Here is a 71,585-nt window from a genome sequence, read left to right as displayed (position 1 = left end):
GCCTCACCTCTTTATCTTATTTATTACTCTTTCTCAGACACTTTTTAATATAGAATATACACACATTTGCACAGGCTCACCCTCCCTCTCCCCTTCCCCCATATATACACACTGGTCTTATATATGTGCAGCAGAACTTGACTACAGGATTTAGCTGGGACACTCACACTTGTTAAGACAGTTCACAAAAACATAAAAAAGATGATGGATGGCTTCGTCCCAGCCCTTGCGCATTTCAGCACGATGGAATCTCTTGAAGGTATCTGATTTCAGAGCACACCTGTGGACCTGGTGACAATCTGTACTCCTGAGTTGGTTTGGGAAAGCACTTATTTATTTTAAAGCTAAAATTAAACTACACGTTTTTACATGTTGTAGAGTGGCCTGCGCTGATGCAAAACTTTGTCAACATGGAACTTTTCACACCTCGGGTTCCAACTTCAGTAAGTGGATTACCCGGTAGGACTGGTGTTGGTTTTCCGCATTGAAAAGGAATGAACTAACTTGGGAAGGCTCAAAGTCATGGCCCTTTAGCTTTCTTTGAGTTAAAATCCTTTCATCTGAAGAGAATTGGGGTCACTTCTCCTCCTTTCTCTTTCCCCCACTTCTCTTTTTTGATATACTTCTGAGTTTCCTTGTTCCAGTTAGGACTCCCAGATCAAAGTAGAAACTGCCAAGTGCTGTGGCAGCGAGGTGACTGTCTTTCCCGGAACAGCTGGGAAGTGCCCTGGTCTGGGATGTGCAAGGCTAAGGGCACCACACTCCTGTCTGCGATGCTAAATTAACAGTCTTCATTCCTTAGCCACCAGCTCTGCTGCCCACGGGGTTGTGCTGCCTGTGCATCCCTTTGTCTGCCAACGATGTCTCATTGCTTTATTCACCGACAAAATATCCTGCTCACGGCGGAAGGCCCCGGAGGAGCCCCTGCGAGACTTCTCCCTGCCGTAGGTTCTTCCCACTGCAACCCACCTGTTGATAGCAGCCCTCTGCACACAGTTTCTCCTACAATCCACTTTTGCAGGGCAGGACAAGGAAATCTCTCAGTCCTTACTATTACAGAGGCAGCTATGGGTCCCCAAAACAAGGTGGGAACTAGAATGTAGGGCAAGATTTAAAAAAGAAAAAGTGCTCATTGAAATGGGAAGCTAAAAGTTAATAAGACCCTTATACCATGGGTAGGAGGAGCTCAATGCTGGAAAGCCATCAATTGTAATGTGGCCTATATGCTGTTATGATTTACTGTTATTATTATTACTTTATAACCCTTTAGGCATTTAGATATTATAAGGTATTTTTATATACATGATTGTTGATCTTTAATCAAAAGTAGGTACTGTAATCTTTTACAAATGAGGGTAATTGAAGCTTCTAGAAATGATGAGATCCTATACAAGGACAGCCAGCTAGCAGACAGAAGAGCTGGGACCGAGAAACTAAATCCACGATGCGTCACACAATTTTATTACTGATAAAAATGAGGGTATTTCCTGAGATATCTTTACAAAGCAGCTGATTGAAAAGGAGACTAACAACAAATATCGTGTACACATGTGACAATGCACAAAGTTGTTATAATGTGCAAGCAGTAAGGCGGTGAGCCTCTTGGGATCTAGCAAGGGAGGATGATGCTAAGGATTGATGAGTATTTCCAGCACAGTCAAAGGACAAAAGACATTGTGTTTAGTGAACAAGACCATTCTGGTCACTAAAAAAGTCGATTCTTCATTGGGGAAGAGATTTTTCATCACCCCTTAATGTGACTACCTAATGCATTCTACCAGACGAAGCAAGCTCCAGGGTCATGCAATCACTTTTGGTTGGTCTGGTGAACTTGACAAACATGTGGTGATTAATTCTGTTTCCTTAGTACCTAGCAGCTGGAGAGGAGTAGGGTGCTCTGTATATTGGACTAGAAAATTGTTGTCATTGGAAAAGTATGTCTTTTGCTTTACAATTAAGGCTATGGCTCCCAGGTTAGTAATTCAGGCTCTTGTATTGGTGAACTTGGTTAGCATGAATCCATTCTCCAGCACCAGCTTGCTTCAGGGTGAGCTCGATCTGAGTTTCTACAAGACTGAGCACTTAAACCCATGATGGTCACACCAAGTGCAGCTTTCTGAGGGTCCCAGCTGGATCTACCAGCTTGCCTTCTTCATGACTGGGTATGAAAATAAATCTGATTAGATGGTCCACTGAAACAGCTTTCCTCATCAATAGCATCTTAGATGTGAACGAATCTTCGTAATCACCTGGTTCAACCTCCTCCACACACAGAGGTGCTGTAAGTGGCTATTTAAACCAGCAGTCAGCTTATTTCCTCAAAATGCATTCACTTTGGATGGCTCTAATTGTTAAGAATTTTTTCCTTATATATTGAGTTGAACTTTTTCTGCCTTTCTGTTCATTTCTCTAGAGCTGTAAGGCCACATCTACTTCATCTACATGAAAATGTTTTGAATATTAGACTTGCAGCAATTATATACAAAATGGAACTTTTTTTTTTTTTAACAACAGATTTCTCTTGACCATTGAAGGACTGCTCAGTTTAAGAGAAGAACTTGATTGGGTGACTTTTGTATTTTAAGTCTGACTGAAACAAGAGTTGAGTTTGTGAAGTGTTTTAATCTTTCACTAGCTGGTGTCTGTCAAGAATGGTGAAGGTTCTGAGATTTTGCTACTTGGATGCTGGCAGAAGCTTTGCAACTTCTGGGTTAGAGACAAAGGACAATGTAATACTCATAGCAATAGCAGGAACCAAAGTATCATCCTTCTCTTGTGCTGGTTCTCCAAGCCACAGTTCCCACAGGGTGGGCAAACTGACCCAGAAGACACCTCTACTCTTTCAAGTTTAGGAAACCCCAATCCTCTATAACAGGCCATAAGTAAATCTGCAACCTTTGCCTGGGGAAGCCTTTATCTTTACCATGCTGGACAGTCAACAAACCAGCCCTGTGCTCCAGAGGAAGATGCTACCCCTATCTTCCAAGGCTGTTCTCTCTGCAGACATCCTGGGAAAGATCATCGAGCAGAAGTGGTCACTGCCTTTGCCTGCAAGATGGGCAGAAACATGAAAGACTGGTGGAGAATCTTTGCCCAATGGCAGCTACTTTTGACTCTCATTTCACCTCTTCCTTTATTGATTCCTTTATTTCCCTCCTAGGTTTTACTTACAACTGCCTCCCCCAAGTTCTTTCTATTCGTGGCAAAAAGGCTATTTTGCCTCTGGAGAATGCCAATTGGAAGAATCTGATTTCTAGCAATGCATGGATTCAGTGGAAAGTATATTATAGACTATACAAAAACTAGAAGTTCTAGAGGACAAAAGATGACATAAAGTGAGGAAAAGTCAGGTGAGAGACTTGGATGAAACTTTGCAACATTTTTAGTAGACCAAAGACTAATTTCCAGACTATTGCTTCTTCTCTCCCCTGCCCAAAAAACAAAACAAAACAACCAACCAACCAACCAAACAAACAAAAAAACCCCCAATTACCCAAGAGAAAAAGGACAGAGAATCTGAATAAGGAATATGGTAATTGGGTAAATGCACATTCAGATCATGAGAGATGTTTAATATATTGGTAAAGATGTGAAAGACTGTTAATAGCCAGCATTGGGGAAATGGTTAGAAATAAACAGTTTCATAGCGGCTGGGGGTCCTGTAAATTGATATCACCTTTTAGGAGGCCACTTCTCAGTTGAATCTCATGACACTGCTAACTTAGTATTGTTTGTAGTAGCAAAATACTGGGGATAACATAAATAGCCGTCAATAGAATGGCTAAATGTGATATATCCACATTATGGTATATAGGCATGCAGTTTTTTAATGAATGCAATAGAGTCTATTTATTGATTTTAAAGGATCCCTAAGAAGTACTGTTAATTAATAAAATAAAGTTGCAGAACAACACTTAGGCTATGATCACACATATATATACAGATATATATCTACATGCCTATCTATCTATCTATATTTAGGTAGATACGAATATATAAGAGGGATACACATGTAACTGCCAATTGTCATTAGCTCTGGGAGTAGAATAAAATAAAATAGGGGGTGGGAGGATGGGGACATCAAGGTTGACCTTTGCTTTTAATTCACTGATTCATTCAGTGTTGATTGTTTTAATTAAATGTGTCACTATGTTGCTTGTGTGATGAAAATATAATAGTACAGGGGCGCCCGGGTGGCTCAGTCGTTAAGCGTCTGCCTTCGGCTCAGGTTATGATCCCGGGGTCCTGGGATCGAGCCCTGCGTCGGGCTCTATGCTCAGCGGGGAGTCTGCTTCTCCCTCTCCCTCTGTGGCTCCCCCGGCTTGGGCTCTCTATCTTGCTCTCTCTCTCAAATAAATAAACAATCAAAAAAGAAAAAAATAAGTGGAATGTTAGAACCGCCATGGCAGCGGAGGAAGAAGGAAGATTTTCATGAACTCCTCCCATTCTGGCACAACACCTGCTCTCTGGTTCTCTGTCCATCCTAGTAAAAGGGAGAGAGAGAAACACCGACTGAATTCAAGAGATCAAAGATGATTAAAGAGCTAGACATTAAGACACAGCGAGAGCAGAATGCACTAATTCCATGGGCCACAGTAGACAAAGAAGAGATACTATGATATCACGGACCCTCAGTGGCCCTGGAAGTAAGACTTCCTAAAGCAGCCGCCCTGGGGAATACCTACCACGGGTTCTCAAAGCGTGGTTCCCAGACAAGCAGCATTATCATCACCAGGGAACCTGGTAGACAGGCAAATTATCCAACCTCATCCCAGACCTACTGAATCTGAAACTTGGCAGGTGGGGCCCAGCAATGTTTTGACAAGCTTTCCAGGGAATTCGAATGTGTGCTAAAGTTTGACAAGCACCCCTTGAAACCAGTGCTTCTCAAAATTTAAAATACTTCTGCATCGCCTGGGGAGCTGGTTAGGCCGCACATTCTGACTCAGCAGGGACGGAATGGGGCCCGAGACTCTGCATTTCTCATAGGCTCCCTGGTGAGGCCGTGCTGCCGTGGCTCTGACCACATGGAATAAGTCGAGAAGGGGAACTGTGTGTTCCATGCTGGGGGGGCTTCCTAAGGAAATAGTTGGGGAGCATACCGATCTTGTCAGCATTTTATTTCATTTTTCTTTCAAGGCCATGGGCAAGACTAAGGCCGCTTTCTTTGAAGGGCTTGCTGTCCAGGGTGGTGTGGATGCTTTCGGCCATAGTACCATGTTTGTGTCTCAGTGGCATGCCTCCTGGAAGTTCCACACGTTCGCTGCCACGCCTGACTTTGTGTTAACAGTTCCTCTTTCCAGATGGAGAAGCTGAGGCTGGGCCACAGAGCTATTTGTGTTCCAAGGTCACAGAGATCTGGGACAGCCCGGGCTGGCGAAGGCCTCCTGATCTGGCTGGAGCTCTTTGCACAAGCCCCTTACGTCTCTCCCCGTGGCCAGTGGGAAGTGGTGACCGAGCTAGGAGATTAACACGCCTGCAGCTCCACAGTAAAACCCAGAGCCGCTCACTCTCCAGGCTCACTGGTGAATCACAGGGAGCTTTAACCTCCTTTCCGTCAGAAAGCATTTATTTAAAACCCCTTGGCTAACTCACAGGGTGAGCTGGCTTGTCACACACCGTCACATGGGATGGAAACTGGCAATTAAATTTAGCAACCCACCTCGGCAAATCCAGACCGAGATGTTTACAGGCTAGCCCGAGAGGAGCCAGGAGTTTTCGCTCCTAAATCAAGAGGTTTCCAGAGAAAGTGAAGTCAGGCTCGGGGGGTTATGCTGAATTAGGGGCACCTGTTCCCATCAATAACTTGATGGCAAGACTCAGAGGGCCAGGAATGCCTGTTCTGCGCGCAGCCTGGTGGAGGGCTGTCCGCCTCATTGTCAGGCTGTGTGTGGATCAGCAGCGGGGAGATGCGAAAGGGAGGTGTTTGCTCCAAGGACGGCTTGTTTTCCTCCTCTGGGGGCTGAGACAGACAACAGTAACCAAAGAATAAATGTCATTTTTCCTACACACCCCCCAAAAGCACCGCCACTGAAATATTGAGCAACTCTAGTCGATTTTTTGATGGCCAATGGTGAGGTGGGCCTATTGAGTAGTGAGTTTTGCTGGTTTACAGGATGCCATCGTGATTACAGCCTGGATTCATTGCTGTAGCCTGCCCGCGGTCCGGGAAGCTTTTCTGTTAGAAGGCTCTACTTTCTGGAAAAACCCCTGGGGTCAAAATTAGCAAAAGTGGAATTTGTGTGTATTTCTGGATCTGGTGGTGTGTGTTGGGATGTCTTCTCGTGTAGACCTCTCTCATTTTGGCAGAAGCCCCTGCTTTTGTGTGGCTGGGAGGGCGACTGTCAGAGGGGGGTGAGTGGAAGACCCATGCACGAGCCAGACTCTAGTCACGTCTTTTCCAACGACTGACGTGCCTGGTGAAGGACACCTGCCCAGCTTCTGTAAGAGCTTGTCTTTGACAGGAGCCCAGGTATGTGGGTGGGATGAAGAGGACCCTGGCAACCCTAGGGAAAGGTGGCAGGCACCACTCTCCATCTGCATGAAAACATTCTGCTGGCCAGGTGAAGATAAACATGTTTGAGCTTCAGCACACCCACACGAGTATCTGTTCTCCCACCGTACACAATAGCACCTTACAGAGAAGGGAACGGGACTTCGGGTGTCGTCAGCTGGGCCCCGCGGGGAGGAAAAGGCCAGCTGATAATGGGAGCCACCCCAGATTAGCACGAGGGGGAGTGGCTTCTTATTCCAGCCATCCTGGTGAATTTCCCATCCCACGGAGTGATGCTGGAAGGCATCAAAGCCTTCAGGGCTGGTAAAACCTAGCTGTGCAGAGCCAGGTTCCCTCACAGAACTATTCCCTAAGCCCTGTGTTCCTATCTACCTTTTCCCTCATAGCTCCCTTCCTTATCTTTTCTTTCTCTCTCTTCCTTTTTTTTTTTTTTTTTTTTACCTCCCTCACCTTCCTTTCATTTGTTCCGCCTCTCCTTTCTAGGCCTAATGGCAAAGAGCGTCCCCTACAGATGTTCCTGAGCCGCCCCAGGGCCCTTGGCCTTAGGAGGTAAATGATCCCCTATGGCTCAGTTCAAGCAGGTTGGGGCTGATGCTCACGAGGCCATGAATCTCATACCGGCTTGACTCGCTGTGCTGGTCGCTGTATATTTTCAGTGTCTGGGTGTCTCTCTCTGTGGAGCGTGGATAGAAGTCCCTCCCGTTCCTTCACCCGGATGATCTGAAGGACTAGCGAGGTCGGATATGAGATCATGACTCAGGAAGGGCACGGTGTGAACGCTGGGCATTGCCACCACTGGGCATTTCTGTGCACAATGGTTACCTTTCACGGTGCTCCAACTGGCCTTCCTAGTCACGTCTTCCTCGTCTTGTAGAGCAGGTTGTAGCCTAAGAATTGTGTTTGGCTCAAGGTCACACAAGGTTGGGCGCCTCAGCTGAATCTAAACAAAGAGCAATTGAGTTCCTAACCTATGCTCAGCCCATTGGACCACAGTGACCTCTGCTCTCTGTACCTGGAAGCCCAGCCCTGGTGAGGGAAATAATGCTCCTGCTTCTCCAGGTGCTGTGGAAACCAGTTACGCCACCTCGTCCTCCCCCTGGCTGGGTGTCTGGCCCACATCTTACGCCTGCTTAGCACAGTCTGCTCCTTGCTGAGAGAGAGCATGGGGCAGAGGTGTCAGTCGGGGCGGGGGGGCGGTGCTCGGTCTAGCAAAGGGGAAGCTAGAGGACACAAAATCCACTTTGGGGGTTCAGAGTGATGGGCTGGCCTGGAAAGTGAGCTTTACAGCCTAATTAAAATGTTTCCATTCTGCCCAACTTTAACTCGCTTCCTTTGCATATGGGGCATCTAAAGCAGGAATGCCAGAACAGAACAAAAAAAGTGGGGGAAAAAAATCCCCTCTGAGTCTGGGATGATTGCAACAGCCGTGGCTGGATTCGTTGGTCTTTTGCCTGGATTCCGCTGCCCTGCTTTGGATTGCAACAGTCTGTCTTGCAAACTACATCTCCCAGGCTTCCTCGCTGCCTGGCTTCCAGCTGGGTTCAGCCCAAGGGGGTTCAGTGAACGAGGCTAAATCAGAAGGCTGGAGGAAGGGAAACACTGGGGTGTTTCCCTTCGTCTCACTCTGAGCCGGCCAAGGTCCCTTTCCAGACCTATGGTGCATGGCATCTTCTGTTACTTCAGTCTGGGGTTGGGTTTTTCAGTTCTTCCAGCATCTCTGTAACCAGTGCCCTCACATCACATTTCCTCTGTTAGACTCCCTGACTGGGCACTATTTCCCTAACTCATCAGATGAGGAGCTTGGGACCCAGGGGAGCCATGGGCCTGCCTGTAGAACCTGGATCAGAGGGAGCCCGGGAACCCAGGCTCCCACCCCCTCCCCCACTGCTACCATCGCCCACAGCCTACAGATGCCTGTGGGTGGGCCTCCTCGTGCAGGGGGCCCTTGGGGTCTGAGCTGGAAGTGGGCCACATTTTACGGCTAAGGAGAAACCCAGAGATAAAGCTGAAATTGCTAACTGAAGCACAGAAATGGGCCAAATACTCTAATCAGCCAGAAAGGACCTTCCTTTATTATTTATTTATTAGTTATTATTTTTTAAAAGATTTTATTTATTTATTTGAGAAAAAGAGTGAGTGAGAGAGAGCACAAGCCGGGGAAGGAACAAGGGGAGAGGGAGGAGCAGACTCTCTGCCGAGAAGGGAGCCCAATGCGGGGCTCGATCCCAGGACCCCGGGATCATGACCTGAGCTGAAGGCAGACGCTTAACCGACTGAGCCAACCAGACGCCCAAAGGACCTTCCTTTAAAGTCAGCTAAAAAAAAAAAAAAAAAAAAGAAGATAAAAAGAGAAACTTGGTGTCAAGGTATTAAAGAAAGAGGTGTATCTTCTTTTTTTTAAATTTTTATTTTTTTTAAATCTTCCTTTTATTATGTTATGTTAATCAACATAGAGTACATCATTAGTTTTTGATGTAGTGTTCCACGATTCATTGTTTGTGCATCACACCCAGTGCTCCATGCAGTACGTGCCCTGAGGTGCATCTTCATATTTCTCCTTTCTATTTGTCTCTTTAGACATTGAGGAGGAACCATGGGCTGCGGATCTTCTTTCGAAGAGAAACAGAGGCCCCTCAACCCTTCTCTCGGAGGGTTGGATACTGCTGGGGGGCACCCATGTCTCCGCCAGAGCACCTTTTTCTTTGAGTATTGTTGACACACAGTGTTGCCTAAGTTTCAGGTAAAACAAGGTGATCTGAGAAGTTTATATGTCACGTTGTGCTCACCACCCGTGTAGCCACCATCTGTCACCATACAAGGCTATCACAGCATCATTACTATATTCCCTATGCTCTGCCTTTTATTCCCATGACTTACTCCTTCCATAACCGGACAGCTGTATCTCCCGCCGCCTTCACTCACTTTGCCCATCCCTGCACCCCTCCATGTCCAGAGCGTCTTGCCATGACTTCTTTGGGGCACATCTAGGAGCCTGACCCTTGTCACAACCAGGGCCCAACTCCCCGCAGCCTGTGTTGAATTTGGGCGGCCACCAGCCTGGTCCTCATCCAGCCCAGCACCTGCTCCCCCACCCCACCCCCCCCCCCAAACCCGCCCCTCCCCACGGCCCTCCTTGGGCAGCAGGGCCAGCAGAGGCCTGGAGGCCCCCCCCCCCCCCCCGCCCCGACAACCACCCTTTGACTCATGCATTATTCAGAGGTCCCTGAGCCGGCGCTGCCTGCCACCTGCAGGCCCCGGGAAGTTTCGGCTCTGGTGGCACAGGCGTATCCAAAGGGACTTGTGACATCAGAGTTTTTTTTTTAACTTTATTTTTAATTGTAGTAAAATACACATAACATAAAACTTGCCATCTTAACTGTTTCTGAGAGTCCAGTTCAGTGGCATTATTAAGTACAGTCACATGGTTGTGGGGCCATCCCCTCCATCCATCCCCAGAACTTCTTCATCTTCCCAAATTGAAACTGGGCACCAATTGACCGCTAACTCCTCATTCTCTCCACCTCCCAGCCCCTGACAGGCCCCCTTCTACTTTCTGTCTCCATGAACTTCACTTCTCTGGGGACCTCCTGTAAGTGGACTCAGCCAACATCTGTCCTTTGTGACTGGCTTAGTTCGCTGAGCACCATGTCCTCACGCTCCATCCCTGTGTCAGAAGTTCCTTCCTTCTTGAGGCTGAAGAATATTCCACTGTATGTATAGGCCACGTTTTGTGTATCCATTCAGCCACCGACAGACTCGGGTTAATGCTGTGGATAATGCTGCGGTGAACATGTGGGCGCCACTATCTGTGTGAGACCCTGCTTTCAATTCTCCTGTGTTCATACTCAGAAGTGAAATCGCTGGATCCTATGGTAGTTCTGGTTTTAATTTTTAGAGGAACCTCCATTTGGTTTCCCATAGCTGCGTTACTTTGCACTTACAGCAACAGTGCACAAGTGTTCCCTTTGTTCCGTATCCTTGCCAACTCTAGCTGTTGTCTGCTTTTTTTCTCACACCTCTAGCCATCCTAATGGGTACAAAGCATCTTTTACCTTTATAATTCATGTTTAAAAAATGGGTTCTGTATGTGGACTAAAAATGTCAACATCAGTTTTCCTCTTCCCAACCTCCGTGTCTCTGTTTCTAGAGACGACCACTGTTTCCACCCTAAAGAATGCTTCTGGAGATGGTCTATGCACAGATAAGCTTATGTGTATATACTTCTTTTTAAAACAAACAAGAGCATAGATTACACATTATTTTACCTTACTTTTTTTTTAATTAAACATGGCATTTTTCGCATAATATAACACTCCATAACTGTATCTGTAGGTGACAAGGGATTTAAATCTGTATAGGACACTGAAGCTATAATTAGAGTCCTCACCCTTCCAACCTAATACGGAAAGTTCGGACTTTTGGAAGATAACACACACATACAAATCTTAAAAAAAAGAAAAAAGGAAAAAGAATGTTCTTCCTTGTTAAGCTGTTCCCTCCGCTTAAGTTTTATGTTAATGCTCTGAGGACAAGGGCATTTTTATGTTTTGGACATAACATACACACTGGACCAGCACCCTGTCATCAGACACATTAATATTTCTGCAGCAAAATGTAAAGATAAATTACACCAAGTGGGATAAAGATTCTAAATAGCCATGCATTGGTCACGGTCAGGTTTTGCCACCAAATGTGATTGAAAAGCTTTCAGTTTTCAGAGCTTGTTGAATTCCAGATAAGAGATTACAGGCTTGTAGTATTTAGGGAGAGCCAGATCCTGGGCTGGAAGCTTTTTTTTTTTTTTTTTTCCCCGAAGGTTTTATGTATTTTTTTGACAGAGAGAGAGAGAGCACGCATGCACAGGTAGGCAAATCAGCAGGCAGAGGCGGAGGGAGAAGCAGGCTCCCTGCTGAGCAAGGAGCCAGATGCGGGGCTTGATCCCAGGACCCTGGGATCATGACCTGAGCCGAAGGCAGGCGCTTAACCCACTGAGCCAGCCAGGTGCTCCTGGAGTGGAAGCTTTTTTTCATCTTATGTTTGCTACTCATAATAACCTCACGAGATAGAAACTTTACTGGTGGGGAAACTGACGCACAGAGACAGAAAGTAATTTGCCCAGGTGGGTGCCTAAGCTGGGACTGGAACCCAGGTCTGTCTGATCCCCATGCCCGGGCTCATCCAGCTACATCCCAGGGCACAACATACCCTTGTCTGCTGTAATTATCAATAGAGCCGCTTCACCCTCAGAAGAACTGGGTCTTGGAATATATGTTATATGGTCATGCCCACCGTACCCTGCTATGCCTTGGTGACTGGAGCTTTCTGGAGTTTAAAACAGCCTTTACACTTCACTGGCCTGGATTGTCCGTTTTGCCAGCACTTTACAGCTTACTAAGAAGGGGGTGGGTAGCCACGGGAGCTCCTCCTCTTCCTTGAAGACTTCCCTGAATTCTGAAACCTCAGAGAAGCTCATGGCCCACACCTCACTGTTTACCTCTTCATCTGGTGGGATGATGTGGTCTCTCTAATTTAAATTTTTTTTAAATTGTGATAAAATACACATAAGCAAGTTTTACCATTATAACCGTTTCTAAGTGTGCAATTCAGTGGCATTAAGTACACTGACACTGTTGTGCAACCATCACCACCATCCTTCTCTAGAACTTTTTCATCTTGCAAAATTGAAACCGTGCCCATTAAACACTAACCCCTTACCCCTCCCCCAGCCCCTGGCAACCACCCTTCTACTTTCTCTGTGAATTTGATGACTCTAGGGGCCTAGTATAAATGGAATCATCCAGAATTTGTCCTGATGTGACTGTTTATATTCCCTTAGCACCATGTGCTCAAGATTCCTCTATGTTGTAGTATGTGTCAGAATGTCCTTCCTTGGGGTGCCTGGGTGGCTTCATTTGTTGAACATCTGACTCTTGATTTGGGCTCAGACCATGTTCTCAGGGTCCTGGGATCGAGTCCTGCGTTGGGCTCTGTGCTCAGTGTTGAGTCTGCTTGAGATTCTCTTTCTGTCTCTCTCCCTCTGCCCTTCCCCACCTCGTGCACGCACACACACACACTCTCTTTCTCCCTCTCTAAAAATAAACAAAATCTTTTTTTAAAGATTTTATTTATTTGTCAGAGCGAGTGAGTACAAGCAGGGGGAGTGGCAGGCAGCGGGAGAAGCACACTCCCTGCTGAGCCAGTAGCCCGATTCTGGACTCGATCCCAGGACTCTGGGATCATGACCTGAGCCGAAGGCAAACACTTAACCGACTGAGCCCCCCAGGCGCCCCTAAAAATAAATAAATAAAATCTTAAAAAAAAAAAAGAATATCTTTCCTTGTTAAGCTGTTGCCTCTGCTTAAGTTTTAGGTTCATGCTCTGAGGACAAGGGCATCCTGTGGGCTGCTGGTCTCACATGACCACGGATTTGATGGCTCAGTCAATATCAGCGGGTGCGTGATGTGCAGATGAGAAATGTTTAGGGCTGTAGCTGCCCTCGGAGTGAGGCAAGAGGCTGGCAGACCAAGAGGACCCCACGCCTTCCGTGGCCTGGTAGTGGCATTTGTGTCTTTAACAACACCTGTGCTTTAGTTTTGGCCGTAGATTAATGGTTGACTTATTCCGTGGAATCAAGGGGCAAATGTTGCTACTGTTCTCGTCAGTCCGCCAGCAGCGTCACCCTTCGATCAGGGTGTGTGAGAATGAGAGTGGGAACTGAGAGTGTGTGAGTGTGGTGTGTGAGTGTATGTGTGAGTGTGGAAACGTGTAAGTGTGAACATGCGCAAGTGTGACCGTGTGTGCACAACCACGTGGGTGTGAACATGTGTGAGCGCGTGAGGAAGTGTGTATGGGTGTGACTATGTGTGCGTGTGTAAGAACACGTGTGAGCGTATGCGTGAGTGCATGAGAAAGTGCAGGGGGATCACTCTGCAGCCACAGGCTAGAATGGGGAGGAGGGATAGTCTCTCTTCCCACTAACCCTGCCTCAACAGAAGCACTGGTTTAGAGAAATTATGGATAAGCTCAATTCTAGATTTGAGACCCTAATTGGGCTTCAGTGGTTCTAAATGGAAAGGGGAAAGTCTTGAGTTTCTTTCTTTCACTTTTTACGTGTGTTCTCTGAAGGACGGGGAGGAAGATGCTGGATCTGGGTCTGTGAGGTCTTTGGTCTTTTAGGGCCAAGAGAGTCCTTCCTCAGACCCAGGTCCCACCCTCCCGCGGGGCAGCCACCCTCCCGCGTGCCCTATGGCACACGTTCAGGTTAGGGCTGTCATCATCTTGCTTTACTGTTCACAGACAGCGTGGGATCACTGAACCAAAGAGCGGCGGTCTTGCTTTGTGGATGAGGTTTGTTGAGGACCCGGTGTGGGGTTGAGTGTGGACTTTCCAGACCAGGGATCCTGGTCTGTCTGGCTCATGCTGCATCCACTCTCAGGAAGTGGCTGTGAGGTGTCTGCTCCAGGAGAATCCGGGATCTGGCATCCCCCCCCCAACCCCCGGTCAGCCAGAGCCCAGGTTCTGGCCCTGCGGCCTGCTTTCCTCTCCTACCCCGTCTGGCTCACTCAGCAAGAGGGCCCAGACATAAGGAACCCGACAGGGTGGTCCGGCCAGGCCTGCCGATGCAGGGCCCAGGCCTCACCCGGCCTCACCCGGCCTCACGCGAGGCGGCGGGGGCGGGGGGGTGCTGGTTTGCTCTGAGATCGGCCTGGGGGCTAGTGGGGCCCGGTGACCCTGAAACTGTCCCAGCCCTCACGCCGTGTCAGTGCAGGCCCTGACATCCACCTAATGCTGCTACAGCTCGTCGGAGCCCCGAAGCTCCGGTCAGCCCCGGGAGCACGGCCCATTCCAGAAGCTTCCCCTGCGTGAACCGGAAGCACATCCTCCTGGGTGGAGGAGGGGAAGGCGGCGGCGGCTGTTTGGGTTCATCGTCTGGGTACAATTCTCTGCTTGTTACTGAGCTCCTGTGAGTTACTGAACACCAATGGGAAGAGGGCCGAGTTTGGACAAGCCACACAAACCGAACCCAGGCTAGGGTACCGCTGCCCCTGAGATGCCGCGTTCTGACATGCACAGGGTGCCCCTGGAGTCACGGGACACAGGGTCTGCAGGGACTTCTCGGTGGGAATGCATGCAGGGTCTCGATCAGTCACCCTCGGGCCAGCCAGAGATGGGCACAGATTAGAACTAGAAGGGTTTGTGTGTGTGTCTGTGTGTGTCTCAGTGTATATGTGTGTCTGTATGTCTATGTGTGTATGCAGGTATGTGTAGGTGTGCCCTTGTTTCTGTGTGTATGTATGTATTGTGTGTATGTGTGTATATATGTGTCCATGTATGTATATGTGCATGTGTGTATGTGTATATGTGCGTGTCCGTGTGTGTGTGTGTGTGTGTGTGTGTGTGTGTATAGCAGTACCATGTAGGTTCCAACCTTGCCTCAGCCGTTGGGAAGAAGCCCTGCTCGGCTGGATCTGCTCCCAGCCTCTCGGGAGCCCTGCAGATCCAGGCTGTAGAACAGGCTGGATGATGGAGGCCCCTGGCTGTCAGGCTGGGAGCTCCTGTGCAGGTAGAGCAGCCCGGGCCTGCTGTGGGCAGCCTGAGAGAGGAGGAGGGAGAGGAGGAGCAGGAGGGCCTGGTGCAGGGGGTGGGGTGGAGGAGGGAGCCGAGGCTGCGGGTGCGGCGGGCCTGGCAGAAGTTCTCAACCTGCGGGCCCTGAGGCTGGGGCTGGGGCAGATGGCCTCTTGGGTCACCCTAAGTTCCTTTTGAACCCTGTACAGCACAGAATGGATCCAAGACAAGCAGAGAGTCTGATTTTACTCCTTCTGTCGCTGTATTTTCAAATCCGTGGTGCACATTTACACTCTAACCACATGCAGACTTGCCGCATGTGCGGGCAGCCGTCCGTGCCCTCCCAGCGCCCTGCCAGTGGGGAAAGGTCGTCTGAGGCTGGACCTGCTCCTGCATTCCCTAAAGCCCACTGTGGGCCACAAGTCATGGGCGGGCCCGCTGCGTCACTGTCGTGCTACCTGCTCTGAGAAGTCGCCCGGCCGCTGGTGGTTGGCGCTGGGCCCCGTCCCACTCACCGCTGCCCGTTCAGTGCCCCTCTGCCGTCTGTCTTCTGGCCGGGCTCTGACCTGGGGGCGGTAGGGCCGGTGGGGGGGGGGGGCCCAGGGAGGGGGGGGGGGCAGCCCGGCCGGGGGGGGGGGGGGGGGGGGGGGGGGCAGGCCCCCATCCAAGGCCGTCCTCTGCCCACAGAGTTGTGGGTCTCCAGAGCTCACTTGCACAATGCTTCCTGTGAGCGTTTTCATCAGAGGCTTGGCAACTGTCAGGTCAGCACATGACCTTTAAAACTGTTGAAAAGGAGCCACTTCTGGAGAATGTGCCTTCTTCCTGCTCCCTGTCCACTGCTCAAGGACATGCCTGCCTGCCTCCTGGGCGAAGGAGGACCACCCACCACTGGGGGAATAAGTCGCACATGGAGCCCGTTGCTTGGTCACTTGGCATCTGGTTTTACTTTATCATTATTATTGCTATTTTACCTCGGCTGTCTTCTGTGCATCCTTCAGTGAATTTAGCATCTCCTCATCTCTGGAAAGACCCAGGAGCCGCACCCTAGTTCTCCCTCTTATGCCACTCTCACTTCCAGGGACACCTTGTTCTCTGGCAACTGTTCCCCCCCCCGCCAGCACCTGCGCCTGGACATTTTCTGATTCTCAGCGGGGCTCACTGAGCTGCCTCCCCGCAGTATTACCTGCCTTGGAGAGGCTTCAGGTGGGAGGGAGAACGCGGGGCATCACCGAGGGGACCTGACAGAGGAGGGTGAAAAAGCAGCCTGTGGGCAACAGGTGAAGGGAGCTGTTTCCGAGGAGGATGGCAAGGTCAGTCGTTGCTGTTGCTGTAAGGCATGGGTGGGAGGAATCCCTAAATTCAAGGCCCGGGGAGACCTTTCTCCCCATCATTCCAATTTTTATTGCTCTTCTCTGGACCGTTGCACAACTTTGCACTGAGTTCTTGGGGTCTTTCAGATTGGAAATAGAATACAGAGATCCGTCTAGGTGGGACCCACGGTTAGCCTGTTCTCCTGGGGGTGTGCACTGAGCGCTGGGAGCCCTGGAGGCCCTCCTTCTCCCCACCCCCACCCACAGCCAGTTAACCCCCAGTTCTCCTGGCCCTACCTCTGCATCATTCTTACATCCCCTTCTCTCCATTACCCCCAATTCAGGAGTCAGTGACCTACCACCTGCAGGCCCCGTCTGGCTTGTAAATAAAGTTGTCTGGGAAGATAGCCACGCCCCTTCATTGGCATACTCCACCTCACTGCTTTTTGGCTGTGATGGCAGAGTTGAACGTGCCCCCCATATTTACTCTCTGGCCCTTTACAGAAAACGTTTGCCAGCCCCTGCCCTAGTTCATCCTTATCTTCTTTCAACGGGATTATTGAACCATCTTTGCAACTGCTGTCCTTGCCCCCTGTCCGGCTCCCCCTCCAAAATCGTTTTCTACACTCTGGTGTTCCTAAAATACCCATCTGGTGATGGCACTTTGCCATTTGCTTCTTTGGCTCCTTGAGTTTTCTGGATGGATTCTGAACACCTTTGCATGGTTTGCTGGATTCGTCCGCCTGATTCGAGCCCTCCTTATGCTCCCATGCCACGTTTGACTACATGTGGCTTCCAAGCACATCATATTCCCCAGGCACCTGGGCCTCCCTCCCAGGGTCGAGTTGTTTCCTCTTCCTGGAATGACCTTTCTTTCTGCTCCTCGCCTGGCCTGCTCTCATTCCACAGTTCTCAGGAAAGCCTCTCAACTTCTCAAGACTGGATTAGGAGCCTTTTCCATGTGCTTTTGCGGCTCTCCAGAATTCCTCCTTTATAAGACACACCATGTTATACTGACATTGCATATTCATTCATGCTTGCATTCATTCTATAGATCAGTCACTCGACTAAGAGGTCTGGATTAAAAAAAAAATTTGGGGATGCCTGGGTGGCTCAGTTGGTTAAGGGCTGCCTTCGGCTCAGGTCATGATCCTGGGGTCCTGGGATCGAGCCCCACATCGGGCTCCTTGCTCAGCGGGGAGTCTGCTTCTCCCTCTCCCTCTGCCTCTCCCCCTGGTTGTGCTCTGTCTCTTTCTCTCAAATAAATAAAATCTTAAAAAAATATTAAAAAATAAAAAATACAAAGCTCCCTGATGCTCTCAGAGGCTTACAGGCTAGTGGAGGAAATAGAAATGAAACAAGATTAAAAAGTAGGCTAGGGAATATTAGAGAGGACGATACCCTCAGGTGAAAAAATAAATCAGGCAGGAGGAAATGAAATACTCTGGGAGTACTGACATTCTAGATGGGCCTCATTGTGTAGGTGGTTTTGGGTAAAGGCTTGAAGGAAGGGAAGGACAAAGTCATGTAGGTATTTGGGGGAAGAGCATTCTAGACCAAGGAAACATAAATACAAAGATGGAAGGCAAGGGCACATCTGTCTGGTGTGTTGGAAAACCAGGCTGGTGTGGCTGGAGGGGACAGAAAGTGGAGAGGGGAAGAGGGAGGGAGGGGGCGAGTGGGGGAGGGCAGGGAGGGTCTTGAGAAGGGCCGTGGCCTTTGTCTGAGAGGCATGAGAGTCCGTGTAGGGTACTGAGCAGAGGAATGGCATGGCCTGACTTGAGTCATAAGAGAGTCATCCTGGTTGTACTCTTTACTTTCCATCAGGCAGAGAAGGTCCTTGAGGGCAGGTAATGTGCCTGTTGACCTTTATTCTCAGACAATAGCATTCTGGCTCATAGAGGACCACAATAGGTGTTTTACAAATGGACGATGAATGAACAGATACACAAATGAATGCTATCTACCAACTAAGGGTCCTGAGTCCAAAGGGCTTGGGAAGTCTTCTGACTGTTGAAGGAAAAGCCCTGGTAGCAGATGCTGCCAAAAGCCAAGTCCCTGGGGCTCTTAGCTGCCTGCTTGGATATCACTATGGCAGCAACACACATCCAAACCAGTTTTCCCTGTTGCCACAGAAAGTGCTGCTTAATGGATCAATGTCACCCAGAGGGAGGATTTCAGGGGCGTATCATATAACACTGACCTTGGCCCTGCCCTGTGCAATGTTCTGCTCCTTGACAGAGGTGAAGCTACAAGAGAGTTATTACCCACATTACAGATGTAGGTGGGAGGGATAGATGATTTGTGGATGGATAGATTCAGGATTTAAAACTATCTCTGTAGGTGCAAGCCAAGGGGCCCTATCCCTAAGAGAAGGTAAATAGGGAGCCATGTAAAGTTCTATGTCAAAGCCAAAAAATCACTGCGAAGATTAAATTGGGGATATGTAGCTTTAATAGGTGATAAACACTATCTGAGTGAAAAGTGTAAAGCCATCGTCAAAAATCCTAAAGCAATCTGAGAAGCCGTTCTAGAAGTATATTCATGGATACCAATTATCTGATAGTTGTAATCCTCCTCTGACTCTGTGAGGCCACACCCAGGACTTCACGTCCAGGCCTGGATTAGACACCTAGAGAGTGCTGTGAGCACACTGGGAAGGTGACAGAAAAGGCATGTTAGAAGCACAGGGGGCACTTGGAGGAGTCTGGGGGTGGTGGAGGCTCCATAGCTCTCTCCAAATACCTGAATTATCAGGGCAACCGGGCTTAGTTTTGAGAGGTTGACATAGGGCCAGTTGGATGTGAGCTGGACTGAGAGAAACGTTGTCCAAACGTCAAATGGGTTGCCTCAGGCCTCTTTTGATGGGGGTGATGCAGGGGGACACCAATGGACAGGAATACTTAAGCATCAGAGGAGCCTTTTTATTAGATAATTTAAAGATTTTATTTTATTTTATTTTATTTTATTTGAGAGAGAGAGAATGAGAGACAGAGAGCACGAGAGGGAAGAGGGTCAGAGGGAGAAGCAGACCCCCCGCTGAGCAGGGGGCCGGATGTGGGACTCGATCCCAGGACTCCAGGATCATGACCTGAGCCAAAGGCAGTCGCTTAACCGACTGAGCCACCCAGGCGCCCTTATTAGATAATTTAAAACCCTCTTTTTCACACTGGGATTCCATGCTTTTATGCTTCTCAGTTCCTGTGTGTGGTAGAATTTGCTAGTTATTCCTTAGTATCCACCTTGGGCTTTTTCCTTAGTACTGAAAACCAATGTTTTTAGCATGCCTTTCCATGGAACAAGGGCTCCTCTCCCCAACCTTCCTTGGAACTAGGTGTGGCCAGGGGGTAAAACTGTGGATGTTGAACTAAAAGTGGAAATACCATGATCAACTTCTGGGAAGTAGTAGTCAAGAGAGGGGGTACACTCTTATTTTCACTTCTTTCTTGCCATAGGCTGGAATGTGGATATGGTGGTTGGAGCGCAGTAGACATTTTGGGCTATAATGCAGAAGCTCCGTGTCGATAAGGAGCCTGGGCTCCTGCGGTTTGTGGCCATTGTTACAAGTCTGGTCTGCTTACCTGTCTTCTTTACTGTGAGAGACGCACCAACTTGTATTCGTAACAAACCAGTTATTTTAGGTTTTCTGAAACTTAGGAACCCACTCATAAGTAATCTACCATGGAAAGTACACACACACACACACACACACACACACACGAACAAACAGTATTGAAAAAAAGGACATGGACTCTCCAGTTGGACTGATTGCTTCACATTCCAGCTCTGCTGCTTACTAGCTGTTTGACAAGTTTCTTAATCTCTCTGCGCCTCAGTTTCCAAATTTATAAACTGGGAATAATGATAATAATTGTGCAGTTTTTTTTTTTTAGAGAGGATTAAATGAGAGAATACATTTCAAAACAGAACAGTGATTGGACACATAGGAAATATTTGATGTATATTAGCTATTATTATATATAGACAGAGTCCACATGTTTGTTCATACTTTGTCTCTTTATGCTGAGATAACTATAGAGCTGAACTGTGTATTTTCTCTTATTTACTTGATCATTTGATAACTTTCATTAATACCACAATATAAGAACATTCAAAATGTAGTTTATGCATCCCTATTTAAGATTTTTATCTTAAGCTCATGCTTTAAGACATGAATTGTATCTAGAAGAGTGGGTCATTAGGATTTGCTGTGTGTTCTGAAATTCTTCACTGTTTGGGTTTCTAATTTTTAGATACAAATACAGATTTCATAGTGGTAAGCACTAATTGGTACCTAGAGGAAGGGTTTACTTCTCTTCTAGAGGCTGTCTTCCAGAGTTTCTTAAGAAACCCAAGTTTGAATATTGTTTTTTATTCACAGGAGTGTAGAGGGTGAACAAAGAGGGATCCATACCCGTAAGATGCTCCCAGCTAATAGAGAAAGCAGACATACTTCCTGTAGCTCTCTGGACAAGCCTCTTCTTATGTCTGGCTTCCTGGGCCGTGGGTGTCAAAAGGTGAGTAAGAGTTTGCCAGGAAGAAAAGGTGGGGCGACACTTCTGGGAATTTATCCCCCAGAGGCGCCTGCACAAGTATGGAAGGATGTATTGCTTATAGGAGTGGAATTCTGGAACCCGTGTGTCCATCTATAGAGGGCTGGAGAATCTGTGGACCTCCCTACAGTGAAATACTATACAGCTGGAAACAGAAAGGGGTTGCTGTCTGTGCACTGCTGGAAAAAATTCTCCAGAATATACTATTAAGTGAAGAAGAAGAAGAAGAAAAAAAGAAGAAGCAAGGGGCACTGAGCATATATAGTTGGCTACATTTTGTTTAAGGAAAGTGAGGGGGAGAGAGAGTATATATCCATATTTCCTGTATTTGCAGAAAGATTGGAAAGATAAACAAAGAATAAATAAAAGTGACTATTCCCCAGTAGGGAGGGGGGTGGGTAGTGGGAAAGGAGAGGATCAGGTCTGAGTGCGAGCAAGCCTTCTCAATCCTTCGTTATCTTTTTTTTAAAATTTAAATTCAATTAGCCAACATAGAGTATATCATTAGTCTCAGATGTAGTGTTCAATAATTCATCAGTTGCGTGGAACACCCAGTGCTCCTCACATCACATGCCCTCCTTAATCTTTATCATTTTGATTTTTGAACCATGTAAATATATTATCTACTCCAATAAATAAAATGAAATATAATAAAAAGAGATAAGAACATTCTCAGCAGAGAAGAGCATGTGCTGAGAGGTTCAGAGGCATGGAACAGCAACTACTGGGGAACAGAGGCCTCCCTAACTTTAATCTAGAGTCTCTCTGGTGGGGCTTCCAGAACTGTTTGTGTGTCTCTGTTTTGGATTTCTGGACACCTACTGGAATATAAGTTCCTTAAAAGTATGGGACTTTGTTGGTCTTATTCACAACCAGATACAAATTACAAATTATTGTGGACTGAGATCTTTTGTTTGCATGCATCCCAGCATCTTATGAGGGAATAAACCCCTTCTGTTTCCATAACCTCGTTCTGCTTCCCAGCTGGGCTCCTATGCTCTCCTTTTACTTCAGTCTCCTGGACCAGGAGCCATTCCATCTCTCTTCAAGAAAACGAAAAGGTATAGCAGGTATGGCTGATGGGCCACAGAGAAATTATACATTTAAATAGAAATACATAGCTCTGACTAAAATGACACATCGATATAAATCTGTATGCATAGGTGCCTAAGAATGTAATGCATATAAGATTATATTTACACATCCACACAGAGAGCTACATGAGATACACAATAGATACATTTCACCTGCTAAATAGGGACTATGTAAGTGGGTTTTCTAGAAGAGCAGTTGTCAAGAATTTTAGCTTGCATACCTCCTAAAGGAATTTTGAAAAAAACCCTCCCCAACGTTTGGAAGTCAACATCTTATGATAAATTTTTTTATCATAAGTTCAAATAGTTGCCAAGGATGTAATTTTTGGCGTATTGTAAAATGTTGACATTTTAAAGTAAAAATGTTACATGTCTTTAAAATATGGGCCATCATAAAATATGGGCCAAATGGAATTTAAATGCTATAATGATTTGATATTTGTTGCATTTTAATCTTCCTTTTCTTTTTTTTCAAGTTTTTATTTATTTAAGTAATCTTTACACCCAACATGGGGCCTGAACTCACGACCCCGAGGTCAAGAGTTGCTCACTCTTCCGACTGACCCAACCAGGCGCCCTTATACCTATTGCATTTTAAATCGCATGGACTGTTATCATTAACATTCAGACATTTTTCATCTTCTTTTTTCCTCTTTGAATTCCATTTTATATTTTATTTCTTTTTTTTTTTAAAAGATTTTATTTATTTGTTTGACAGAGAGAGACACAGCGAGAGAGGGAACACAAGCAGGGGGAGTGGGTGAGAGAGAAGCAGGCTTCCCGCAGAGCAGGGAGCCCGATGCGGGGCTCGATCCCAGGACCCTGAGATCATGACCTGAGCCAAAGGCAGACACTTAACCGACTGAGCTACCCAGGCACTCCTATATTTTATTTCTTCACAGATTTTTATCCTAATGTAATATGTTTTTATGTTTGAAAGTCTTTTATTGGTCTCATAGTTATCAAGTCTGTGTGTGCAAATTGCAATGTCATATTTGTTTTATTTCCTATGGTAAGTGGCTAAATGGTAAAAAGTCCTCTCCTCCCCTAGAATTGAGTTAGCATCACAACAAATAGTAGAGAATTTGTCAAAAGAAGATATATTAGCTTTCTCTTGCCTCAAGAATGGTGTGTAACAAATAGTCACAGGCCGTAAACAATAAACTCAAGAGTCTGTGGGCTGGCTGAGTTGTTCTTTAGTCTAGAAGGGGTCAGCTGGCATGGCTGGGATGGCTCACAGGTCCGTAGCCAGCCATCTGGTCAGCTGGGATGCCCTGTGTCTGGTGCACATGGTTTCTAGCTCTCCGGTGGGCTATCCTGGGCTTCTTCCTGGGGCTGCTGGGCAGGATCCCAAGAGTGGTTATGGCCAGACAAAGCCTCTCATGTATAGCTTCCAGATGGACTCATTGTCACTTCTGCCACATTCCACTGGCCAAAGCAAGTCCCAAGACTAGCCCATACTTAGGGGTGGGAAAATACAATCGGCTCTGATGTGAAGAGCTTCAAAGTCACATTATAGGGAGAATATTTGGTTAGATTTATACTAAGTATTTCATTTTGGGGGGTGCTCATGTAAACGGCATTATGTTTTTAATTTCAAATTTCACTTGTTCATTGCTGGTATGTAGGAAGGTGATTGACTTTTATATATAATTTCATATTAGTTCTTTATATATATATGTGTATGTATATACACATACATATACACACGTGTATAATTCATATAATTGCATAGGAATTTTTTGTTTGGTTGGTTTTTGTCAATTCTTTCAGATTTTCTGCATAGATAATCATGCCATCTGCAAATGAAGACAGTTTTACTTTTTCCTTACCAATTTGGATACCTTTTATTTCCTTTTCTTGCCTTGTTGCATTAGCTAGGACTTCTAGTATGATGTTGAAAAGGAGTGGTAAGAGGGGACATCATTTTCTTGTTCCTGATCTTTGTGGGAAGGCTTTGAATTTCTCATCATTAAGTATGCTGTTAGCTGTAGGAATTTTGTAGGACTATTTATCAAGTTGAGGAAGTTCCCCTCTATTCCCGGTTTACTGAGGTTTATTTAAAAATCATGGATGGGTGTTGGATTTTGTCAAATGCTTTTTCTGTATCTATTGATAAGATTGTGCAATTTTTCTCTTTTAGTCTGTTGATGATGACATTAATTATTTTTTGAATTGTTGAACAAGCCTTTCATGCCTGGATGAATCACTTGGTTGAGTGTATAATTCTTTTTATACATTGTTGGATTCGATTTGCTAATATTTTGTTGTGGATTTTTGCATTTACGTTTTTGAGAGTTTTTGGTCTGTGGTTTTCTTGTAGTGTGTTTTTCTGGTTTGGGTATTAGGGTAATGCTGGCCTCATAGAATCAATTAGAAAGTATTCTATTCCCTCTTCTGGAATAAGATCTTAATTATCAAATTGGTAAGAAGATGTTTTAAACTATTTTACTAAACAACACAGCAAATCTGAAAGAAATCACATGAAACTTTGATCTTAGGGCTTTAGCTAATGTATCTTGGACATTCCCGTTACAGTTAAAATGACCAATAGTTATTATATGGCTTTAGCTATTTGAATGTGCTTTTCTTCTCAGCTAATGATACCTCCTAGGGATAAATCTTAAGAATAGCTGCAAAGAATTTCTTGCATTGAAAAATGTGAAGAAAAAAGTATTTTTTTCAGCATTAAATAGTTCTTACAGATGTTCTTCTTGATTTTTTTCTCATAGGACTAACCTCAACAACAGTGATTTTTCTTCTTCTCTCTCTCCCCCTTCTCTTTCTCTCTTTCCTTCTTTGACAGAGGTGAGAAAGTAGAAGAGGTGTCTGTTGATGAAAAGCTGTTTTTATCCCCATTTCTCTGCTGTACCATCTAAGTGAATTCAGACATCCCCAAATGGGCCAAATACCCAGTTTGAATAATGGGCTTTCTCTTAACAAGCAAAGGAGTGAATGTCTAAACCAGGGAAATCCCGAAAGCCCTGTGGGGGGACAGAACCTTTATTGCTCATCCTAGGAGGCTTCCCTTTTGTTGGCTGCCCTGGAGTTTTCCCATCATAGGATAATGAATCATGGTAAGATGTGTAAGAGTGGAGGGGCATGCCTTTCTTTCACAAAGTGAAGAAAGGCTATAGGGAACTCCAGCACCTTCTTAGCCCGGTGTGCTTTAGGAAAGAGCACATATGGAAACTGAAAATCTGAAAGTTGATTCTCTTAAGACTATCCACACTGTACCCCTGGAAGGTCTTCATGTGCCCCAAAGTTAGGGGGTGCCTAGTAAATTAGGGGATCTTCCAGGTTATTGGAGTAAAGAGGGACTGTGCCGAGCGCAGACATTCCTTGTAAAAGAAGAGAACTTCACTTATTGTCATGACTTGGCTATGTGCAGGAGAGCTGGGACAACTCTCCCAACTCTGGGAACTTTCTTTGGGCTTGTGTGCTGAGAACCACAGAAAAGGCTTTTCGGGGTGCCTGGGTGGCTCAGTTGGTTAAGCATCTGCCTTCAGCTCAGGTCATGATCTCAGTCAGGGTCCTAGGATTGAACTCTGCATGTCAGGCTCTCTGCTTAATGGTGGTGGGGGGGAGGAGTCTGTTTCTCCCTCTCCCTCTGCACCGCCCCCCACTGTGCTCTCTCTCGCTTAAATAAATATATAAAATCTTTTTTTAAAAAGTGCTTTTCTAAGTAGATCATAAGCCTTCTGAGTGCAGATGCCTATCCTTTTTCCCCCAGAGGGCCCAGGATTGTGCTGGGCATAAGATAGACCTGCATACACACTTGCAAATGGACTTTTCTATTTCATGGGAGTGAAGGGCTCAAAGAGACCTCTAGAATTCTTCAGTTCACTCTCTAGTGCACCTGGTGAAATGAAATTCAAAGTCTCAAAGGCAGCTGAGAACTTATCCAAGTCTTACAAAGCAAGAGAAAGATTCCAGTAATGTCACTTGTTGACCCCTTTCCAGGATCTAAGAGCCTGGAGTACCAGAAATGTTTCCCTATGTGTCACCTAAGTGTCGGCTTGTTTTCCATCATGGACTGAGGATGATTGGTCCCATTTATCAGTGACCTTCATCTTTACCACTAAGTTGTGCCTTCCTCCCACACTCCCTTCCTCTGGATGGCGGGTCTGAGTTCCTTTTATGTCTCAGAGGCGTAGCATATTTTTGGAAGGTGTTCTCATTTACCTTCTCTTATTCTGAGCTGGGGAGAATTTCAGTTTCAAAGGAAAAAGAATCTTAAAATTACCTTTCTAACTTTAAAAAGATCTGTGATATTCATGGAAAATGCTGTATATTTGCTATTTCCCACTCTCCCCTCCCTCTCAGAGTGCTCATTGTTTACCCCGATATCAGATCTCCCCATAGTCATTGCTGCTACTGTTGTGAGCCAGGCACCAGGCAGCCCTGATAGAGACCACACTCCTCAACTCCCCTTGCAACTGACTGTAGCCCCAAACACAAAAACAGCCGTGTTGCCTGGAAGCTTATATACAGTTCCATCAAAGATAGCACTGCACATACTTTTGGTCTCTTCTTTGCCTTCTGTTTACTGTTCTTTCAGCTTATCTATTGCTGTGCACCAATCCATTCCAAAAATTAGTGGCCCAAACCACTACACTTTATTATTTTTTGCCATTCCATGCATTGGGAGGTTTCTTAGCTTATCTCATCGGATGTCCTAGTTGGGCCACAAGATCTAAGAGGGTCTCATTGTCACGTCCGGCAGCTGGGGCTCCTCACTTCTTCTCTACGAGAGTCTCATTCTCCCACGGGCTAGATGGGCTTTATCACAACACGGCGTTCTCAGGGCTTTGAGGGGGAGAGAAAGAGGAAACACCATGATTCCGTAAGGTCTAGGCCCTTATTCATGCGCCGTTACTTCTGCCAAATTTTATTGGTCAACCTGGATTCAAGGATGGAGAAATAGACTCCTGGTCTTGGTGGAAAGAGAGGCAGTGTCCTTGACATCTCAAAGGTGTGTAGACACAGGAGGGGTGATTCACTGGATTAAAAACAATCCATCACACTTGTTGGCTCGGCTATGGATATGATGTCTAGAATGCAACCAGCTATCCTGGACAAGCTATAGAGACCTTGTGCTGAGAATATGGGAGCAGTGAGGGAAAGATCCTGAGTCTCTGCAACTTTGGGAAGGCTCTCTGTGAGCCATAGACTGTCTACCTCCATTGTGGTTTTACGGGAGAGATTGATAAGCTCCTTTATTGTTTGAGCCCCTGTCATTTTGGACTTTCTGTCACTCGCAGCCAAATCTTTACATGCTCTCCAATGCTCAATCTGTCTTAAATTCCCAGCGCTGCTTACTGGCCTACTTAGAGTTTTCTGCAATTTCAGGGTTGGAGAGGAAGGGGGAAACCTAACACTTTGGAGATGGCAACATGATGTTGTGATGTAATTTCCTGTCCCACTTGGCAAGCCTGGGGAAAATAAAATGAGGAAGGTGGCCAGGAGGGATGCTACCATGAGGCAGGAAAAAGTTTGGAATTGTCACAAGCCTGAAATGTTGCCTGGTTCCAAGTCGTTCAACGTAATCTGAAAGACTAGCCCAGGGGAGAGTCCGGGAACCACAGTGGCAAGACCAGGAATGTTCCAGGCAAACTGAAAAAGCCAAACTTGCCCATGCATAGACTTGTGGCTCGGTGGTTCATTTGGATGTGGTCAAAAGTGGGCCTGCTCCTTGATATAATGATAAGCTATGTATCTCAGATTCCATCTGGAAACCATTCTTAGATTTACATTATGAAGAGATGATTTTGAGCTGGGTCTCTCTTAGCTCATCTGCTTTGCATGTGCACAGGGTGGGTTTTAGGCATGAACAACAGCTTCTCTCCTCCCCATTTTTTCTTCAAGTTTTATGGTTTGGTTTGGGCTTTATTTATAACATGTCACATGTAGAAATACAGCAGGGCACTATCCAGAGGCCAAGCAGTATCATATCATTTTACATATCCCCCCCTCACAATTAGTTGGGGCTGTTTTAAGGTTGCATTTTTTCCCCCTATAATGATACAGTACAAAGTGTTAACCAGAAACAGAAATATTCCCCTCTACCTCCGTCCCACCCTTCATCAGTCCCCCTCCTATGTTACCTCCCTCCGTCCCCCACACCCTCCTTATCAGTATATCAATCCTAGGTTCATTCACCCACCAGTGAAAAACAGATTGATCTGGAGGCTTCAGCCACTCTTAGAGGCCAAGGGACCTTGAACCCTTTTCCCATCCCTCTCTCTCCGCCAAACAGAATGGTACACAAACAAATCTGGACAGATAGAAGGCATCTATCTACTCTGAAAGAAGCTCCACGGACAAGGATGATCTGCGACCTTGCTTTGTTCCCCATCTCTGAGTGTAGAGGCCTCACCTCCAGGGACTGTCCAGAGTTCCTGAGACCTCCAACAGTGTGTGGTCTTTCGGTCACTCAGACCCCGTAACTTACTTCAGATTCTGGATCCTGCAGGTGTTTCAACTGCCTTTAGCACTGTATAAAGGACAAGCTGGTAAGGCACAAATGGGAAAACTGTGACATGCGACAGCATTACTGTCGAATTAAAAAAGAAAATATACACATACATATATGTATATTTGTTTTCACAGGTCTTAGCTTAGAAAACAAATTTGCATATATGTGGGCACATTTTACATATATTTGGACAAATTTGCATATATATGGCACAAATTTGCATGTTATGTTCATAAGTCTCTATTTCCAAATAAAGTTACATGAGAATAACTTATTTACTCTAATTTATATTTTCTCCCCTAGACCCATGCTGTGTTACATCAGTTGTGTTAGTAATGTATTGCGTTCCCCTAATTTGTCCTCCATTTCACAGACTCTGTTCTAATTTTTAAGAAATGCATCACCATTGTTTGTTGTGCAACCCAGCCCCGAAGGACATCAAGAGGACTTTGTGAGCTGATAGCCGTTGTCAGGTATCGTCTCTGGAGACACTGGGCTCCCTGGAGACACCCCACAGAATCCTCCAAAAAGTATTAGTAAATTGGGCTTTTAGTTGCATTAGATATAAATTTATATAATTTATATATACATTATTTAGTTGCATTTATATAACCTTATGTACATAGTTATGTAAAAAATATTAATATTAAAACTTACATGTGTATAGAAAAGGATTTTACCAAAAGTACTAGAACTTGCATCACAGTTATTCTCAAATGCAATATTAGGGGATGTTAGTCATTGTTCAAAAGTGAGGTTGTCAAACCTACCGACATAATTGTGTGTGAACTTGAGCAAGTTACATCACTTCCGTGAGCCTCAGGTTCCTCCTCTGGGAAGTGGGGACAATGACAGCTATCTCAGTGTTCCCCAAATCTCAGGCATGGGGTCATTACCCTAAGAATTTTCCCCATATCCTCAGATCACCTGTACTATTATTTACTTCATTTTTCTGGAACTTAATACCCGTTTAAGTTAAAAAGTTATTACCTACCTTACCCTAATTCTGAGCAAAAGTATCTGAAATGACGTTTGGTGTACTCCTTTCTTTTCCCACATTAAAATAAATACATAAATCTCAAAAAATTTTAAAAGATGCTCATCTGTATTCGTTCATTTCTCTGGTACCACTACACTTTGAGAACTGCGGCCAAAAAAACCCTGAAATAACATGGATAAAGAGCTCGGTGTAAGACGCGGGCAGAGCCATAAATGGTAGCCGTGTCTGTGGTAGCTACGGCGGCAGAGACAGCGAGTTTCCTACTTCATCCTTCTTCCCTCATAGTAACAGAACGCTGACGTTCACCTAGGCACGCAACTAAAAAACTACCTCTCCCAGAATTCCTCGCAGCTAGCTCTAACCACGTGACTATGTTTTAGCCTATGAGACATCACAAAATCTTTGGTGAAATTTCTAGGAAGCCCCCTTAAGAGAGGGCGTATATTTCTGCAATGCTTTCCATTTTGCTTACTCAAACTTCGATGGGTAGGTGTCTCCAACCATAAAGCGGAGGGCCGTCTCCTAGGGACGGCAGAACCAAGAGGTAGAGGAGGCTAAGTTCTGGGTCATGGTATGGGACGACCATGGTAGCCTTAGGTGATTTACCTCTGGACTTGTTTTACATAAAAGAGAGGAAATAAATTCCTCTGTTAAACCACTATCTTTCAGAGCTTTCTATCACTGGCAGCTGAACAGAATCCTAATGGGTATAATGTTGTGCACATGGGTGGGTGGGGTGTCAGTGCTGGGCTGGGGCTGGTCATACAGGAGAGAGCCGATTGTTAACTTTTCATGAATTTGGCATGCTGGTGAATGTCATGTTGGTAGGTTGGAGTTGGCCATGGTGGGAGTATGGATACCACAGAAACGGCAAATGCTGCACATCAGGGCTTTTTTTTTTTTTCCTCCAAAAGAGGCAGTTATTGAATGTTTACCATTTACTGTCACACCACTGATGGGATTAAGGACTCGATCCACAGAAGTCTGATTATGTAGTGAGCGAGGTGACCTGAGTTTTGGGGAGTGATCTGATCTCCTCATTTGCTCTTAGTGTGTTCAAACTTGAAGTCGGGGGCTGTATTAAGCCCAGGAGCCTAGGCTTCCTTATTTTCTAGCTCTGATCTTGAATGGAGGAAGCTTGAATGTTACTTGGGGGGTGGGGTGTGCTGTGGGGAGGCCTCAACAGGTCCTGCCTTCCCCTTGCTGTAGGGATAATGATTAAGGAAGGTAAGAAATGAGCATTCTGACTTTGCCATCAGGTGCTGAAAATACTGAGGCACATATACATATGATTAACCTATGAACCAATGTTTCCACTTTTCAAAGGTCAAAGTTGCTAAATTGGAAATAGACAGGCACATATTTAGAATTTACTGCCACCCCATAATTAATTATATTTAAACAATATGTGCTGCATATAGATTAGGTATAATATCAACAGTTTCCACAAATGGAGCTAATGAGTGTAACTTTGCCATAGTCAAATCTTATCCATAGTTATTCGTTACTTTTTTACGAGGAGGTATACCTATTGTCAACTGTTGATTTCTTTGATATCCTTTGTGTTCAGTTAACCCTCACACACGATTTCACCCCAACCCAGTAGATAGTTCCACGTCTTAGAGGACAAATTGGTGTAATTTCATGGGAGAAAAGAGGCTTTGATAGAAAAAGCTTATATTAAATTCTGGTTCCTCTGTGCTTCTGGATGTATAATCTTGAGCAAATTATTTAATTCTTGTATCAGTTATTAATAGCTGCATAACAAACTACACTAAAACTTAGTGGTTTAAAACAAACACTAGTGTATTTTTTTTTTCAAAATTTTATTTAAATTCAAGTTAGTTCACATATGAGTGTATTATTTCTTAGGACTGATTTTTCTGCTGGTCTTGTCTGGGTTCGTGCATGTTACTACATTCAGCTGGTGGCTGGGATGGAGCAGGGACCTCCTCACAGCATCTCGACTTTAGGGTTCCAAGAGAGAGAAAGCAGAAGCTCCTGGTCCATGTAAGACCTGGGCTCAGAAGTCCCGGAATCTTACTTCTGCTACACTGTTTGCTCAGGGCACATCACAAGGTCAATCTAGATCCAGAGAGGGAGAAATAGACCCCATCTCTTGATGGGAGGAGCTGCGTGCACACCAGGGATGTGAAGGATTTTTGGCTAGCATGTTTCTAGCTGACCTACCAAAACCTCCCTGAGTTTTAATTTTTCCATTTGCCAAAAAGGGAAAATACCTTTTACAAAAGGTTACTATGAAAATTCAATGCTAATGTGTAAGAAACTGCTAATATAAGCCTGATACGTGAAATAGCTGCTGGATAAATGGCAGTTCACTCTTCCTTCCCCTTCCTTGGCTCTGCCCCAGTACACCCACCTCCCCAGCTCCTATCCCATGTGATGCTTTTCTGTTCCCCCAGCACACACGAATCTGAGCCTTTGCTGAGGTCTCAGGTGTCTGACATTTGGATGGATGACCAAAGGTCTGAGTATCATAGCTAGAGATTGTAGGCTTGTTTGGGGTGTTTGGGAGTGGGGCAGATATAGAGGTGGTACAGGGGACAGATTAAGAATGGGTCTAGGAGTAGGGTGTGGAGTAGTGTGTGATAGACAGGGCACATGGGGGTGGGGAGGTGGGTGTCTGTTCAGTCTGGGACCCACTTAAGTACCTTCTGCTTCCTTCTGATGTTAAAGTTCAAAGTTCACTATAGCATACGTCTTTTACGGCTATAGTTATGGACTGGTTGGGGTGTGTGTGTGTGAAAGAGAAGGAAGGGCAGAGAGAGATCAAGAGAGCCCTCAGGGAACGTTTGGCAAGGTCTGGAGACATTTTTGATTGTCACAAATGGCGGGGATGCTGCTGGCTCCTAGTGGGTAGAGACCAGGCACGCTACTTTGCTAGAGACCAAACAACCTACTAAGCACAGGACAGCCCCCACAGCCGAGAATCATCCAGCCCCAAACATCAAACCCTGCTAGGGGACTATGGTAATTTCTGCTGCACCCTGTCCATCCCTCACTCACCTCCATCAGGTGAGGTGTGGCCTGATGGTTTCAAAACTCCTTTCACAAGATACAAATTTTGTCATACCATAAATAGAGCTAAACGCATATTCATGCGTTTCCATAGCGTGGGCCTCTGCATGCATGCGCTGTGGCTAAAGTGAGCTAGAAAAATGGAAAGAGTATGATGAAGGATGGTATAGAATAAGACAATAATAAGGGTTTTAACGAGAATTAATATTTATTGAGTCCTCCCTGCATGTCAGACCTTGGCCGAACATGCCACATTTCACATGGTCCCTGATGTCACCTGCCTGGTGGCCCAAGCTCTCTCTCCCCACAGGTCAAACTTGGGTATTTACATCCCCATTACTTTACCTTGGCTGCTCCCTCAGCAGGAGTGCCTGTCCCTGGAGAGGGGTGGGGCCTGCATTTCTTCTGGTTACTTATTTTTGGACAAATTTATTGAGATACAATTCACACACCACACAATTCAGTCAATTAAGATGCACAGTTGAATGGTTTTTAGTGTATTCACATAGCTGTGCAACCATCACCACAATTAATTTTAGCACATTTTCATCACCCTAAAAAGAAATCCCATACTTGTTAGTAGTCATGTCCATTCTCTCCTCCCCCAACCCCGCAACCACGAATTACTGTCTGTCTCTATGGATTTGTCTGTTCTGGACATTTCATATTAATGGAATCATACAACACATGGTCTACTTCTAATCATATAATATATGCCTGGTTTCTTTCACTTAACGATGTTTTTGAGGTTCATCCATGTTGTAGTATGTATTGATTTTCCTTCCTTCCTTCCTTCCTTCCTTCCTTCCTTCCTTCCTTCCTTCCTTCCTTCCTTCCTTCCTTCCTCCCTCCCTCCCTCCCTCCTTCCTTCTCTCCCTCCCTCCCTCCCTTTGTTTATTTCACCAAATAGTCCATTATATGAATATAGCACATTTGATTTATCCATCAATCAGTGGATGGACATTAGATTGTTTTCACTTTTTGGCTGTTTGACTAAAGTTGCTGTGAACATTTGTGTACACATTTTTTGTGTGGACGTAAGTTTTCATTTATTTTGGGTATACCTAGGAGTGGAATTGTTGAATCCTATTATGTTTTGAGGAACAGCCAGACTGATCTCTAAAGCATCTGCATCATTTTACATTCCCACCAGCAATGTATGAATGGTTACAATTTCTCCACATCCTTGTCAATACTTGTTCTTGTCTTTTCGATAGTAGTCATCCTTAGTCTTCTGGTTACTTCTTGCTCCGTTAAGAAAAAATCTGGGAGGTGCCTGGCTGGTTCAGTTGGTAGAACATGTGACTCTTGATCTCAGGGTCATTAGTTCAAGCCCCACGTTGGGCATGGAACCTACTTTAAAAAAAAAAAAATCTGTTCAGTTCCTAATCTCACATCTCACCTCCTGTATCTGTTGTCTTCTTTCTGCTTTATATCAACCCCACAGGGTCCTTTTTTCTTTCCTCAAAAGGTAGTTGTATGTAGTTGAGTTTAACAGATGATTTGAGGCCATGGGGTGGATGAGGAGAGACATCACTGCACAACACGTGGAATAACTTCAAAGTAAAGGGCAAATGGTCCCTGATTTATGATGCAACTTTACAATGATGTGACAGTGATACGCATTCAGTAGAAACTGTACATGGAATTTTGAATTTTGATCTTTCCCCGGGCTATCGATATCTGGTAGACACGCTCTCCTGATGTGAGGCTCAGGTCCCAGTCAGCACGCAGTCCTGAGGGTCAACAACCAATACACGGACAACCTCTCTGCATCCACAAGACCCTTCTGTGTGTCACCTTCAGGACAGCATTCAGTCCATGACACGGGAGAGTCAACTCTTTATCATAACATAGGCTTTGTGTTGCATGATTTTGCCCAACTGTCAGCTCATTGAAGTGTTCTGGGCACGTTTAAGGTGGGCTAGGCTGAGCTATGATGTCTGGTGGGTTAGGTGGATTAAATGCATTTTCGATTTAGGACTTTTTCTTTTCTTCTTTCTTTTTTTTTTGACTTAGGGTATTTTCAACTTACGATGGGTTTATTGGATGCAATCCCATTGTAAACTGAAGAAAATCTGTACTTGTTTCTTTGAAGTTCCTCCATCATGGCAGACCTGAGGACTTTCACATGAGCCAGTTTTTCTCATCAGGATCTATGGCTTTCTTGCTCGTTCTGGTCACCTCTCCCTCCTCAGCTGTTCACTTCTGGGTCCTGTCACCCTTACTCTAGGACTCCAGATCCTTCCTGTTCTATCACACAGAATAATTGCGCTCCCCACTATCACCCTCCCCGACACCAGTCTGGCCCTGGAACGATCTTACTGCAACCAGGTTATCCCATGTGTTGCTAAACTGGGGTTTCTCTGACTAGGATTTGCCACCAGCTTTTTTTTCCCCCTGAAAAATCCCACATGTGCAAAAGCAAAAACAAGCAAATGGTTCAAAGTCCCATCACTAACAAAATGTGGGATGAAGAGAACAGATCTCTCACCTCACCCAGCCCATTCCCTGAAAGTAGCCATTAATAACTAGCTGCTAGGTATTTGCCACTTTTTTCAGGAACATATGAACAGGCATACATGTGCATAGCCTAGATTATGCTAGACTTGGGGCTGTCACTTCACTTTTTCATTTAACAATGTGTTGTGGACATATTTCCATGTTTGCTTCACTTCTTGGAATAGCCATGCTATGAATTGACCATAATTAATCACCCATTTCCCTACTGATGGACAGGTAGATTGTTCCCAAGGACCTCCTTTTACCAACAATGCTGTGGTGAAATCTTTGACAGGTGCTTTCACCTTCCAGGGTGGGGACTAGGTGGGTGAGGCACCTCAGGCACACCCAGGGCACCCGGACAACCCTGAAAACAAGGGCCTCCTTCAGTTTTGCACTCAAGGCTCACTTCCTTTGCCTCACCTTAATCCCAGCCCTATTACCTCCTATAATTCAGTTTCTCTTAGAAATATATGGAATGAAGTAGGGTTCTAATCTCCTCCTCAGCTATTCCTATTTGTTGAGTTACTTATCCTTTCCCTGGTGAATTGAAATGGAACTTTATTCCATATTGGATTCATATATATATATATATATATATATGTATATATATATATATATGTTTATTTCTGAGCTCTTTTGTTCTATTAATCCATTTATTTTTACTATATGTACATATATAGTAAATATCTATCTATATTTACCTATCTCTGTATTTATAGATATATAGATAGATAGATATTTAAATATGGGTCCACTTTGTGCCCAGCCCTGAAGACCCAGCCCTTCCTTAGAGCCAGTTTTTACTCAGAAGTTACGGATCTGGCTTACTGATTTCCCTTACCTACATTTTTTACTGTGCCAGAGGCTGTTCAGCTTGGAGACCTGCTGTGGATATGGGTACAGCCCAGCAAGCCACAGGATTTTGATTGTAGCAACTCTATAATGAGCTATAACACATAGCAGGCCAAGTTCCCATCACCTACTAGCCTTTTTCAAAAGCTTCTTGGCAATTGTGGAAAAGTTATTCTTCCGTATGAATTTTGGAATCATTTTGGCCAGTCCCACCAGCGCTTAAACAAGCTTTTATAAAAAGTCATGCATCACCTCCTTTACTCCTGACAAGGAAGTAAGACGTGGCGCAGCGCCTTACATTTCAGAGCAGGACAGAAAAGTCAGGTGCAGTCAGGAAGTCACATGACTCCAGAGCATGCTCGCAAGTGCACTTACACGCTGCGGAAATGGTGATGAGCACACAATCATGGGGTCTCTGCAAGGCAAGAGACTGTGAGTGGGAAGGAGCATGCCTGACCAATGTCCTCGTTATGGCACTCCCTAGTCCGTCACCATGACTGTGAGGAGGCCTTGCTTCCTGGGCTGCTCCCACCCAAGGATCTCCTGCTGTGGAAGAGCAGACCCAGTTGAGTTGTAGGTGGAAGTTCTCGTTGTTAGAGTCACTGACCTCCAGAGTTGTTGGAATGCTCAGCACACGTGAAGTCCAGGGCCTTGGTGGGCAAAACCCGAGACTCTGAAACATGAATCCCAGAACCAAGACGTGGAAGCAGGAGTGGCCCCAACATCCCTCCAGTGACTCACTAGGGGATTTTTGTGCTTCCTGTTCCTGCAGTTGTGGGCTCTCTCCAGGGCCAAAGATCGTCGTGATAGTAGGGGTACCATTGAACTCTGCTCCCCGGTCACCTTGGACTTGTATCCAGGCATCAGCAGGTGAGAAGAATCACCGTCTGGGCAGGAGCTGGTGACCCTGACCAGCAGCAGGAGGAAGGGCTCCTTTTACACAATAGGCAGAAATCCATGTGGAGCCCAAGGATCCCCTTGGGTGCCTCTGGGCACCCCCTTCCCTGTAGTGACTAGGTATAGACTCTCCTAGCAAGCCTGAACTGAGAAGGTTGTAGGACCCTCCAGGAATGAGGCTTGGGTCACAACACCAGGTAAGCCTCTGAGATCCCCCAAGATGAGGCATGATACCACAGGAGATCAGACCAGGTAGTGGAGGGGCTAGAGGATGGATATGAGTTGGCCTTGACATCCAGTGCAGCTATGGGGGGCTGCACACTGTCTCTCCAGCTTTCTTCTGAGCTTCCTCTGAGGAGGAGAGACGCGTGGGGGCCGTGGAGGGATTGCTACTTGATACCGAAGAGAAGCAGTTACGTGGCAGGTTACAGACTGAATTGTGTTCCCCCCAAAGTCCTATGGTGCAGTCCTAACCCCTACCCCCCCAACCCCTGGGACCTCAGAATGTGATAGTATATTTGGAGACAGTTTTTACAAAGGGAATTACCATGAGGTCATAGGGGTGGGCCCTGATCCGGCGGGCCTGCAGGCCACGTAAGAGGAGAGTAGGACCCAGACCACACAGAGGGAAGACAATGCGAGGACCCGGGGAGAAGACAGCCGTCTCTAAGCCAAGGAGAGAGGCCTCAGAGGGAACCAGCTGGGCCAGCAGCATCTGGATCCCTGACGCGCAGCTTCCGGCTCTGTGAGGCAATACGTTTCTGCTGTGTCAGCCACTCACTTTGTGGCATCCGAGCAAGCTAATACATGGCAGAAGGGGTGGACCATGGTGCCTGAGCAAATGTGCCTGTCCCATGTCTGTCTCCAGCACAGGGGTGTACCTGCCCCTCCCCTGCTGCTCTGAGCCCCCCACCCTTGGAGCTCTGGGTGTGCACTGAAGCATCAGACTCTCCCTCTCCACAATCCCCCCTCCCCTCCCTCCTGCACAGGGTCAGGCCCGCTTTGGGGGCTGCGGCACCCCAGCCTCTTGCGGGGCCCGTTCCGTTGTTCTCACAGATGTTTTCCCTAGATGCTGCTCTTGCATACCCAAGCCTCTCTCTCGGTGTCTGCTTCTTAGAAGATCAGAACGATTCAGTCTGAGCCCTCTTCCTCCCCCTGTTTCACAGATGGGGAAACTGAGGCCCACTTTAGAGAATTCTCTTTGCCACCGAGTGAAGGAGTGAATGGTCTCAAAATTTACCATCCTCATTGCTCCCAGGTTGGATAGCAGAGGTCAGTGAAAATTTCCTCCAAGTTGGCCTTTATCCTGCAGCATCTGGAAGTGCTTGTGAATGTCTCCAGCACCTTTTCCACACTGGAAGCAACCTGAGGCAGTTTGGAATGAATGAACATGTGAGCTGGACGTCTAGGTTTGTCCTATGCGGTGTTTGGGAGAAACTATGAAAGCTTCACACTCCTAAGAGTTAATTTTAGAGAGGCGGTAGTGAGCTGCCCCAATGAGAGAGGATTTGGATTGTTTTTAGTGATTGAGACAGCAGATAACCAAGGCCTAGTTCAAAGTACAATGTAATGAGCATGAGTCAGAACCGAGGTAGGAAACGTGTTCACTGGGGCAATCACCTAGCTCAACCGTTAGGACAGGATCCGGATATCATTGTATTAAAAAAGGAAGGAAAGAAAAAGAAGGAAAGAAAGAAAGGTTAGGAAGGGTTGAAAGAAGGAAGGAAGGAAGGAAAGGAGGAAGGGAGGGAGGGAGGAAGGAAGGAGGGAAGGAAGGAAGGAGGGAAGGAAGGAAGGAGGTGAGGGAGGAAGGAAGGAGGGAAGGAAGGAAGGAGGGAAGGGAGGAAGGAGGGAAGGGAGGAAGCAAGGAGGGAGGGAAGGGAGGAGGGAAGGAAGGAAGGAAGGAAGGGAGGAAGGAAGGAGGGAAGGGAGGAAGGAAGGAGGGAAGGAAGGAAGGAAGGAAGGAAGGAGGGAAGGGAGGAAGGAGGTGAGGGAAGGAAGGAAGGAGGGAAGGAAGGAAGGAGGGAAGGGAGGAAGGAAGGAAGGGAGGAAGTCTGGAAGCTCTCACCAACACAGCACCAGCCAGAGAACCATCACTCAAGGCTTCGAGCTGATCATTAAACACAGGGCCTGTGCTGAGGAGGTGGTCCCGCAGGTTGGGAGCTGGGAGCCCAGGTGGGGCTAGAAGGAAGGGAAAACCCTCCATCCCCAGGGAGCTCTCATGCTTCTCAAGGAGAGGTGCTCAGGCTGTGGCCTCAGGGGTTCCTTGGAGTCGGCAGTGGGGTCCCAACTGAGGGCCACATGGGGGGAGGCGCTGGGGCAAAGACCAGCCGTGACCTCAGGCAGGTACCGTGAGGAGACCAAGCGCTCTAGAACTGTGGCTGCGAGTGCCCGTGGGCGGGGGCTGCGAAGGAATCCTTTCCTCCTCCTCCACCGGCCCCCTCGGCCTTCTCCCTCTCAAAGGAGCTGGGCTGGTTTAAGGCCTGGTGCAGTTTGAGCCTCTGTCCCCAGCATTACTGAGCGACACGGCTTTGGCTGGATGTGGGCACTTAGTGACACATTTACTTTGTGAAGTCAAAGTATGACATGTTGACAGCATTGGCTTTCAGTGAGCTCCCACAGTACCAAGGTTATATGGAAGTTTCTGCCAAGTTAAACCTGTATACCTTCTTTAACACTTAAAAAAAAAAAGGCTTATTTTTGGCTTTGAAAAAAAATTACATGTCACTGTTGGCAGGCTCTAATATTTAAATGATATTTTTAGATGGGATGATTTAAGGGAGTAAATTCATTCATTCATTCATTCATTCATTCATTCATTGTATTGAGTGTCTTTCAGGTGGGTTATCCGGAGAGATGTGAAGCCAGTGTCTACCTTAAAGAAGAAAAATGTTAAAAGAGCTGCCAAATAATAGGGCTCCTGAAAGATTCTCACAGTTGTATGGTTAGTTAGACCAGCTCTGTCCACTCCAGCTGCCGTTGGCCCCATGTGGTTCTTGAATACTTAGACTGTGCCACATCCAAGCCAAGATGCACTGTACATATTGGCTTCTGGGGTTTAGCATGACAGAGAACGCAAAATATTTCATTAGCAATGTTAAATAGTAATCGTATGTTTTAAATATTGATTATTTGGTTATATTGGGCTAAATAAGCTCTATTACTAAAACGAATTTCACCTGTTCTTTTTTTTTTTTTACTTTTCTTTTAATGCGGCTACTAGAACCTTTGAAATCACCCACATGACTTGTCATGTCGCCATTGGACAGAGCTGGGTTAGCCCCTCAGAACTCTTTTGTACCTCCAACTTTCTGTAGAAACTTGAGGATAGACACTCTTTATATATTTAAATTCAAGATACTATATCAAGATGGGGCGCCTGGGTGGCTCAGACAGTTAAGCGTCTGGTTCTTGGTTTCAGCTCGGGTTATGATCTCAGGGTCGTGGGATAGAGCCCTGTGTGAGATTCTTTCCCCCTCGTGCTTCCTTTCTCCCCTGCTTCTCCCTCCCATGCCGTGCACACACACACACACACTCTCTCTCAAATAAATAAATAAATAAATAAATAAATAAATAAATAAAATCTTAAAAAAAAAAAAAAACCCAAAATACTATATACAAGGGAGACTTGAAGAGTTTATCTGGGGATTTTTGTTGGAAAGTTGGGATTTTTTTTCCCCCAAAGGTAAAACTCCAGGTAACAATGGACATATGTGTGAGGTGGTTCAGACAGAGGTATGGGGCGGTGTTGTCCACAGCATGGGGTCCAGTCAAATAATCCAGGGTGAAAGGAAAAGACAGTGAGGGTGTGGGGAAAGGCCCTTCACCAAAAGCAGGACATCTGACTCTCAGCATTCCTTCTGCGGCTCAGAGAAATAGCTGAGAAAAACCACCACTCAGGAAAATGCGGTGTCTGTGCACATGGGAGTCCTGGGGACCCCATGAGTCGCCAGCCTTGGGAGAACAAGGGCTGATGAGTGTCTTCATTCAGATTTTATCAGAAGAATAGAATTCCCTGACTATAATAATCTCTGAACTCCTTTGAGCAGGGAGCTCACCGGGTTTAGGGAACACGTTGACACGTTAAAAAAGTAAAACTAAGACGATATAGAAAGCCTGGTTATTGTAGTCCACGACCCCTTTCCTCCTGCAAGGACTGAATTGGAACATGAATTATGGCCCATCAGTTCCCAGGCTGTCTCCCCACTGAGAGCCTGCGTGCAAAATAAACCCTCGGAGCACTTATGCAAGGTATGATTAGCAGAAGCGCACAGGATTATGTTTATGGGTGTCTGGAGGATTCTCAAGCTGAGAGTTCGGGCAACGTAGGGGAAAAATAAATTCTCTCTCGGATCTCATTTTGGAGTCATGAATCCAGACACCAGATTATTTAACCGCATTAGATGATCTTTTGGGTCTGATTTAAAATCTACAAAAACAAGGAAGTCAGCGCTCGGGCTGAGGATGCGATCTAGTGCTTTAACCCTGCATCACGTTCAAGGGATTGCTCCTTGGAAAAGAAGGGTTTGAGTAAGCATCTCCTCCAATGTTGAGTCCTTCTGTGATGGATTTATGCCAGATTGTTGCTTTTACTTGAGTGGCATTGGTTATAAAGAAAGTATTTTTGTTTTCATTTCATTTCATAAAATAATTTCATTTTCAGTGTGCATGCTATCCAACTAGGAGAATGCTGTTCACCATTTTCTTTTCTTGTCCAACCCTGAAAGGCTGTTCATACCAAATCATTTCATAACTCTTCAATCACATTTCAACAGATCTCCTGGTTAGCTTGTGTGGTTGTGTAGTAATTCGAGTTAACTCAGAGTAGATGCTTACCTGTTACACTTCATAGCTAAAAAACAAAGACATAGGGTTTAGACCAATTATTTACTACGTGTTTTGCCCAGAATACCACAGAGAGCCTTGGGTGCGGTGGGATGAGAAAACAACAGAAGTAAAAGAAAATTTTTAATCTGGCGCAATTTTAATCTTCAATATAAACATGTTAGATAAATACAAAGGAGAGAGGGAAATGTGTGTTATACTTTCTTTTTCCTTTTGTCACAGCTATTTTTAATCTTGATTGTTCCAGAAGTTGTGGCATTCCTGAGACTCTGCTGGGTCCAGTTATAGCTGCCTATACATCCTTCCCTTTGTGGAGAAACACTTGGGTGTATGGGTGTATTTTTTTTTTTTTTTTTACTTCTTGACCTTTTCTCTAGTTGTCAATTAATAACACGTCCCAGTCAGCCTATCAACATTTATTCCCCTAAGATTTCTATCAATAGTTTGGGCACTGGAGCTGGACAGTTGAGCGCAAGTCTCACTTGTACGCTCATGAGACCTTGGGAAAGTTCTCTACTCTTTCCAAGCCTCATCTGTTAAAAAGGCTTAATAATGGAGCCAGCTCACAGGGCTGGGTGAGGATTAAAAGAGATTATTCACATAATGCCCTCAGCCCAGAGTCTGGCACTCAGTAAATCGTGGCTATATTTATTATCGCTTTCCTGCCAACCTCATCCTGGCTTCCTATGGAGCAGTGCACCTCAAAGGGTGAGCCGGGAAGCCTCCACACCCGCGTCCCTGGGAGCCCGTGAGAAGCCCGTGAGAATTCTCCATCTACCTCAGACCTTCGCCATCCAAATGTCTGGGCTCAGGACTCAGCGATCTGTGCAGCCAGGCTCTCGGAGAGATTTGCATGCATGGTCAGTCTGAGAGGCACCTATCTGGAGAGCCTACTGTATGATTCCTCAGCCTGACACCTTGCTCTTTGCACGGCCCCACCTCATTCCTGGGAACAGTAGAAGCTGCAGGTGTGGGAAGAAACTGAGGTGGGTTCTGGGAAAGGGCTGTTGACTCAGTACTTCCGGATGGATAGACAAAGGGTGTGGAGGGGATTGGCCCATCCCTGCCTTAAGCACAGGCTGCGGAGAAGGGGATGGGAAGGAATTTCTGAGTGTCCCTGCAGGAAGCCAGGGAGAATTAGGCGGGCCCTGCAGGGCAGAGTGCCCAACCCTTTAATAAAGGGGATGCAAACCTGCCAGCCTGAGTACCACTGGATGTTCCTCCCACCAGATCAGCGGCTCTCCCTGGCTCATGCCAGCCTGTTCCCTGGGCCCTGGGGGAGAGGTCGGCACCGTCCAGCTGCCGGGCCTTTCTTCATGGCTCCAGCAAATGTTTGCCCCCGGTGCCACCCATTTTGTGTCATAGCTAACATAGTCACTTATTTGACTCACCTGGGAAATCGTAAGCTCTCTCAGGCCAGGACTTTATTTATTCCCTCAACCACTATTTACTAAGGGTCTACTGTGCCCAGGCTTTTCCTGGGGGCTGGCAAGATAGTTGAGAACAAGGACCACAGCTGGTACCCCCAGTCCAGGCGACATCACCCTGCCGGGGCTAACCCAACAGGCTCCCCAGATTACTTTACTTCCCTGCCTCACATCCTTCAGTGGCTTCCAGTCATGTTTAGAATAGAATCCATACTCCTTTCTGTGGCCTGTAAGGCTCTGTACGCTTCCTGCTTTCCCCTCCCTCCAAACAGGTGTTCCATCAGCCTCCAGACCTGTTCCTGTTACAGGCCTTTGCCCCTTCCTCTACTTGGGATGCTCTTCCCCAAATCGCCAAGGTTTGCTCGTTCTTTCTCCTCCTCTGATTCCTCCGTCAAGTACAACTGCACCACGCTCCATCATCCCGATCTCCCATCTGGCTTTAGTTTCTCGGGAGAATTTATCATGGCCCGAAGTTATATTCTATACTATCATATTACATATGCTTTCTTCACTTATTTCTGTCAGTCTCCTCTAGAATTTAGAAGTTCCCTGGAGGCAGAAACTTAATTGGCCTGTTCTCTGTTCTATCTCCAGTGCCTAGACTGTGGCAGGTACCCAGGAGGAACTCAATGAATATTTGGTGAATGAATGAGCCAATGGACAAAAGATCACATTTGGAGTTTACAGAATTTCTCATTAGATTCTGGTTCTGATGTCAATTCCTTTCTCCCCTGCTCCCTTGGAAGAGGTAAAGGCTTTTGAAATGTTCAGCAGGCTGAAAATATGATTCTCCATACCAAAGGTCCTTAGGGTGTCAGTGAATGACCGCCAGTGATACTTACTGGTCCTTGTAGGAGTCCTTCAGGATGTCAGGAAATAACAATGTGTTGTTACAAATAGCTTTAAGGAAAATTTGCTATTGACTATCAGTCTGAGAGTAATAAACATTCCCTGGTAATTTTCTTAGAGTATAGATACTACTTTAAGGGCTTTCAGAATATTCTTTAGAGTTCAGACAGTAACACGGTGTGGGCTTGTCTCAGGTTATTTGTCAGAAAGTACCAAGTCTGGGCAGGTGAGTTTTCCAGAATTATAAAGCATCAACCTTCTTAATCCTAAAATTAAAACACAAATATGAAAGTCGTTTTCATAGAAGACTTTTTCATAGATTAAAATGCTTATCCGCACCTACATTTTATGTGAACTCTCTTTGAGGGTGGTCTGCACACAGAGGAAGGGTCTCTCTCTGTCAGAAACTAGAACACAGGAAATGATTCCCAAGACACTTATGTTGGAGGGTTTTTTTTTCTCCCTCTTATTTTTCTCATTCTCTTTCCTCTTTTCCTCACTTGTGACGTGGAAATGTGAAACGTTCCTTCTCAGTTTGGTGCTTCGAAGTCTCAAAGGGAAAAGTAAACAAACTCCTACCCTATTAGCAGATGTTGTGTGTGGCAGATGTTCACTTAAACACTCAGATAACAGTGACAGACCTGCAGGATGTTCCCTGAGGAGGGGCCATCAAGGACCGGCCCTCCCAGTTCCCAACCCAGTGCAATTCTTCCCGATTTTTGTAGAACTCTTTATGCTTAGATAATGTAAGGACGATTTTTACAGTGTAGCATCTTAACACACTGTCAAGTCTCAACACACCCCAATGAGCGAGGAGATGGAATCATTGCATACTCAAGAGACTGTTTCTTGGGCCTAACAAAGAAACCATTTTCTTTGCCATTTCTAGAGGCTTTTGAAAGAATTTTCCAAATTAACTCAAGTCGCCAGTGGTCTGCATGTGTCTTATGAGGACATCTTCCTTAGAAGAAAAGGAAGGGTTCCCGATTTCCTTGTACCCGAAGGAGCTTAGAACTTTGTACCTCCTATCAGTGAGAAATTCTTTCAGTGGCAAGTGACAAGAAACCTGATCTGAACAGACTTCAGCCAAAAAGGAAATTATGCTGGCTGGGGTCACCACGCAGTCCAGAGTAGATCGGGTGTGGCTTCAGGTGCGACTTGATTCAAACCTCAAGGGATACAACCTAGACCCAGTGGTCTTTTCTTTTCTCTTCCATGTGTTCTCCTCTTGCAAGGTGACTGCCAACGGCTCTCAGGGTGAGGGGCTCCTGGGTTCAAATGCAGCAGAAAAAAATGAGGACCCTTGGCTTGGTATCCCCAGGCAGAGTCTTGTTGCATCTCACGGTCTCTGATTGCCAACCAGAAGCCTGTCCCCCAACCAGTCATAGTTCCAAGGGGCATATGATATGCTGATTGGCTTAGACTCAGGTAACATGACCTACTCCAGAGCCAGTTAACTTCACCCAAAGCTAATGACAATGGAGGACGAGGTGACCTGCTGGTTCTCTGGCCAGATCTCTGCTATGGACTAGCTGTGCTGTCATTGAAAAGACAGACTAGGGAAGTGATGGTGCATATATATTTTCAAAGGAATCCTACAGATATCATCACACTTTCTTTTGGTGAGGATTTAGCCAGAAGTAAAAGTTTCCCAACTGGCATATCATCAAAATTACTAGGGGATTTAGATTCCAGAAGTTTGGGGTGGCACCCACGGAGTATAATAAATCTGTTAAATTCGATCATTTTTAAGACCACCCCAGATGATTTGGAAGATCAGTTGAAGTCGGGCACCCGCCCAGGCACCCCTCTTCTGGGCAGGGCCAGCTCCGGCCAGAAGTCATGTCCTTCCTTCTGTGCCTTATGTCTATACCTGTATATTCTGCCTTGTAGTGTAGTGCTTCTGTATGGATTTTACTTCCCCTTTCAAAACAATAAACCCCTGGAGGACTGGAATCATGCTGTTCCTTGAGTCCCAAACCTTCGCAGGGCCCCCTACGGTGCCTTATGCCGAGGAGGCTCTCTATTTATTTCTGTTGTTTGGATCAAAGTATGAGTGAATGGAGCCCTTACACATCCCCTTTCTTCTTCTCTTTGTTTTTGGCACTGTCTTTTCCCCAAGATGCCTGTCCTTGGAAAGCTCTAACGAACTCTAGCCTGATTTGCTGATGAGGCCTTCAGATGGTATTTCTGCAGTGTTGCTTACTTTTTAAGAAGAGGTTGTTGGAAGACAGGACATTTTAAAGCCATAATGGTAAGCAGAAGCAGAAAGAAAGACCTGGGGTACAGAACTTGGGAACTCTCCCCTTTCTGAGAGCTCCTTTATTTCCTGAATTAGAAACATTAGGATGTTTCCTGTAATCTCTCTATTACAAAGTGAGGGCAGAAGCGCATGACAATAAAAATAGTAGAACAAAATTTAGGAGGACGGGTAGGGATTCCTTTTTAAATAAGATAGGAAACTCAGAAATCATTAAAAAAAGAAAAACAAGTAGAGATTTGACTACAAAAAATTAGCAATGTCTGCATGAAAAAATATACCTTACATAACATAGATAGATGACAGAAGAAAAAATTGATGTTTACCTCCACAGAAGTTTACTGTTTGATAAGTGCTTACAATTTGATATGAGAAAGCTAACATCCCAATAGAAAAATGGGCAAAGGATAATAGGTGATTTATAAAAGAGGAAATACAAATGGCCGGGTGTATGAGAACATGCTGACCCTTACTTTAGTCAGGGAAACAAAAGGAAAATTAACCAGATGTCAGTTTTTACCCATCCAATTTGCAAAATCTGAAGCAATCCATAACATCCAGAGCTGGGAGGTTTGGTGAAATGGGCATCTTATCCATTGCCATTGGGGGTATGCATTGTTGTAAATGTTTACCAAAGTTGTTTGGAAACATCTATGAAATAAATGATGTTTATAGCCTTTGACTGAACCACTAATCCTATTTCTAGGAATCTGAGCTAAAGCGTACAAAACGAAAGCACCAGGATGTAGGACTACAGGTATAAAGGTTGTTTCAGCTTTATTTGAGGTGGGGTAGGGTAGGGAAAGAAACACTGCATATCTCATCATAAAGGAATATGCATTCAAACTACGGCATGTCATGAAGCTAATAAAAAGAATAAATGAGATCTATAAATTGGGGATGGGGGTGACCATGATATAGATTATATTATATATTGGAATACCACTTTTATTAAAAAGTGGTAGAGAAAGAAAAAGAAAACCCCTTCCATATGTGTTCATATTTCTATATGTTTATGAACTCCTAGACAAAGGTGTGAGGGTTAGGTACCAAACTGTTAACCCTGTTACCTTAGGGGATGGGATTACAGTGGGGGAGGCAAGCCCAACTTTAACACACAGAGGCGGTGGGCCCAAGGAGAGAGGACAGATGGAAGCTTGGCCTTGTCAACTCCCCAGCTCTTCATTCCAGTTCCCTGTGCACCTGAAGAGACTTTGTGCACATATGTGTTGGCATCCCAGCCCGCCCACTCCCCACAACTGCTCCTGGAGTCTATGAGTGCACCCATCCTGGGCCAGGCGGCCCTTGGAAGAACAGGCCGCAGGGGAGGCTCACTCTGGTCCTGGGAGAGGGCTTGAGGTCTTTTGGGCAGGGAATTCTAGTATCCCCGATACCTGGAATGTGGTCTAAAAGGAGTCACAGACTCTCAAGTAGACAATTGTCCTTGGCTCTGAAGACCCCTATTTCATTGGTGAGGCTTAGATTTCTAAAGAAGAGGGCTTGAACTGGGGTCCTAGTGGCCCACGTCTAAGGGGGTGGGTACAGAGAAATGGGGGAGATGATTAAATATTCTTCTTTATGTTTCTCTAAATTATTGACTCATTACAATAAACATTCAGGAATTCAAAAAAAATTTAAATGTATCTTCTTGAACATTTTAAACTGAAAACCCAAGAACCTAACAGGGAAAAAGACACTCAGCTAAATTAATCTCTAATGGAGAAATGTCAGGCACCATTGTGAGCACGTGGGTAGAAGAAAGAGCTGAGACCATCTACCACTTCTTCATACCCCCTCACTCCATCTTGCCATTACTGTTTTGCTGTAAAGTCAAGGGACATACATGGCATGGGGTCAAGCACATATACCTACATACACATTTTTTTTTTTAAGATTTTATTTATTTATTTGACAGAGAGAGACACGGCGAGAGAGGGAACACAAGCAGGGGGAGCGGGAGAAGGAGAAGCAGGCTTCCTGCTGAGCAGGGAGCCTGATGCAGGGCTCGATCCCAGGACCCTGGGATCATGACCTGAGCCGAAGGCAGACACTTAACGACTGAGCCACCCAGGCGCCCCCCTACATACACATTTTTTGAGGAGATTTATCCACCCATCAACTATTTACCGAGGGCTCCTTATGTATCAGGCAATTTTTCAGGTGCTGGGAATATAGCAAAGAATAAAATAGCAAAAATCCCTGCCCTCATGGAGATAGACATTAAACAAGATAAATAAATAAAAGTAAAGGTGTGTTAGAAAGTGCTAAACATAAAGCCAGGACAGAGTGAGGGGTAGGGGACTCCAGTTTTAGATGGTGCGACCAGGATGGTCTTACCTGGGATGAGATGTAAATCCTGATCTGTAGGAAATGAGGGAACCAGGTGAAGTGACAGATTTGTGCAGCTCACTTTCTTCCCCCTGGAATTGATTAAACAACAACCAGACATGAAGAGACATGGAGGAAACTCACATGCATATTGCGAAGTAGAAGAAGCCAGTATGAAAGACGACATACTGTGCAACTCTAGTTATGTGACATTCTGCAGAAGGCAAACCTATGGACACATAAAGATCAGTGGTTGGAGGGGAGAGAGTTGGAGGGGAATAGGTTGAGCACAGGGGACTTTTTAAGGTGGTACAGTTACTCTGTATGATTATGTAATGGTGGGTGCATGACATTATGCACTCGCCAAAACCCATAGAACTTTACAGCACAAAGATTGAACCTCAATGTATGGGAAATAGAAAAAAATTTTTCAGAAGGTCAGAGGATCCCAGGGAGGGACTCAGACTGTGCCAAGAGATTCTAACTGTAATAAAAATATATGAAACAGCCTCGTTAGGGGAAAGGTGCTGACCTAAGTAATCCTGGGGATGAGCAGAATCTATAAGACTAAAGGCAAGAGAAACAGTACTTAGCACTGCACGCTAATTGATAATGTTGTTTCGCATAGTGCTGTGGGTTCATGATTCTCTTTTTTTTAATAATTTTTTTTTTTTTTGAGAGGAAGGGAGAGAGAGAGTATGAGCAGTGTGGAGGAGAGGCAGATGGAGAGAGAGAATCCCAAGCAGGCTTCATGCCCAGCATGGAGCCTGATGCGGGGCTTGATCTCACGACCCTGAGATAATGACCTGAGCCAAAATCAGGAGTCAACACTTAATCGACCGAGCCACCCAGGTGCCCCTAATATGAGGCTTATATACGTATATACTGGAATGGAACATTAAATAAAATGATGGTGGATGGTAGGAGCCAGGTTTCTTACTGTGGGAGCGGGTATTTATAGATCAGCAGGGGAGGAGGCAAAAATGTGTCTATCTCTTAATAGGTTAGAGTTGGAGACGTCAGTAAAAAATCATGTTTTACTTAACATCAATATAGATAGTTACATATTGAAGTATTCATAGATAGTCACAAAAATATTTCTTCGGGCTATCCTCTTATAGCCTAAAAGCAAAAAAAAGGGGGAAAAAAAGATACTCTGGTATCAGTGAGTATACCTAGGTCCCCGATCTTGGTTTCTAATACCATTCTCTAATTAAAGGAACCAGGGCTTCTTGGAAAGTGAGAACCAGGGTAAGAAATATACAAGATGAGCCTAGGGTACCTTCTAATGACAGAAAGTAAGGAAGGCCCCCTCCCTTCTCCATCTCCCACCAAAATGAGGGACTATGTCAGAGGGGTACAGGAGCCAAGCAAAAGAGCTCTCAATGGCTAAAGCTGGGACAATTTGAGTAATACAAAAGTAGTACTGTATTACAACCCAAAGTATAATGTAAATATTCATGAGTCCATACTAATATAAATAAATAATTGAATAAATAAGTAAGTAGGGAGGATAGACAAACCTCCATGCATAAGAATTCAAAATACTTGTACACTTTACCCTCAAGGAGGTGATGCAGAACCACCCAAGTAAGGACTGACCTCCTTCCAAAGAGTAGGTAGGGTATGGGAAAAAAACATGATTGTGAATTGTCAGAGTCTCCCCAGGGTGGGTTGCAAGGATATTCCTAGAATTTAAGGAGCCTTTTCATTGTTGCGAGTGGTGGAGTCCTGCCAACCTCAGGTCTATAGGTCCTTGATACACGTGTGGCCTGGTTGTGGCAGGGCCGAGGTGTGATTTGAGGCCCTGGGCAAGTGAGGGTGACAGGGACTGTGGTTTTTGTGGCCAGAGGTGCAGGTGGGGTTTGGAGGGAGTCCTACTCCGACCTGAGGTAGGAGGAGAAAACAGTGGCTGGGGACACAGAATCCTGTGGCAGCTAGCATTCTCAGGCTGGCTCTCCCTTCTAGGACATGTCCAAGGCCAACCTCCTTCCAAAGAGTAGGGTATGGGAAAAGAGGAAGTGTCACTTGTCAGTGGAGAAACCTGACAGGGATGGCCTCAGCTGGGTGGTCAAGGTCAGCATCAACAGGGATAAGTTATGTTGATGGTATATAATGAGAATGACACTTAACCTCTGTGCTCTTCCTCCCTCCCAACCAGAATCCCAATCTAATCATGAGAAAAACATCAGACATACACAACTAAGGGACATTCTACAAAATACTGAATCAGTAACTCCTCCAAACCAGCAAGGTCATCAAAAAAAGGAAAGTCTGAGAAACCATCACAGCCAAGAGGACCCTAAGGAGACAGGATCATGAGATGTAATGTGGGATCCGGGCGATGGGTGGGGGGGGATACAAGCTGAGGGAAACTTAGGAAATCTGAACAAAGTGTGGATTTTCCTTCATAACAATGTTATCAGTATTATTAGTTCATCAATTGTAACAAATGTACCATACTAATGTAAGATGTTAATAATGGGAGAAACTGGTGTCAGGTGGATGGGGGTACTGTAAATCTTCTCTCATTTTCTATAAATCTAAAACTGTTCTAAAAATTAAAGTCTGTTATATATATATTTACATGTATTTAAATATTTATTTAATTGAGAGAGAGAGAGAGAGCGCACAAGCAGGTGGGGCAGAGGGAGAGGGAGAGAGAATCTCAAGCAGAGTTCATGCTGAGCGTGGAGCCTGATGTGGGTCTTGATCCCATGACCCAGAGATCACAACTTCAGCCGAAAGCAAGAGTCGGATGCTCAACCGACAGCACTACCCAGGCACCTCTCTATTTTATATATATATTTAAAACCTTGTATAATTACAGTCATGACTTTTAAACCCTGGTTTTGTTCAAGGGAAATGTAGCTATGAGCTTTTGTACACATGGGCACCAGAAGGACATTGTTGTTAGCATTTAAAAACTGGTGCCTGGAGCCCTTCCCAAGTCATTCTGTGGCTTAGGAAGGCTATAGAACAAGATGGGGATCCCAGAACATGAGTGACCTCAAAGCAACCCCTGGGTACCGCTCCTTGGATCCCCAACCTTCCATAACAGGGTTCTCTGCTTCCCAGAAACTGTGAATTCCCTGACAAGAAAAGGCTCACCCAAGTCCTTCTGGAAGGGGATATTTACTAGTAAGGTACAGGGCCACCTTGTGTTTGGGTACAGTCATCTGGGAACATCCCAAGTTTGTTCCATCCCAAGTTTGTTATTTCAGAGCTGGCCTTTGAACACTGAAGAATTCCGGCGGCTTTGGATCATTTTATTTTCTATCTCCCAGGGGACACTGTCAATAATTTACATTGCACAGCATTGGGTTATCTAATAACTCTGGATTTTCCGCTCTAAGGGAGGGGGATAGAAAAGTAGCTCTTTGTTTTTTAAAGGGGAAAAAAAAAAATCACTGCTCCTTTTGGTTGGGGGTGGTCGGCGTGCCAGAAGCTGGCCCTGGCTGGGCTCAAGAGGTCACCTTCTTGAGGAGCAGGTAGAAAGGAGGTTGGAGAGAGGAATGTGTGGGAGAGCTGACCTGGGGTGGAGAGGTGCTGGGTTCCTCCCTCTTCCGAGGGAGTCATTCCTTGTGTAGCTGGCCAGGTAAAGAGAAGAGGGAATCCCCTGACAGCTAAGGCACAGATCCTTCACCCCTTCCCAATGGCAGTTCCTGAAGGGATGGTGCTTGTTTGCCTTTAAAAAGGAACTGGAAATGCTCTGAACATTTCGAGTGACTCATACCAGTCTGGTATATTTGTAAATACCATTCCTTGGACAGATTTAAACAGGAAGCCTGGAAAGTCTGTTTCCCCAACACATTGCACTAGTGGTGGAGTTCTGCTTCTGGAGAAGAGCAGAAGATCCACTGATTTCTAGTTTCATTCATGGTGTGACCCCCAGACCATCCGTGGTGGCCATGAAGGAGGGGCCCTGCTGAACTGTGGTAAATTACAAAGAGAGTTTTCTCTCCCGTGAGTGGAAGACCACCGCTTCTGTGCAGTCCGCCTTCCGCAATCTTAACATTCCCCCTCATCCCATCCCATAACGCTTGGGCCATTTTTAAACCTCAGGGTGCTTCTAGAGCTTTTCTTGCTGCCAAAATGAAATGTGAGCAAATGTTTCAAAGCCGTAACTTTAAAGGCCTCAGATGAAGTTATGCAGCCTGATTTTGCTTTCATGGAAGGCTTGCCCTGTTCATCGGCTTTGTATATACGGAAGCTGTGCTATTTGTATTGTGTTTTTCTCCCTCTTCCCGGTTCTCTAACAAATTTCTAAGCTCCAGTAGGTGGTAGGTAAGTCAGACCTATCATTTTGTGGCGCTGTCTGGCAGAGCGGAGGCGGCCAGGGTGTGGGCTGGGGTCTGGACAGGAGGCGCGTTTGAGACCTCTGGGTCCGTGGGGCCTGAACGGCAGGCTAGGCAGCAAGGCGGCCCTGGGGGTGGGGTGGGGGGGTGACGGCGAGGAATGAAGGAGTGGGTTGCAGAGGCTTTTCTCTCTCTCTCACCTGGCTCTTCCCAAGTGCGAACATGTTTTATGTTACATAGCGAGCGAGGCAAAGTGGTGGTTTCTCCTAATTCCTCATGCGATTTCCAGACATGACGGTCCTTCTCCTGGCAGGCTGAGTTATCTGCCCCCCCGAGAGCCTTGGATTGAATCGATTCCCTAAAGGAATCAAACGTGAGAGATAGAGGAAAAAAGACAGCCGTGGAAGAACATCCGCGTCGCTGTGGAAATGCCGTGTTGCCACGTGGGGTTGTGTCGGAAGTCAAAGAGTTAGACAGCAAACAAGGACGGGGTTTTCCTGTTTCTCCTCTCCTCTCTCCCTCCATCTCTCCCTCTCTCCTCTTTTCATTAGAAGAATTGGATGTTTGCCCATGCAGACAAAGCTGGCTTAGGGAGGCAAAGCTCGGGGAGGAAGCAATGTGAGGAGACTGGAAATAGCAGGAATCCAGACATGCTTTGCGCTCCAGCCCTGAACTGGGAGAGGAAGAAGCCGTTCTCCCAGCTGTGGCCGGGGCCCAGGGGGCAGGGAGGGCCACACACCCCTCCGGCTCTCTATAGCCTGGGTAGCAGGACATTTGTCCCGTAGCAGACCTGCCACAGGGCAGCTGCAGGAGCCTGCACCTCCGTCTGCGGGAGCACAGACCTCCACTGTTAGGAATTAGGTGGAACATATGCATGTAGGACGCTACTGGCTTTTTCCAGACACAAGGCCACTTTCCAGCCCGAGAAGCAGCTTGGAGGAAACAGGGTAATGAGACAGAGTCCCAGCTGGACCCGAATGCTTTACTCTCCTTTCCTTCCTCTACCTCCTTTTCTCTTCTCCTTCCCGCTCCATCTCCTCACCCCCCCATCTACTTCCGGTTTACTTTCCCCCTTCTTTACTGGTCCTCACCTTCTTTGCCTGGTTTCCTTTGCTCTTTTGTTCTTCTCCTTTGTGACTTTCTCTCATTTCCTTCTTTTTTCTCTTTAGCGTCTTCTACTTTCTTCACCAGGCGCTCCGTGCTTCTTCACGTTTATCCCAATTTTGTGTTTGACTCCTCTGTCAGCTGAAATGGTTTGCGGGTTCTCGTGGAAAGAAAAATGCAGCCTGTGTCATTGAAAGCTGGTGACTGCCTTCATAATGCTACGAAGAGGCCGTGGCATTTTATAATAGAAAAGGAATGCCTGCTATCATTGATTGAGTACTGCTTTGAGTTCTTCTAACAGCCTGGCTGAGCAGCGCGAGGTTCTTCGGCTTCCCGGATCCGGAGACCCAGGCTGACACTTAGCAGTCTTGCACAAGGTCATCCTGCATGTCAGAGGGTGGCGTTGAACCCAATTCTGTCTAATTCTGAAGTCCCCCTTGCTTTATACAGCCGTGAGGGTTGCGGCTAAAGTGGCCATGCATGCTGGGGGCGGGATGTGTTTGTGGTTCAGTTCAAATGTCTAAAGCAGCCAGTTCCAGTGTTGGCATTACCAGACTCTGGGTGCTGAGACCCACCCCAGAGTTTCCATTTCGGATCTGGGGGCAGAGCCTGAGAAGGGGCATTTCTTTCTTTCTTTTTTTTTTATTTCAAATTTTTAAAAATATTTTTATTGTTATGTTAATCACCATACATTACATCATTAGTTTTTGAGTAGCATTCCATGATTCATTGTGCATAACACCCAGTGCTCCATGCAGAAGGTGCCCTCTTTAATACCCATCACCAGGCTAACCCACCCTCCCACCCCCTCCCCTCTAGAACCCTCAGTTTGTTTCTCAGAGTCCATTGTCTCTCATGGTTTGTCTCCCCTCCGATATCCCCCCCTTCATTCTTCCCTTCCTGCTATCTTCTTCTTTTTTTTTTTTGACATATATTGCATTATTTGTTTCAGAGGTATAGATCTGTGATTCAACAGTCTTGCACAATTCACAGCGCTCACCATAGTACATACCCTCCCCAATGCCTATCACCCAGCCACCTCATCCCTCCCACCCCCCACCACTCCAGCAACACTCAGTTTGTTTCCTGAGATTAAGAATTCCTCATATCAGTGAGGTCATATGATACATGTCTTTCTCTGATTGACTTACTTCGCTCAGCATAACACCCTCCAGTTCCATCCATGTCCTTGCAAATGGCAAGATTTCATTTCTTTTGATGGCTGCATAATATTCCATTGTATATGTATACCACATCTTCTTTATCCATTCAACTGTCGATGGACATCTTGGCTCTTTCCACAGTTTGGCTATTGTGGACATTGCTGCTATAAACATTGGGGTGCACGTACCCCTTCAGATCCCTACATTTGTATCTTTGGGGTAAATACCCAGTAGTGCAATTGCTGGATCGTATGGTAGCTCTATTTTCAACTTTTTGAGGAACCTCCATACTGTTTTCCAGAGTGGTTGCACCAGCTTGCATTCCCACCAACAGTGTAGGAGGGTTCGAGAAGGGGCATTTCTAACAAGTTTCCGGGTGATGCTGAAGTCACTGGCCTGGTGACCACACTTGGAGACCCACTGGTCTGAAAGGTTTTGGCTTTATTTTATTTTTTTAAAGATTTTATTTATTCATCTGAGACACAGAGATACAGAGAGAGAGAGAGAGAGCATGAGCAGGGAGAGAGGCAGAGGGAGAGGGAGAAGCAGGCTCCTTGCTGAGCCAGGAGCCCAAAGTGGGGCTCGATCCCAGGACCCTGGGATCATGACCTGAGCTGAAGGCAGACGCTTAACCGTCTGAGCCACCCAGGTGTCCCAGGTTTTGGCTTTAGAGTTAAGTGACTGGTCAGAGCTCAAGCCCAGGTGGCGGGAAACATTTTCTAGATCCCGACTTGAGTGCATGGTGGGTGCAAATGGAAGTATTTAGTTAGTTGAACACTGTCTCATTTCACAAAGGGCGGGAAAGTGCCTTCCAAAAATATTCATGATATAAAACCGATAGAGTTGAAGAAATTAAATCAAGGAAAAATGAAGGCAGGAGTTTAGTACAGGTGGTTGGAATCCAATAAGGATAACTTTTCTTCTTTGTTGGCAGAGCTATATGTACTTCCCTTATTTTCCCGGTTGATGGCATCCCGTTTTCATTGTGGGAGGAGACACCGGAATTTTGCCCTTTGAATAAAATTCTCCTTTTCCCAAACTGCCTTGTGGAGAGGGTCATCTTTTCACTCATACAATTTAGAAGTTATGAACTGATTGATGTTTATCCTTTTTTGTGACCTGATACTTGGCAAAATGGCAACTGTGCAATATGGATTATTTGAGCAACTGTATTTTTTTGGGTATCTATGACTTAACTTTCCACAGAAAGGAAAGCTAAGAAATATAATAGGGAGACCTGCAAGAAAGTCGAAAGAGGATTCCTGTCTTCAAGGAACTTAGCAACGTAGCTTGAAGAAAAAGATGTACATCTAAACAGCAAGAGAACTGTGTCCTTTAACAGAAGTCAACAATTCTAAAGGTAGCAATTCACAGAAAGGAAAGCTCAGGGTAGGTTGATGCGAGTGTGAAAGAATGAAATTTAATTTGACAAAATCAAAGAGAGAAAGATAACCAGGGGAAAAACTGAGACCATTTTCAAGAGTTTTGGATGTAGAAGTTAGTACAACTTCGTATAAACAAAACACCCAACGACTTCATTGGACCCATAGACGGCTGTGGGGTGGTAGAAAATGTTGCTGAGTTTGTCCTTGGAAAACTCGGGCCGAGTGACAGATTTGCCACTTCGCACCGTGTGATCTTCTGTCCTTTGACCTCTTTAAGTCTTCGTTTCTGCAGAAATAAAAATGGGGATTTCTAGTATCTATCGAACCTGCTGAGCCTCAGCTAGGAGAACAGTGAGCAGTATTTGAAGCCAAAGGGCATTTAAACAGGGAGTCAGGGGCTCCAAAACCATAGGCCAGATTGGGAGAATGGAAGCTGGGAGATGGCCACCAGCTTCCAGCCGAGTCAGGGGGCTGTTGTTTCCACCCGGAGGCCAGGGAACCGGCTAGAGCTGCCCTGCCAGGCCCTGCAACATCCTCTGGCCCCAGCGAAAGCTCGCGCTTTCAAATGGATAAAATACACAAGGTAACGTGTGAGCGTGCGCACGACTGAGTGTGTGTGTGTGTGTGTGTGTGTGTGTGCCTGACCCACTGGGTTATGATGTATAAAGGTCAAAAAGGTTTGAAAGCCACAGAATAAAGAATCAGTGACATGAAATGATTTGTGGGTTTTGTAAATTGTAAAGCACAAAGCAAGTATGAATTAATGACCCATTCGCCTTTCCTGAGGCCCACGTTCCCTTTTGATTCAACCTGGGTTCCTCCTCTCTGTAATGTTCAGATACTACCTGACTACCCTGGCAAGTGCATTCAGGACTCCTCCCCACTCGTGGAAGCCCATGGAATAAAACCACCAATGGGGCCAAAAAGTGGAGATTAATATGTTAAAAAAGAAAAGAAAAGAAAACCTGGCCTTGGTGTTTGATTTCCTAAAGGCCCAGATAACTTTCCTGATTAAAGACATGTTTAGTCAGCAAAAACGGCAGTGGGTGTTTAGCTGGGAAGAAGAGAAGCCGCATGGCATGCGAAATAGCTTTTAAAATGTACCCTGAACACCTTACGCATCATCACAGAGCTTATTTACGGATTGGACGATATCCCGGTTCAGACAGCAGCTTCCTCGGATACCCTCATTACCAACATCTGGAAATGGAAATAATACTCCAGAGTCAGGTTCATACCTCAGCGAAAGCAGCCTTTGAAATTTTATTAACTGAAAAATCATTGTCGGCTCTTTCCTCATAGACCACATTATTTCAAGCAGTCTCATATCTTTGGGACTGGGTTGGATTTCGTTTTGCTCAAGGGTAAATGAAATTTTAAACTGGGTACAAACTTAATCATTTTATTTTTTTTTTTTTTCTGGTTTAGAAATTCCTCCTTATCTCTCCTTCCCTGAACTCCCTCCTTTTTTAATTGCTTGTAAGAGGCAGCCCATGATAGGGTAACTGGTTTTTCCTGGAATAGCAAATACATAATAAAAAGAGCACCATTTACTCCTAACAATTTATTGGTTGTTCTCTGAGCCCCCTGGGAGGTGGGTGAATGTTGTTACTCTTCTCTTTATAGCAAAGGATGTATGACAAGGTGATAGGATCCAGGTCAGTGCCAAGTAGGAATTCAAAACCCAGACATGTTTGCCCTATGGAGAACAGTATTTTCTGCCTCCCCACCAGCTCAGGTGAACGGAGAGCGGCTTTCAGCCCAGGGCTACGCTTATCTAAGTGTACCTGGGCGGTTTTCTCTGCTGTTTGTCCCTAGGTGGCAGGGAGGCCAGGAAATGAGACAGGGGCTCTCTGCCACCCAGGAGGGCTGAAGAATCAGGGAGGGGGACGTGGATTGAGGGACTGTGGATGGTGGGCTGGGGATTATTTGGGGAGGGCCTGAGACCGTGTAAAAATAACGGGGAACAGTGAGAAAAAGGAGTTCAGGAAGCGTGAAGAGTCATTAAAGAAGTCCGAAAACGTCTCCTGAATATTTGTGTGGGATTAGAATATAAATAAGCAAAGAGAAATTCTGATCAAAGTAGATTTGATCAGAATATCCTCTGCCCTGAGTAGTTGTAGGGATTGTCGAGAGTGGATTTAAAGCTTTGAGGGACTAGAGGAAAATGATGTTAAATTCAGAGTGCCACAAGGAGCCGTCTTTTGAAGTGAGAGTAGAAGAAGATCAAGGAATAAAGTTCCCATTTGCTGATAACATTTCAGAGACTCTGCTAGATGCTTAGCCTTTCCTCCCTCCTCCCTCCCTGCTCTCCTTTTCTCCTTCCCTCCCTTCTCTCTGTCCCTCCCTCCCCTCCTTCCTTTTTTTTTTCCTTAAGATTTATTTATTTTTTGGGGGGGAGAGAGACAGAGAGAGAGTGTGGTGGGGAGGGGCAGAGGGAGAGGGAGAGAGAGAGAATCTCATGCAGATTCTCCGCTGAGCACGGAGCCCTGAGATCAGGACCTGAGCTGAAATCAAGAGTTGGCCGCTTAACGGACTGAGACACCCAGGTGCCCCTCCCCTCCTTCCTCTCTTTAAAAGATAATGTCTCCCAACAGTCTTATGGTTGTTCCTACTTTAAAGATGAAATTTTAAGGTTCCAAGAAATTAAGTAGCTTGCCCAAGTTTATACAACTAAATGAAAAAGGAAGATTCAAATTGAGCTTCCCCTAACTCCCAAACCCACATTCTTTCCAAAACACTGTTCCACTCCCTCTCTTCCAGAAAATGGAATGGAAAATGTCTGTGGAAACCCAATCACTGTTCCAAGCTATATTACACAGTGAGACTGTGTGTATGTTATCTTCGTGTGTGCGGTCTGTGCCCAAAATTTCCATGAAACACGCTCTCTCCGTGGCTGGCTGTGTGTTCCGAGGAGAGGACTTTGTGGGGTTGCAGCCCTACAGAAGCAAGGAGGAAAGGGTGTGATCTGAAGGGCACCATCCTCAGAATAGAAATTCTTTGGCCGCTGAGAGTTATCACCGCAAACGCCAGGCGGTCCTGTGGTTCAGTGGTGGTGTCTTAGTTTCTTTTGGGTTTCCTGTAGGTGGATGCTATATGATTTAGGCTGGGGCTCACCGGGGCCAGACTATATGACTTGCAGAGCCCAGTGTCAAATGAAAAGGTGGGGCCCCTTGTGAAAAATTTATTAAGGATTTCAAGACGGTGAAGGCAGAGTACTCCATACGTGCAGAGAGTTCTGAGTGTGTGGTTGCACAGGACGCATGCCCGTGAAGCTGACCGTGCAACTCACCCATGTAACGTGGTCTAACAAGATAGTCACCGAAGGCCTGCATCCTTCATGTGTTATGCCAAGGTTACTCACACAAACACATCTGGGGGGTTGGAAGGGAGATTCTGTGAAAAAGCAAGTCGACAACAGTGGCTATCATCGACTCACTTACTGGTTCTTTCATTCATAAGGTCATTCATTTGAAAGGCATTCATGGACCCCTTACTGTATTCCAGCCAGCATGCTCTGTGGGGGGGATGCGAACGCTTCACCTGAAGCACGGCATGTGTATAAAATACATCATGTCTTTGGTTTACGTGTGCGTTTATGTCATGTGTGAAATGGACTGAATGGGTTTTGTACAGTAGAGACTATTGTGAGGCTTACCCTTCTGCTCAGCAAGTGCCCCCTCCATGTTGCTGTCCACAGTGGTTCTAAGCTGCACATCATGCTTCATAGAATTCTCCACCATGTCTTAAAACCCATTTTCCTGGAGATGGTCACCTTTGTCGGTCTCCATTTCCCCAGGACACAAGCCAATGGTGAGGAACAGCCTCCCGTAGCTCCCGTGCTGACCTGGGTGAGAATTGTCTTAAGACCCAAGTCTTGCCTGGTGGTAAGAATCACTTTGTATGGGGATGGGGGGTGGGGGAGCATCACTTATTCAGACGCAGATTCTTGGGCTCTTCTGGAGAGTCTCACTCAGTAGGCCTGAAGGGGCCGTGGAATCCTCAGGTTTAACAAGTGCCCCAGGTGATTCTTACTGTCAGCTACAGGTGGGGGAAGCCGAGCAACACTATATGTCCCGAATGGGATCCCTGGGCCAAGGCACACATGTTCTCCATTTCACTCTTCTCCTGAAAGACTGGTCCATTTGGCCTTCCCCATCTACTGACTCTTGGTTTCGTCTCTGATCAGTTCTCATTTATGACTACTTGCTCTTTACTAAATTTTCCTTTATCTATTTGATTGAAAGCATGACGCTTGTTTCTAAGTTCTGCTTGCCCGGGTCATTACTGTGAATTCAGCTAGCACAGACTGTTCTGTGTTTTCTTTGATCTCAGATACGCTCTCAGGTTGTTACTCCCTTTGAGTTTGAGCTCTTGTGGAATATCGAGTGCCCTGTCTGGAAATGGGAACCTCCAGGGAAGGTCTTTAGCTCAGATCCTAGATTGTGCCATTCCTGGATCCTAGAGAAAGCGAGAGAAAATGTGTGTGTGTGTGTGTGTGTGTGTGTGTGTGTGTGTGTGTGTGTCTAACTTGAGGGAGCGGCGGTGGGTGCGGGGGAACCAGGGGAAAAGCTTGAGAGAGTTAGCCCGAGTTAATTTAGGTGTATCCTTCTTATACTCCTGCCTGGGAGGTCTTTTTCGGATGTGACCATCTAATGCTTGAGACGTGTTAGGGTGGTGGGGAGGGGAGGCATTTTTGATGCAATTTTGGAACCACTCTAGGGTTCCAGCAGTGTCCTGATGTGTCTGTTTTCTGTGGCCAGGCCTGGAGTAGCTGAATTTTGGTCCCCTGGAGCAGTGGCAGCCTGGGCAGTGACACACCTGGGGCCCGTGAGGGCTAGAAGGCAGCACAGATGGAAGACTTTGCATTCTACATCCTTGTGCCTAGCCCCCATTTGCCTGTCACACTGTGTACCCATCTCTCCTTCTTTCCCATAGGGCCGGGTGTGGGGGTGTATATCAGTTTCTCTGGTCTTTCAAGCTTCCTGGGGCATCTCCAGGGCCGAGCTCTTGGAAGGCGGCAGCCTTAGTACTGAGCCCCATTTTCAGCTTCAGTTTGTTTTCTGGGCTGGTGCTACACTGTTCAGTGTGCTTAGGGAGAGGGTCTTACTGGCCTGGCCTAGGCCATGTGGCCACACGTTGGCCATCTTGACTGATTGATGGGTAGAGCAAGATGAATGAAATTGCTGGGGGAGGGGAAAGTAGGTAATGCCAAGATGTTCCCATAATCTTGACATTTGCGTTTTATGGGGGAGGTTAGAGGTTCATGCAGCTAATTAGGAGAGCCTCAAACCAATGATTTCCCTCACATGGCCACCCACCGCGCTTGCACTACTGTCTCACAGAGGGCAAATCTTGTTTTGAGATAGTATGAGCACTCGGTATAGTTGATGCTTAACATCAATCCAAAGCCAATAGCCCACCAACCCCCTATCACCCTTGTTTGGTGGGTCATCCTTGCTCTGACCTTCCTCAAGTTTAGGAGAAGCTGATATTCAAAGGCACTGGCCCGTCCACCCAAACTGCCACTTTGAGTGGCAGTTAAACTGAGTGAGCTCAGTTTACATTGAGTTGACTTCATTTAGTTGTATGTATTTACTCAGAGTTGACTCTGACAATGTACAATGATTTGGGAAGACCTCGCTTTTAAAGTTTCTGATTCCGAAATACCAAGTGTTCTAAGCATGGTATCTACCAAAGGTGAAGCTGAAGAAAACTCCCAGGAAGTATGGCAATTGCTAGCATATAGAAATCAGGGGTTAAGGCCATAGGCCTTGGGGTCAGTCATTCTGGGTGTTCAAGTTAAGGCTCCATCAGTGTATTATCTGTGTTACCCTGGGCAAATTACTTAGTCCCACTGTGCTAAATAAATTTTATATTGGATTACATATTTAGAGCCCTTAATCATTACACACATGTAGACTATTTAATCATTACTATATTGGTCATCTTTAATGTATGAGGTATGCAACTATAAATAAATGTTTTTTTCTGTTATCATCTTCAGAATATCAACACTATTGGTTTTCTTACTGCTCAAGAAAAGTTATACAGTCCTGATGTAACTTTTCCAGGAAAAGAAAAAGAGCTTTGAGCCTTGAGCTTTCATGGGACTATGTGATTTCTCCCTTTGCACCCCTTAAAAATGGCAGCTCTAACTAAACCACTCTTGTTCCAGTGGAAACTCTACACAGAATGCAAAAATGTAAAATGGACAAAAGCAATGCAGTGAAGACACCCAGGCAGGTTAAATTGGCATCGATCGTCAGAAACCTATTTGTTTTTGTGGAGTTATTAATATACTTCCATGGATAACCAGAGGTGTGTGTGTGTGTGTGTGTGTGTGTGTGTGTGTGTGTGTGTGTGTTTTTAAGTTTTTATTTAAGTAATCTCTATACCCAACGTGGGGCCTGAACTCACGACCCTGAGATCAAGAGTTGCATGTTCTTCCAACTGAGCCAGCCAGGCGCCTTGGATAACCAGAATTTTGGGACACAATTTGAAAACCTTTATAGCATAAGGCAGTCAATTAAAAAAAAAAAAGGCTGTAGTCACTATTAGATACACACATACACACACACGCATATATACACTTATACATACACACACACACATGAACCTGGCAAAGCACAATGGAGCATGCTAATATTTTGTCCTATTGAGTTGCTGTAGTTTGATAGAGTTAGCCAAGAGAAGACTTTTCCCCCTTCTGTTTAATAATGTCCAGCAGTTGTTTGAAGGCCTTTTCAATCCCTTTCCTGTTTTGAAAGCACCTCGTGTTCCCATGTGATGTAGCCCTGGGATATCCTTCATTTTCATCATTCTGGATAACAAAGACAAATGTGTTAGGCAAAAGCCAAGGGGTTGTTGTTGAGGAAGGTGGAGTTGGGCCCTCATGACGTTTCTGCCTTGCTCAAGAAAAGCCTAGCCAGAGCCGTGAGGGCCCAGTTTTTGGATCTCAACCGCCTCATTATGCTCCAGTGACTTCTAGCTTTCAGTGTCCACATCCCTGCCTGAGGCTTTTTCTGGCACGGGAGAAGGTCACTCTGCCCTCATACTCAAGGCAAGTTGGAAGTGCCATAAATTAATACCACTTAGGAACGGCCCTCAACCAAGGACTCCTGAGAATTGACATGAACCTTAGCTCCCTTGACTCTCAGGTGCAATGATTTTGTTGTAGTTCATGCTGTTTCCAGCATTCCCTTCCAGAGTCATCCATGGCAGCAACTGCCTTATGAGGCATATTTATGGCGTCCCCCCTCTCCCTGCATCACTTCCCTGTCCCCCAGTTGGTGTGGCTTTCACTTGCCAAGTAACCTACTTACTCTGTAATCCTTGTCTTAGGGACAGCTTCTGCTAGGGGTGGGGGTGGGGTGGGGAATCCAAACAAGACGCCATTTTTAGCTTCACTTCCCTCTTTATACCTTCCTCCACTCATCACTCTCTCAAACTCTAAGCTTGGGCTCTTGCTAGTCCTGTGTGTACAATATGAGCCTGTCCTCCCGCCTACAGTTGATTGGACCCAGGAGGGAGAACAGCTGAGCCAATCAGAGTCCCTTCCCTAGGAGTTTGGGGATTGGTAGGGATGGGTGGGGGTCAAGTTGGGGTGGCAGGGGAGAGAGAGACAGAGACAGAGAGAAAGAGACAGACTGATTGAGTGAACCTTCGCCTAGATGGGGACTGAAGCATGCACACTTGGGAGCCATGAACACATTCTGCATATATCCATTCTGGGGAGCTGAGACAGCTCTACTAGTCTGCAGAGAGAAAAATGAAGCAGGTGTGCAAGGGAAAGCATAGGTGAAGGACACAAAAAATCCTGCTGTGGTTTTGGCAACCTTCCCATTTCTGGTTTCAATCTCTTCAGAGGCATGCCTCCATTTCTGCTTTGACAAGATACCTATTTTAATTCTTTTTTTTTTTTTAGGAATAATGCTCAGTTTTTGTTTAAGCTGGGATGAGTTGGCTTCTTTTGCTGGAAGCCAGAACATCAATGAATGCACATTTTATATCATAAGTCATTCCTATTAAAAAGAGTGTTTTTATGGTTGTTGCCATCTCAGCCCTGGAATTAAGATATTTTATTGTATATTTGCTTATCCCCTTCCCTAGGAGACATGCTAGCAAAAGAAAGAGGCAATTTCCTTTCCCCCCATAGGGAAGACCCAGGGGCCTCCTTTTGTGGAGTTCTTGTGTCTCAGCTCTCCCGGTTACCTAAAGACAATCCCCTCTCCCATCCTGAGGTTTTGTAAGAAGCTGGAATTCCTGAAGAGGTGTAGGCTGTGTGTATGGGGGCCATGTGGGCACGGAGGGTTAGGAGCGGTAGATACAAGCCAGGGAAGATGATCCCAGGACCGCAGGGCATGCCGGATGGGAGAACAGTCCCTAGCAGTGGCAATGAGGAGCAAAGAAGAAATAGTGACCATTCAGGACTGAAGAAAAGTTCTCCATTTCCCTGAAGCAAGTGAACCCTGGGATTGTGAGATGCTCCAGGCTGGTGGGGCAGGAATATTGCCTCCTACTGGACATTCTAACCACCCTTGGCAAAGTGGGGTGTCTTAATCGGTTTGGACTGCCCTAACAAAAATGACCATAAATTGGTGGCTCAAACAAAAGACATATATTTCGCACAGTTCTCGAGGCTGGAAGATCAAGGCCCTGGCAGATCCAGTGTCTAGTGATCAGCTTCTTCCTGGCTTGTAGACAGACAGCTACCTTTTTGGTGTATCCTTACATGGGCGGGGGCGGGCTGGTGGTGGGGAAGGCTGGTACAAGGCAGGGACAGAGTGGGGGGTGAGAGAGACAGAGAGAGAGAGAGCATCCTCAAAGAGACCTCTCCTCTTTTTTCTTATAAGGACATTAATTCCATGATGAGGGCTCCACTCTCATGACCTAATTACCTCCTAAAGATCCCTCCTTCAAATACTATCCCATTGGGGATTTAGGGTTTCAACATGAGTTTTCAAGGTGGGGCACATTCAGTCCATAGCATGGGGGCTGGAACTGGATTTAACTTAATTTGAGTAAGACATTTCTTATAATACTGCAGACGTGGTGGAAGATTTCATATCTGTTAATTTATATATTTGGCTAATTGTTATGATAAAAAATAACCATTCTTTATAAAGGTATTTTGCCTTACAATAACATTTCGGAGGCGACTGTTTCTTGCTGGTGCTTTAAGGGGATGCCTTAATCTACTATAAAGTTTAGACAGGAGTCTGTGAGGGGCGCCTGGGTGGCTCAGTTGTTGACCACCCTACACAGGTGGTCTCCGAAAGAGGTACAGAGTCCCCAGAGTTTGTCATGGGTGAAAAATGCTAGAACTTCTATTTATATTTATTTTAAAATGAAACTATGAAATCCATTAAGGTTGATTAATACAAAATATATGGATTAACATTGACAGTCTCATGTGGCCTGTCAGATGGTCCTTGCTGCACACAGTACCTGAGACACCTGTAAGGGAAGAGGGAATTTGATGATTTGAGAGGTTGACAGTGATATTTTCACAGAGGTTTGCTGCCATCGACTTATTACATGTAGTTCACGCGCTATTAGGGTGTCATCGATGCAGAAGTTGACTTCTAAAAAGGACGATATTACAGTACTTTTAATGGAATGAGAAGTGCATATGAAATATTTATCCCAAATAGAGGCTTACTCAAGGCAACGAGTTGTCAAACCTACTCGTGAGTGTTCCAAAATTTCTGACCTTTTCTATCTGGTAAGTGGCTATTAGTTATAAATTATTAGAAAATAATTATGAGAGGGGTGCCTGGGTGGTGTAATCAGTTAAGTCTCTGACTCTTGGTTTTGGCTAATGTCGTGATCTCAGAGTCCTGAGATCGAGTCCCTTGTCGGGCTCTGCGCTCAGCAGGGAGTCTGCTTCTCCCTCTCCCTCTGCCTCTCTCCCCCGCTCTCTCTCTCTCTCTCCAATAAATAAATAAATCTTAGAAAATAATCTTGAGAAATTAAGAACATCCTAATATGTACCTCCGAAGTAAAATGGACATTTTAACAGTGAATGAAAGAATAATTAATTTTCAAAAGAAAATCATGTTGTGGAGAGAACATATTAAAAACAGATTTTTGGGAATATTTCCAGTGCTTGCAATTTTCTCTTTTCTTTCTCTCTCTCTCCCTCCCTCCTATCAGCTAAAAATGACAGGTGTTAAATATAAAACCTCATACTTGCATTCTTTGAAAATATGGAAAAAGACTTTTCTATCTTGCCCCTGTTTTTCAAATGAGAAATTTCAATGGGCTTTGAAGCCATTTGGTAAAAGTACAAAAGTACAACAACTTCTGATTAATTTCTAATAACAGCCAATCAACATTAGGGAAGACCAATCCTTTCCAGCCAAATTTCAATAAAAAAGCTTTGCCTAGGATAGATAGGATTTAAAAATGAGTACCAAGACCCCAATTTGAACCTACATACCTTGTAAGGCATAATTTTTGTGTATGACATTGAAATCATAAAATCATGAAAATCAAGTATCAAAATAAGACCTTCAGGGTGCCGGGGTGGCTCAGTCTGTTAAGCATCCAACTCTTGATCTCAGCTCAGGTCATGTTTTCAGTGTTATGAGAGCCAGCCCTGTCAAGCTCTGCACTCATCAGGGAGTCTGCTTGAGATTCTCTCTCTCCCTCTGCCCTTCGCCCTAAAATAAATAAATAAGTCTTAAAAAAAAGACCTTCAAATCAGTGTATCACAAAATGTTAAACCAAGATTTCAAAAATAATTAAGATTATTCAATCACATTGCTCTCATAAAGAATATATTAATTATAAAACTTTTTTATGGTAGATAAATATTCAAGAGGAGAAATTATTAAAATATTTTCTTTAAAATGTTGTTTTTTAAATGTCATAATATTTCCAACAAGTTAATATGGAGCCAAGTATATAAAATTCATCAATACAATAATATCAATATATTAGTGCTCTATAAAAAGTTTTGACAAAAAGTGTGGAGCTTACTGCTCAATAGTATTAATACAACCATGTTTATGATTGTTGTCTGCCATTTAGAAGACTAAATTTGTAAAGTGCTTATTCATACCATTTTTCTGGGATAAAAATTACTGCTATAATTAAATAGTTCTTGTTTTTTAATTCCTTTGCTAATTTATATATATATGTATTTATATATTATAAATATTTAAATATATTATGTATATAATATCTATGTGTACGTATATATATAGTGTGTGTGTGTGTGTAAATATATAGCCTTGTTTCTAACTGGCCACCTTTTTTTCCCTTCAATTTTTCAATCCTTTCCTGCTTTCTTTTAAATCCTTTTTTATAATCTGGATTGATCCGACTTTGCATTTGGCATGGTGTGCCCTCTCTGCCTCACCTCCACATCCCCACTTTCCCGTCTGGTCTTTCTGGTTTCAGACTCTCTCCTTTTGTCTTCTTCTCTCTTCTCCTTCCATTATTCCATGCCTCTCTGGAACCCAATCAGTACTCCAGGCAGTACGGCAATGACAGGGAAGTAAGTCGTAGGGGTTCACCAGCTTCTACTTCCATCGTTAGAACAGAAACACATGCTGAGGACAAATGAACTGGCCCTCAAGACTCCCTGGGATAACTTAAAGGCAGGACCGTGGGAGGCTGGGGGGGCGGGGGGCGGAGTGTCGGTGGAGGTGGGGGTGGGGACTCCACACATGGTACTTCAGGATCTTGCCCCCTTGAGTTCGGTGCTCTCTCTAATCCTCTACTGAGAGCTCGCGGATCACAATAGGTGGCATGAGAGAAAAACTAAAATCATTAGTTGTGTGTGGGAAGACTCATAGATGTTTTGAGGCCGGCAGAAAATGGGGGGCATTTGGATCTTCAGTAAGGGGCCTGAGCTTTGCATGTCTGAGAGGAGTTGTACTCCAAGTGAATTAAAATGGAAATAGAAAGGCACCTAGTTATACCACTGTTTGTTACAGGGCAGAAATCAGTGTAACTCAGGCTGGCCCTGGCTCTTCGCCAAAGGATTTTATTTCCTCAATCACCAAAACCGTTTTCCTTTGCAGGTTGCCCCATGGTCCCTGCCATCGGCACAGAATTGCAAAGAGTGAGGCTCCAAGGCCACAGCCCTCTGGCCACACCTGCTGGCGCAGACTTTGTCCCAGTTAGGGGCTTCCTGCACCTCCGCTGCAGATCATCCCTAATTGCCCCGGGCTATCCTTCTCTCGTCAGCGGCCTTGAGGTGCTGCTGCGTCAGTGAATGAATGTCCAGTGCCGCCCGTTTGGGGCCTGGAGTCACTGCCCAGGCTAGCTGGCTGCCCACGTGTGGTGCAAGGGCCCACAGCCACCCAGAGGGGAGGCGCGGATCCCCTTGGACAATGGGAGAAGCCAGATCCACGTTAGGTGGCATGTCCTTTGGGGGTGTCCGCCCCGCAGCCTCAGGAACGCGCACCATCTGATTCTTTGGCCCGCTGCACCCCCCAGTTGGTAATCCGAGTCCCTGCAGGGCTGGTAGCTGTAGCCACTAAGCCGGGGCTGCTCTGTTTCTTCTCAACGGTTAACGTGTCCCAGCTCTTCTTCAATGTCAAACTGTTTTCCCATGAACGCCAGGGGTAGCATTCCCCCGCCCCCCCCCCCCCCTTATCAGCCCTAGCAACCAGAAGCCCGGTTTCCAGGAAAACAGCCACTTGATCCAACCTGGTGAAACCCACTCCCCAGCCCGGCAACTGACATGGCACTTACGCCCCAGCACTCAACAGCCCAGGGTTTTTTTAGCTGTGGCCACATGACATCATTTCCAATTGGCCAGCCTTCCTTCTCCTCCTCCCCCTGCGCAGCCTCACTCCCAGCGCTTCTCCTCCCCGAAGCCCAGGGTGGTATTTTGTGGAGTAGTGGGAATGCTTTGGGCTTTTTTTGGGGGGCTAATTCCCTTTGTTTCTCAAAATATTCCTGGCCCTGGCAGCTCTAATCCCTTCCCTGGGTAGAGACAGCGTGGCTCGGGCTCCAGGACCGCACGCCGCCCGCTCGCTGCCGCTGGGCTCTGGCTCAGCCCGGGTGGCCGGGCTGGGTGGCCCCGAGGAAGACCCTCCCCTTCAGTGGGGCGCCCCCTCCCTGGTGGGAAATGGAACGCTGTTTTTCTGAACCCCGCATCCTGTGAGGTGCTGGGCGGGGGGGGGGGGGGCAGGGGGCAGGAATAACTGCGATGCTCCCATGCGATTGTTCACTGCTTCCCACGCCCCGCAGTTGTCTTTGAGTCAGTTTGGTGGCGCTCCGGCGGGCCACGCAACAGCAGGGCTGTGTCTTGTGATGTGAAGAGGTTCTTTTCCTAACCATATATGTCTCCCCAAGAGAACCAATAAATAATGTGGTCGCTCTGGCTGGGTTGTCTTTCCATAGCTGCCCCAGGAGCCCTCTGGCCCCTGCTCGCGGCTTCTCCTGTTTCAATTTCCATGTCCTCTCCGTTTTGTAACTCAAGGAGCTCCCCGGCTTAGGAACAGCTGACAAGCCGACCAGTTCCCCGGCCGTGGCACCTGGGGAAGGGGCGAGGGGCACTGCCTTGCAGGCATGCTCGGGGCACCCTGGCCCCGGCGGCCCTGACGCCCTGGGTGAGCAAGGATGGGTGCTGGGGGGCAGGGACTTCGGCTGCCAGACCCAGAGCATCTGGCAAGGCCATTCAAGTGACTAATGAGACGGGGAGACGTGGAAGAGCATTTTCCCCCAGCAGAATCTTCCAGACAGTCCTCCCAACACACCCTCATCTTCCACCTGCATCTCCGGCCGGAAAGGGGGCGACCGCTCATTCAGTGCGCATGCGTGGCCGGACTGCTTGCCCCACCGAATCCTAGAGCTCGAGGACTTTTCAAACCCATCGCACACCAGCTCTTCGTTTTACAGACGAAGAATCTAAAGTCCAGGGGAGAAATAACTTGTCCCAAGTCAGGGTAGAGCTGGGGTTTGAACCAACGGCCTCCCAGAGCTGTTACTTCGCACACCAGAGAGCTCAGGGGCGGCCCCTCAGCCCCCCAACCCCCCCGTGTGTTTCCATACAGCACCCAGGAAGGTGAGTGCACACTGGGACAGGGGGTGAAGGTGAGCTGGAAGAGTAAAGGCAATGGAAGCCCTGAATTTCATCCCTCAAGTCTGGTCCCTGCACCCCTAGCTCTGCTGACCCTTTCTGAAAGTGATGGATTTTTCCTTCTGGGTCAAACGAAATCCTCACCCCCTTAGCCCTGGGGGAGGGACAAGCGGAGTTCCAGGTTAGAGTAACTGGGAAGAACACCGAGGGCTGTTCCTTGCCTCCAGCTGTTCTTTTATCACCCAGCGCCTGGCGTGGAGGGAGCCCAAAGGGCCATCAGAGCGAAACATGCCAACTGCGAAGTGGCTGGTAATGCTGGTGTTGGTGGCGAGCCTTACGGTGACAGCCCATAAATCCCAAGGCTCTGATTTATCCTCTCTCTGAGCGCTGGAGTGGACATTTCTGAGAACGCCCCCGAAAGGTGACAACATGGACCAAGCTGCTCCCAGCTTTGGGCTTTGAGGGGCATCTTTCCTCAGAGCTCTGGAATGCCATGCATTTGTTTATCTCGGGCAGCCTGTGTGCCTGCCCACCGTATCTACCTCTGCTTTCTCCTGAGCTCAGCATGCCATTGGCATTTAATAAATGTTAAAAAATAGCAACATCTGAGCCACTGACCTTCACATAAAGGCCTTTGAGACCATTGCCAGCCGGTTCCTCCTTCATGCCGCCAGACCCTGAAAGTCTGAGGGGGGAAAGAGAAACATGCCCTCACCAACAACGGGGGGGGGGGGGGGGGGGGGGGGGGGGCACGGCCACTGGGGTCTGGGAGTGCTGCGGAGTTTGCAGCCGGCGCTCAGAGGTCACAATATATGGACCCGGGCCAGATGCTTTAACAGAGATGCCCGAGCTGGTTGCCCTTTGCAAATCAAGGGCAGTGGTTTCGCTCCATCTCGCCCTACCCCTCCAGACATTCCTGTGTTCTCCAGGCCAATGGGTGTGATGTGTGCTGGGGATCGGGCGTTTCAGACCCAAGCACTGGGCCGAGGCTGGGGCATTTCTGTCACCCTCTCTTTTTTGCCTGTCCCTCCCTCACAAAAATCCTTTCCACCATTGTTCCACCGAGACTTCCTTG

At 46.0% G+C, this 71,585-nt stretch overlaps 3 long non-coding RNA genes across 5 annotated transcripts; 1 reads left to right on the top strand and 2 right to left on the bottom strand.

Moving 5' to 3' along the window:
* The first annotated feature begins 15,913 nt into the window (after positions 1 to 15,913).
* On the top strand, positions 15,914 to 51,096 carry LOC141370088 (uncharacterized). Of its 3 annotated transcripts, XR_012373808.1 has the most exons (6): positions 15,914 to 16,389; positions 20,771 to 20,906; positions 43,674 to 43,827; positions 46,051 to 46,182; positions 46,895 to 46,945; positions 50,678 to 51,096. It is a non-coding gene; the product is annotated as an uncharacterized lncRNA (long non-coding RNA). The 3 variants fall into 3 exon arrangements; XR_012373810.1 differs by lacking the exon at positions 43,674 to 43,827; XR_012373809.1 differs by lacking the exon at positions 46,895 to 46,945.
* Positions 26,615 to 29,779, bottom strand: LOC112838102 (uncharacterized). The gene is made up of 3 exons (XR_003211892.2): positions 29,509 to 29,779; positions 28,416 to 28,532; positions 26,615 to 26,845 (listed from the first exon to the last, which is right to left on the bottom strand). It is a non-coding gene; the product is annotated as an uncharacterized lncRNA (long non-coding RNA).
* A 5,391-nt stretch (positions 51,097 to 56,487) lies between the features above and the next one.
* Positions 56,488 to 68,012, bottom strand: LOC141370123 (uncharacterized). Its single transcript, XR_012373883.1, has 3 exons — positions 67,835 to 68,012; positions 57,585 to 57,666; positions 56,488 to 56,752 (listed from the first exon to the last, which is right to left on the bottom strand). It is a non-coding gene; the product is annotated as an uncharacterized lncRNA (long non-coding RNA).
* Between the last annotated feature and the right edge of the window lie 3,573 nt (positions 68,013 to 71,585).

Source organism: Callorhinus ursinus, unplaced genomic scaffold (genome assembly GCF_003265705.2).
Source record: "Callorhinus ursinus isolate GAN/ISIS: 27379988/994484 unplaced genomic scaffold, GSC_fseal_2.0 scaffold26, whole genome shotgun sequence".
Taxonomy (NCBI): Eukaryota; Metazoa; Chordata; class Mammalia; order Carnivora; family Otariidae; genus Callorhinus; species Callorhinus ursinus.
The sequence above is the reverse complement of the archived record's forward strand: the minus strand, read 5'-3'. Positions and strand labels throughout refer to the sequence as shown.